At 46.3% G+C, this 67,349-nt stretch overlaps 3 protein-coding genes across 3 annotated transcripts; 1 reads left to right on the top strand and 2 right to left on the bottom strand.

Moving 5' to 3' along the window:
- Nucleotides 1-13,106: 13,106 nt before the first annotated feature.
- On the top strand, nt 13,107-16,300 carry LOC123119608 (GDP-Man:Man(3)GlcNAc(2)-PP-Dol alpha-1,2-mannosyltransferase). The gene is made up of 7 exons (XM_044539470.1): nt 13,107-13,462; nt 13,813-14,099; nt 14,536-14,722; nt 14,896-14,964; nt 15,059-15,252; nt 15,331-15,440; nt 15,786-16,300. Exons 1-7 carry the CDS (start codon nt 13,160-13,162, stop codon nt 16,025-16,027), a joined length of 1,392 nt encoding a protein of 463 aa, XP_044395405.1. The 5' UTR covers nt 13,107-13,159; the 3' UTR covers nt 16,028-16,300.
- A 357-nt stretch (nt 16,301-16,657) lies between these two features.
- LOC123119609 (ethylene-responsive transcription factor ERN1) lies at nt 16,658-18,067 on the bottom strand. Its single transcript, XM_044539472.1, has one exon. It carries the CDS (start codon nt 18,012-18,014, stop codon nt 16,764-16,766), a length of 1,251 nt encoding a protein of 416 aa, XP_044395407.1. The 5' UTR covers nt 18,015-18,067; the 3' UTR covers nt 16,658-16,763.
- Nucleotides 18,068-26,822: 8,755 nt separating this feature from the next.
- LOC123119610 (CSC1-like protein HYP1) lies at nt 26,823-37,312 on the bottom strand. Its single transcript, XM_044539473.1, has 10 exons — nt 36,970-37,312; nt 36,727-36,882; nt 36,012-36,075; nt 35,557-35,766; nt 30,044-30,235; nt 29,595-29,893; nt 29,107-29,383; nt 28,434-28,706; nt 27,477-27,710; nt 26,823-27,315 (listed from the first exon to the last, which is right to left on the bottom strand). Exons 1-10 carry the CDS (start codon nt 37,203-37,205, stop codon nt 27,160-27,162), a joined length of 2,097 nt encoding a protein of 698 aa, XP_044395408.1. The 5' UTR covers nt 37,206-37,312; the 3' UTR covers nt 26,823-27,159.
- Nucleotides 37,313-67,349: the final 30,037 nt, after the last annotated feature.

Consider the following 67,349-nt stretch of genomic DNA (forward strand, 5'->3'; position numbering starts at 1 on the left):
TGTCATACTATGTTCATCCTACTTTAAACCATGTCTATTTATCCTTAGATGTCAATAAATGTGAGGAAATAGACAATACAGTAGGCATGCTACATGGACATATGTTCCGAAAGTGATTGTATTATGTAGTTGGCACTACAATACATGCTAATGTATTACAGTAGTTCACCAAAATAAGTTACGTATAAACGTGAAACCTACTTTGTTTGTTTTTTGTCTTAGTAGTAACTTATCTGGTACACTAATCTACAAGTTCAAACTTTCAGCAAGCTAGGAATAAATGATTCAACAGCCACAACCACCTGAAGGTGACGAGGCTACCACAGGCACAATGTCACCTCTTGTTGCAGTGCGTCCGTATCTCTCCACTAACAGTGCAAAAAGCACCTTCCTGCGTAATTCTGGGTTGGTTGTCAAGGTAACCTCGTCCAAATCGCCTACTGAACAAAATCTTCCGGCTAGACAGAGTGATATATCTGTGCTCCAGACACAAGTCCAATCCCTAATGGACGTCGTTTCGGAAATAAGAATAGTGGTTGACAAATGCCGTCAAGATATGAATGGTTTTGAAACCAAACTATCAGACATTTGCTTCGTTGTTCAAGAGCAACCGCGGAAAAAAGGGGAAGATCATGCTGCTCCATTAGATTCTACATCCTGAAACATTAGCACTCAGGTCAAATGATCTGTGCTTCTATACATCTGATGGTGCTTTTATCTGCAAGGCCTGTAAACTTTGTGCCAACAGGCCTTTTGTTGTATGGTTGGAATTTATTTTGTTGTGATACAACATTTATGATGCTGCCAAAGGTTGCAGTAATTATGACACTATTTTTGTATAGTGTAGGTTTATCTTAGTAATGTATTCCGCCGAAAGCTTCGTAGGAGCCCAACATGCCAACATTCGTCGGGCCCATTCCAATTGGGCTAAAAACGATTATGGGCCGTAATTTGCATGTAGCCCACTAAAAATCTCTGGGCCTCAATCAACATAAGCTTTCATATTTTTCTGGTAGGCCTGTGCCCATAGTGGGCCTTTAACATGCCTAAACATAATTTGGGCCCTCAGTAACAATAGGCCGTTTACAGGTGTAAATATCTCGAGCCCATAAAAAACATGGGCCTTTAATAGGCCGAAAGTGAGATTGGGCCCTGATTGTGCCAAATAACCCACTGGTCATTAGCAGGCCAAAATGATGGCCCATTTACAATGCGGATCGTTCACAGGCCGAAATTCAGACGGGCCGTAAATGCGCCGACCTACTAAACGGGCCTTTAACAGGCTGGAAGTTCGGTCGGGCTTGATTAGTGTCAGTTTTATATGGGCTGTTAATAGGCCCGATGTGATGTTCGGCCACATATGGCCCATGAATTTCGTCCGACGTTAACAGGCCGAAAATCACAACAGGCTGAAAGTGGCCCAAATCTATAGTGGGCCTCTAACAGGCCGAATATCAGACATGGCCGAATATGACCCAAATCCTTCATGGTCGTTTATGGGCTGAAAGTTTCAATGGCCTATAAATGGGCCCAAATGAAGCAGGACCTTTAACAGGCCGGAAATACACCGGGCCATAATTCGGCCCAAACACTTAGCGGACTGTTAACGGGCCAGAAGTGACCATGGGCCGCGATGCCGACAAGTTTAGGACGGGCCGTTGACAGGCCGATCTGACACTAGCCGTACGGACCTTAGCTGGGAATGTTGGGCCTTTAGCTGGGCCGGCCCATTATGGTCTGCAAAATCTTGTGGGCCTTTAGCTGGGTCGGCCCATTATGGTCCATAAAATCTTGTGGGCCTTTTGTTGGGCCGGTCCATTTAATCTTTATGGGCCACTTTTAGGCCGATCCACGTGTAACCATATCATAGGCGCATCTCGCCCATTGGATGAGTGACACCTGCGCCAACGCAAAGCTGACATGTGGTTCCGTCAGCCAATGAGAATTTTACACGTGGAAAATCGGCATTGGTCGTGGCTGTTAGCGGGTTATCGGATCCAAAACCTGGCTCGATAGCTTAACGGCGACCCGTTATGATGGATGCCACGTGTCGTTTACCCTTGACGAAAGCACTTCCATGACGCGCCATTTATCGTCATGGAAGTGGACACTTCCGTGATGATAATTTTCGTAATGTCATGGAACACTTCTACGACAACACAGGTATGACTATCTTGATTCTGTCATAAAATCGTCATGGATGTACATGCATCACAGAAAACGTGACCTACTGTGACAAACACGTATCATCACAGAAGTGTATTTTTTTGTAGTGCGGGCGGCGATTGGAGTAGAGAGAGAGATGCATTTTTTGGAGAAAAAATCCCGTGTTGACTGAATATAACCAGAGCCCAGGTAGACCGGTTACTTTTTGTCAGAAATCACTTTTTTGTGAAGTAAGTGCTATAAAAAAGTAATAAAGTGGGGCCTTTCCATTTTTCATCCAAAGTAGACCATAGTGGATGCACACTGCCCAAGTTTAATGAATTTTCAAGCTTTATTTCTATATTTCATCCATTTACTGAATTTCTACAGATTTATCCGATTAGCTCTAATTTGAACTACAAGTGTCATGTATGTATGTCCTGAAAATTGGAAAATTCATTTTTACCTTTTGAATTGGTGGTGTAGGCACTGGGCACAACAAAAGTTGGAATTCCCAACAGTTTGGTAGGTCTAGTCAACCTTGCAAGTTTGACCTCATTTTGGAAAAAAAAATCAAAGAAAATGAAAAAGCTTCAAAAAATGAAATCCTTATGCATGGAGCCCTGTTGTCTGAACTAGTTACTGAAAAATAATCATGGACTTGCAATATCACAATTTTGGGAAAAACATCACAAAATGGCCTATCTATACTATGAACTTGTATGGATTTCAATGCACATGCCCATCGTCATGGCCACATCCATGTCATACTTCATAATTACATGTCCAAATTTGGCACACCCATGGGTGTTACCATTGTGGATAATGTTAGCATAGCAATTATGTATATATATTTGGAATAAAAACATATTTTTTCCATTTTTCAAGTCCCAGAAATCACCTTTTTGTGAAGTAAGTGCTACAAAAAAGTAATAAAATTGGGTCCTTCCATTTTTCATCCAAAGTAGACCACAATGGATGCACATTGCCCAAGTTTCATGAATTTTCAAGCTTTATTTCTATATTTCATCCATTTACCGAATTTCTACATATTTATCCGAACTAGCTCAAATTTGAACTACAAGTGTCATGTATGTATGTCCTGAAAATTGGCAAAAAAATCATTTTTACCTTTTGAATTGGTGGTGTAGGCACTGGGCACAACAAAAGTTGAAATTCCCAATAGTTTAGTAGGTCTGGTCAACCTTGCAAGTTTGACCTCATTTTGAAAAAAAATCAAAGGAAATGAAAAAAGTCTCAAAAATGAAATCCTTGTGCATGGAGCCCTTTGTGTGAACTAGTTACTAGGAAAAATCATGGCTTGCAATGCCACAATTTAAAAAAAAACGTCATATAATGGCCTATCTACTATGAGCTTGTATGGATTTCAACGCACATGCCCATTGTCATGGCCACATCGATGGCATAGTTCGTAATTACATGTCCAAATTTGGTATACCCATGGGTGTTACCATTGTATTTTGGGGTCAAAGGAAGGGTTTCGGGGTTTATCGGGCAATACCAGGTATTACCGATAAATAATATATATATGGAAAATGTTTCCAGAGATGTTAAATTAATAATAAAAGGCTCTAATAATAGTTGGGAGGCTTTTATATTTATATTAATATCAACGGGCTTTAAAAGGCCAAGAGGGTGGAGAGCTACTTGGGCCACTTGGGCCCAAATAGGTGGAGGCGCCCCCTTCCTCCTTGTAGAAGGAATGGGAGGCCAAATTGGAGGGGGGGGGTCCCCCTCCTTGGCCGACCAAAGGGAGAGGTTTTCCTCCCCTTGTGGCGCCCCCTCTCCCTTCCCTCCAACATATATATACTTGAGGACTTTGGCCCTTTTGGACACACAAGTTTTGGAGCCTCCTCTAGTTCATCTAGTTCTAGTTGGTCCAAGTTGACTAAACAGAGCTAGACCTAGTCCCTCTAATCCTCATAATTAGAAGCCCAGTGTGGTTCTAATCTCCCCCCTCCAATTATCTGGCAATGATTAGCTCTGGACAGTGAAGCAATGTCGGATCGTGAAGACTGTACGCTTGCAATCAAGTAGAGAGGCCATGCTTTCGGTCTTCTGTTCAATGGACCATTCGAGGGCGGTTCGCGGGATCGTCATCAACGGTTCGAGGGACTCCAAGTATGATCTACACCGACTCGTCTACTTTCGCTGTACTCCGGAGTCGGTAACAATTGTTGATCCAAACCCTATATGCATCTTCGTATTGCTCCCGATTGATCATAGGGCGATTTTTTTTGTTTTCTACTATGTTTCCCAACAAGGAGCCCCCGGGCTTAGTCTGTAAGTCCCTACTACTCACGCTTACATCATGCTGAAGGGTTGGTTGTCCTACTGGTGCAGGGCTCATTGGTGGCAAGGCTGGCCGCTTTTGTAGTGCGACGACCGATATGGGTTGTCAGAGGTTTGTGGCCCTGATCGCCGTTATGACCTCTGGTCGTTCTACTGATTCTTGTGGGCACTAGCGGGTAGGGTGGTTGGCAGCGGATAAGGCGCTGTCAGTGCCTGCGAGCCTATCCCTTGAGCAAGAGATGTTATCATGAAGTTTCATCATCCCGTGGAGTATGTGGGTAAGGCTGGCCGAGAGTTTGGGATCTCCTGGCGTAGCCTGGAGCTGGTCCGCCTGTGATGTCGTTGTTTGGAGGTCGCGAGCTGGAGTTGGTGGTGGTGCAGCCTTGTCAGCTGGTTCATTCCTATGCCTTGCACTCATCCGAGGTTAACGAGATTGTTGATGAGATTCCGCGGTTACCGAGGGGCGCGACATAGGCGTTCTTGTGTTACCGCCTTCCAACGCGCCTCGCACGCTAAGGCCTCCAGTGACCTTTGCTGGAGTGTGAGCTGCGCGTTTAGTTGGGACACGCGGATGGCCCCCAGTGTCCTAGACGTCAGTCAGTGCCAGTGATGGGCGTTGTGAGGTAATTCAAGGCGTATCCTTTTATGGGCGACAACGTGGATGCCGCATTCCTTAAGGCCGTCGTAGTTGTGGGGAATCCCGACGGTGAGCTTACTGGGAGGCCCGTGTCAACCTGCTGCTAGGGTATTGCGATGGGGTCGGTGGGTGGTTGCATCATGACGGCCATCGACCCCGACGCAGGCAGGTGTGAGGAGGTGGGCCATGTCTTTACTACTGCCTGTGGTACTCTCATGGTTGGTTTCGTTATCATAATTTGATGGAGGAAGATTGCCGGTGGAGCTTCTGACTAAGATGTCTCCTGGTCGGTGGTGTCAGCGGCCTCTAAGCTTGGGGGGATTCTGATTCTCCCTAGAGGTCGGAGTAGGTGACTTGGTTGATGGGTTGAGGGCCGATGTTTTTGTCCTCGTCCGTGAGGCAGAGTGGTCCCTCATCGCAGCTTTCATTGTCCGAGGTCGAGATGATGTCAAATAGATTGGTGTCATTGCTAGTGTTGAGGTCGGCAATGAGGCAATCTTCTGGTGTGTGGACGAGGCGCCAATTGCCGCAGACCATCGTGACGAGTTGGATGGTTGGTTCCGGCTCCTCCGGGTATGTGTGACTGAGGTGACCCTTGGTTCCCGCTGATCCTGTCGCTGATGCATGCCCTCCAGATCAGGTGCAACCGCTGTGGGTTCTTGCTGGAGATCCTGTAGTAATAGGGTGGGTCGGTGGGTTGATGTTGACCCGACCCATCTCGTTGACGATGAAGATGAGGGAGCTAAACAATGGGCTCATTCCCGGCGAGAGGTCATCGGGGGACGAAACAGATCTGGCCCAAGATCAGTTTCTAGCCAACTCCGCTTGTGCTTGGCGCGCCAACTGGCGGTGCAAAATACCGTTAGATCCCTTGGTAGGGATCCGGGCGCAGCTAGAAGTCTTAGATTGGAGGTCTCACAAAGGGTTTATCTAGGTTCGGGCATCCGGAGAGTAAACCCTACGTCCTGCTTGTTTTTGTTATTCATGATGGATGGATACCTTGTGTGAGGGGTTACAATGCTGTATGAGATTGCTACCGAGAGTTTGTCTATCTAAGAATAGATAATCCAGAGAGATCCCTGACCTTCCTTTATATAGGAAGGAAGGTCTAAGGTTTACATGGCGGTAGATGCGATCTTGGGCGTCGTCGCCCTTAGCCTTGGAGGGCACGAAGGTCCCCATCGCTCCCTAGGGCTTCTTCCTTGTATTGGGCCAAGTGGGCCCCTTGTAGACGTCAAGGTCGTGCTCCCTCGAGAGAGCCACCCCTGGTGCAGAGCACCGTCACTATGACTCAAATCAATGAAAAGAAACGCTGGAAAATCTCTCTTCGCTCGTTCTTTATCCGAGGGGAATAAAACCATCGTGTGCCATATATAAGAATATCTGAAATGCTCAACGCACGCGGTTAGTCCGCAAAGTGCAGTGTCATCAACATCAAAACCAACTAAAGAGAGATATGCCCTAATAGCCTTCCCTGTCGAATTACCCAGAACTCAAAACCCAAAGCCTACTATATTGTTCTAGAGTTCCATTTTTTCTTCCTAGATCGCTTGAAGTTTAGACTTCCTGCGGTTTCATTAGCTGCTGCCGCCCCCGTCGCAAGGGATTTTGTGGCCCCTTGCTTCCGGCTGCCATCTTGGCACTAAGAGGTGGGGTGACCTCACATCTTCAAGAGTTTTATGTTTTTCGTCATCGTATTTTGTGAGAATAAATTTACTCGTATTTTTTACGGTGCCATGACGTTAGAGAACTTTCTGTCATTGCAGATCCGATTTTTCGGATCTGATAAGTTTATGTTATGGTGTCAAACTTTTTTTGTTGGATTGATTATTTGTGAAGTTGAAATCTTTCATCGACACAATGGTGAATATATTGTGATCCGACGTCATGCACTTCTAGGGGATCATCCCTTGCCCAAGTACGTTCATGATCAAGGTTGGATGGGCGAGTCAAGGGGTTTTCAAAATCCATTATTGATAATGTTTGTGCGGGTAAAAAAGTGACAAAATTGTTGCTCCAGTCCAATTGCAGACTCTTTGCCCAAGTCTTTGGAGTATTTCTACAAGTAAAGATTGATACATCGAAGAAGGTGTTTCCAACAGATTTTATTGTAATTCTTAGTCATAAGAGTTACTTTGTATTTTTCTTGGATTTTACAGTGTTGTTTTGCACCCGAGCTCACATGAGCTCGGGTGAACAATAAAATCCAAAAAAATGTTAAACAAAATTTTAAAAATTTGTTTTTTTGGCATTAAATATTGATATTTTTTCAACATGCATGCAAAACTTCGCTAGGAAACCACAGATCAATTTTGTTTTTTGCCCACACCTACACGAATGTGATTTCATAGCGAACTGTGCACACGTGTTGGAAAAACATCAATGTTGCTTGCAATAATATTCAGATTTTTTTCAACATTTTTTTTCAGATTTTACTGTTGAGCTCAGACCTCTCAAAGAATAACAGTTGTGTCCAAGTGAAAAAAAAGAAAAACTATACTGTTCTCGAACCCCTCAAAGAAAAACTATGAGTAAAATGCAAGCACGGTCCTAATTCTTTCCCAAAAGTGTTGATTGGGTCCTAATTCTTTCAAAATGCACATCTGGGTCCTAATTCTTTCTAAGTTGTTCGTCCGAGGTCCTAATTTCGTCTGACCGCCGCTGACCAGCTCGCGTGGCGCTTTGACCGCCGCCACATCGACTCGAGGGCCCACGCGGGATAACGACCAGCCGTGCGTTTTTTCAAAAGAGTCCCCCAACCCTAATCTCTCCGCAGCCATAGTCCTTTTCCTCTCCTCTTCTCCACCTCTCTCTGCTCTGGCGAAACAGGGGAGATCGATGGCGGTGGTCCGTTGAGAAGAGGCAGGCGGCCATCGCAGGCGCTTGTCCGGCGGCGGCGCCGCTAGGATGGCGCCCGTGCATCGGCGACCCGGAGATCCTCCTCCGCGATACGGTCAGTGTGGTGCCCGTAACCCTAACCCTGAATCCTCTTTTTTTGCGGATTCTGATTTAGCTCGAATCGATGGTAGTATTTGACTGAATCCCTCGATACCTAGGACCACAAGAGGAGGTTTTTACCGTAGAAATCAACTATGCTGGATTTTTCTGCGGATTTGGCCGATCGAAGACGTATGTCGATGGGAAAGTTGCTCTGTTCGATGGTTGTGAAGTAGATACATGGTCTCCTCTCTGTCTCACTGATTTTATGCAGCAACTGGGATATAGTGACCAGGTTACTGCCTGGAAAGAATTTAGGCGATGGACTGCGGATTGTGGACTGTGACACTGACACTTTGCACATGACAACAGTTGTTCCAAAATTCCAGTACTTTCAGTTGTTTGTTGATCACAAAGACATGGCCTTTGACAATGTAATTGATGATATTCATGTTAGTGGTACACCTGAGCTACCTCCTGTACTAAGCCCTAAATCTCCTGGGTTTAGCAGTGGAATAAGAGGAAGTCCCAGGTTTAAGGTGAAAGCTCATAAAGGCAGACTGGACCAATTTAATGCAGGCAACAACAATGAAGGGAGTAGAAGTGTTCCACCAGTGGGACAAAATGTTGGACATGAGCTTAGAAGAAGCAGGAGGAAACTTGTGGTAGAAGAAGAAATCCCCAATGAAAATGACGGTGACAGTGACAGTGATGACAGTGAATGGGATTCAGACTGGGTCGACTCTGACAATGAAGTAGGCAAAGATGATGATGATCTATATGAAGAATGGGTTGATGAAAAATTTGAGAAGAAGAAAAAGAAGAAATCTGAATGGGAGCAGGACACTGACTATGATACAGATGAACTGCAGGAGCTACAAGATCCAGAGCTTGAAGATAGTGATTCAGCAGAGGAAGTGGAAGTAGTAGATGCACAAGGAAGGAAAAAAATGAAAAATAAAGTGAAGCTGAAAAGGTGGAGGCCTGAGAACATGAAAGAAGTCAGTTTTCACATAGGCATGGTGTTCTTGTCTGTCATTGAATTAAGAGCAGCAATTCAAGAGTACATTGTGAAGCAGAGAGTGCAAATTCATTACATAAAGAATGATAAGCAGAGGATAAGGGCAGGTTGTGTTGGAGATTGTCCCTGGTTCTTACTTGCTGCACCTGACAGCAGGACCAAAGCATGGGTTGTGAAGAAGTATGTGGGTGAGCATACATGTGAAAGAGAGTGGGAACTCAAGCAATTTACAGCAAGATATTTGGCTAGCAAGTATGTGGAAACATTTAGAGAAGATGAGAAGATGACACTGCAGAACTTTGGCAGACTTGTTCAGTTGGACTACAACATGCAACCTACTAGAAGTAAGCTAGCTAGAGCAAGGAGGATTGCACTAAAGAAAATTCATGGAGATGAACTTGAGCAGTATAATTTACTGTGGGACTTTGCAGCTGAAATCAGAAGATCAAACCCCGGAGTACCATGTTTGTGAATGCAAACAATGGAAAGTTTGAGAACTGCTACATGGCCTAAGATGCATGCAAAAGGGGTTTTCTGCTGGCTTGTAGGCCCATTATATGCATTGATGGGTGTCACATTAAGAACAAGTATGGTGGAGTGATGCTGACAACTATTGGAGTTGATCCTAACGATTGTATCTTTCCCATTGCAATTGCCATAGTAGAAGTGGAAGATACTGTCACATGGAAGTGGTTCTTGAACACATTGAAGGAGGATTTGAACATACAAAACACAGCACCATGGACATTGATGAGTGATAGGCAGAAGGTAGTAAGAACATTGCATATTATCATACTGTAGCATTTCATATTATCATACTGTAGCATTTCATATTATCATACTGTAGCTATTCATATTATCATACTGTAGCATTTCATTTGTTTATTCTACAATGTATGTAGGGATTGATCAATGCTTTCAATGCAATATTTCCTCATGCACAACATAGATTTTGTGTGAGGCATCTGCATCAAAACTTTGCAAAGAACTGGAAAGGTGATGTATTCAAGAATAAATTGTGGCAAATTGCAAGAGCTACACATGAGGCAGACTGGAAGAAGTACATGCAAGAGATGAAAGAGCTGGACCAGGGGGCCTATGAGTACTTGGATGCAATTGACCCAAGGCAGTGGTGCAAGGCCTATTTCCATGAACTCGCAAAGTGTGATTTGCTTCTGAACAACAGCTGTGAAGTGTTCAACAAGTAAGTGGTAGTACTATATCATTTAAATTGTCATACTGCATCCTTTCATACTGTTGGAACTGTACCATTTCATATTGTCAGTACTGTAGCATTTCATTTGTTCTAACTGTAGTGATTTCATAGGTATATACTTGATGCCAGAGAAATGCCTATAGTTACTTGTCTTAAGAAGATCAAGGACCAATTAATGACTAGGTTTTATAGCAAGAATCTGGAATCTGAGGAGATGTGTGGTCAAATTTGTCCCAAAATTAGAAATAAACTAGACAAAAATATTAACATGTCCAACAACTGCACTGCATTACCAGCTGGACAACACATATTTCATGTTATGGGCATGGTTGGGGAGTATGATGTGAACATACAGAAGGAGGAGTGCTCTTGTAGGGCATGGTAGCTCTTTGGAATTCCATGTAGACATGGAGTTGCATGTTTAAGACATGAAAGAATTAAACTAGAGGATGTTGTCAACAAGTGCTACAACATTGATGCTTTCAAAGCTGCTTATGGCAAGATCATAATGCCATGTAGTGATCCTAGAGTGTGGCCTAAAACTAATGGGCCTCAAATGCTGCCACCAAGCTATGAGAAGAAAGTTGGTAGGCCTGGAAAGAAGAGAAAGAAGAACCCACTAGAGGAGGACAATGGAACTAGGATGAGCAGACATGGCATTATTGGGCACTGCAGTGTGTGCAATCAACCAGGACACAACAAAAGAAAGTGCCCTGAACTAGGTAGAGGACAACCAACAACAACACAAGATCCTAGAGCAGCACATGAGGTAGGAGCAGAACAGGAGCCAGCATCAGAAGAGGCAGCAACAGAACATGATCCAGCAGCAGAACATGCAGCAACAGAACATGTGCCAACAACAGAAGATGAGCCAGCAGTACAAGAACATGTGCCAATTCAGGTTGTGCTTCCAGAAACACAACAAAGAACTAAACTACCAGTTAAGAGAAGGCCCAGTTGCAAGGTGCATTTCCCTTAAATGTTTCCCTTAACTGTTGACAGATTTCTGAAATTGCAATGCTCAACAACATTTCTGATTTTTTTTTGCAGAAAAAGGCATGTCCACAAGTGGGCAGAAGTACATCTAATATGATATCTTCTTCTATGACTTATGATCTTGCTTCATCTACTGTGATTGAGATTTTACAGGACCAAGTGAGAGCTTTTTATTCAAATGCAATGTTAATAAATGCAATGCCATCTGTTCTTCCAGAAATTCACCTACATTACTAACTACATGTCTGGTTGGTTTGTAGGCTATAGCTACTCAACAATCTCAAACAGCAGTGCCAGCTCCTCTACCAGAAAGCCAGTTCATTGCAAACTGCGGAGATGCCCTGCCACCTCCAAGAAGCCATATTACTGCTACACTAGGTTTGAAGAGAAGGAAGAAAGTGAATAAAACTAAGGAGAACAAAGCCCCAACAACTCAGAAGTGAAGATCTACAAAGATGTTATGGTAAAGAAGCAGTGTAGGATGTTTGTTTTTCTTAGGAAACAAGATGGTTTGTAATGGAACCTCATGCTGAGATGTGGCTTTGGGTTTCACACAAACCATGGAAATGTAATGCTATTTCCTACTTTTGTTGCACAACTTCAAGACCTTGTAATGTTAAACCCATCTATCTATCTATCAAACTGCTTTTAAGTTCAATTACTAATAAAAGAAAGGCCTTGTATATTACTGTTTATTTGTGCTGTCAATGCTAGTAAAAATTGCTGCCAAAGTACAGAAAAACAACCAAAATGCTGCCAAATTTTAGTTCAATTTCATTGCAACAGTACATGATCAACATCTGGATACACCAACAAGCATTGCTTCTGCATTGGATACATCATACTACCACAACACTGGATACATCATACTACCACATCACTTCTTAAATCCTACATACACCACTACTACAATCAGTACAACAAGTGCACTGAGAATACTCCTACATAGAAAAATGAGCTCATTCATCTTTTGAATTGCTTCTGCATACACCACAGTCTCAACAGTGCTCTGCTTTGCTCCTGCACATTCCTCTTGCACCTCTGTTTCTTCACTTGCAATGACACCAGTCGAATCAAAACTACTCAATGCAGGACTGACGTACCCACCTCTCACCAAAAAATCAAAATAGTTGTCTGGTCCATCTTCCCAATAATAATGTTGGCAAGGATTTGGTGGAATCTGACAGAAATTGAGTAAAAAAATTCAGCCAAAAAGAAACACAGAAACATCAAATCGATCACTTGTAGAAGATATTACATGGTGATTGGGGCACTTGTAGAAAATCCTGCCAGGATTTGCCTCCGATTTTGACACAAGACGAATTGTAGATCGAATGCGGCAGCTAGGGCATGGTACCAACGGCAGCATACCCGCTTGGGTCGGCGATGAGATGGGCGGCGAGAAAAGGGCTAATGCCGGAGGTGGAGGAGGCGCTTGGGCAGCCTTCTTCCCGCGGTGCTTCACGGCAAACGAGCTAGCGGCAGCGGACATGGCGGTGACGGCGCGGCGCCAAAGAGAGGGAGAGAGCGAGCAGAAGACCTAGGGACCGGGAACGAGGAAAGCATAAACTCCAGGGGCCAAACTGCTTAAATTCCCAACCTCCAACCGCGGGAAATCTCCCGTGTGGGCCCTCGAGTCGACGTGGCGGCGGTCAAAGCGCCACGCGAGCTGGTCAGCGGTGGTCAGACGAAATTAGGACCTCGGGTGAACAACTTAGAAAAAATTAGGACCCAGATGTGCATTTAAAAAAAATTAGGACCCAATCGACACTTTTGGAAAAGAACTCTTGCATTTTACTCAAAAACTATACCCCTGAAAAAAAAACTATACCCCCTGAAAAAAAAACTATACTGTTCTCGAAGTCCGACCGACCCAGACTTTGGCGTCGCATCCATGGCGATCTTCGCTGGCCTTCTCACCTTCGTCTCCACCCTCCTCGCTCTCGCCCTCCGGCACCTCTTGCGCCTCCTGCGCAGCCGCGCGCCCGACCCCGCGGCCGCGGCGGGGTTCTTCCACCCGTACACCAACGACGGCGGTGGCGGGGAGCGCGTGCTCTGGTGCGCCGTGCGCGCCGTCCAGGACCTCTGCCCCGACCTCCCCTGCGCCGTCTTCACCGGCGACGCGGACGCGTCCCCCGATGGACTCGCCGCCCGCGCGCTCGATCGCTTCGGTGTCCGCCTCCTCCGCCCGCCGCAGGTACGGCACGGCCCCATGGAGCGCAGTTTCTTGCGTAGTAGAAATTGGATCTCGGGAGACGGTCCTAGTCGTAGCTGCTTTGCTTCTTGCAAATTGAGCTTGCTTTAGTTCTGCAATGGACCCTCTTGCCGTTCTGATTGCTTTTTCTTGTAAATTTTTATCTGGACGACCTCCCGGTTAGTTTAACACTGCATTCTACTTCTGTTATGAAATGAGAAAAATGCAGTCTAGTGCTGTAGTACTACTTAACATAATGACATACTACTGCAAGTCTGCATTCAATTGGAACTTAATCAAAACAAATGTGGTGTACTGGCAAGAGCATTAAAATGTCTGAACTGCATTTTCAGGTCGTTTATTTGAACAAGAGAAAGTGGATCGAAGCAAGCACATATCCGCGCTTCACAATGATCGGGCAAAGTCTTGGCTCAGTATATCTCGCATGGGAGGCTCTTAACAAATTCACCCCGCAGTTTTACTTTGATACAAGTGGCTATGCTTTTACGTATCCACTGGCTTGGCTGTTTGGTTGCAAGGTCCTCTGCTACACTCATTATCCCACGATCAGTTCTGATATGGCCGAACGTGTTAAGCAGCGCAAATCAATGTACAATAACAACTCTCTTATCTCTGGAAGGTATGGGAACAATTTTAGATTCAATTCCTTTTATTGGAGTATCGTAATTTGGAAAACAGTGGTGCATTATTGTATCTGGGAGTTTAAAATCTTACTGTGCATGATCAAAAGAATGTCCAAAAACGTGTTACTTAAACATGCATGTTCTCTTGGCCCAGTCTATGATATGGTCAGTGTTCTTGACATATGTTTCTTTCCTCTATTGATATAGTCTGAATTAACAGGATTGTGCGTCGACAAAAGAATAATATTCTTTATATTTTCAATAGCATGTATCAATGATATCAACCATGCAAAACTAATTGGATGTTCTTTTGGTTGTAGCATTTGGTTATCTCGATGCAAAGTTCTGTACTAATTCGATGTTCTTTTGGCTGTAGCATTTGGTTATCTCGATGCAAAGTTCTGTACTAATTGGATGTTCTTTTGGCTGTAGCATTTGGTTGTCTCGATGCAAAGTTCTGTACTACACCATATTCAGTTGGTTGTATGGTTTAGTTGGTTCCTGTGCACATCTTGTGATGGTGAATTCCTCATGGACAAGATCCCATATTGTAAATATTTGGAAAGTCCCAGAGCGTACTAAGAGGGTATACCCTCCATGCGATACTTCCGCCCTGCAGGTATGTCTAGATTCCCATCAGTCACAATCAATTATGTGCTGTGATCATGTGAACACGTTATGAATGCAAGTCATCGACTAAAATTACTTCGGCATTCTTGTTGTTAGGCTAAAATCTAATTACACAAAAAGATTTGGTTTGTACTCACAATAAACATTTGATGAATAAAATAGATGCTTCCCCTGGAAAGATCAACTACACCTCCTGTTCTTATATCAGTTGCACAGTTCCGTCCTGAAAAGGTATGTCAACTTACTATTGCAACAAAATCTGTTACAAGATCTTACAGTTCACTCACTAAAGTAGCTCTACCCTTTTGCTCTCTGCTCTCCTCAGGCTCATGGTCTTCAGTTGGAGGCATTTGCACTTGCTCTTGAAAGGCTAGATTCAGACTTTCTTAAGCCAAAACTTCAATTTGCTGGCAGTTGCCGGAATAAAGAGGATCTGGAAAGATTACAAAAGCTTAAGGACAGATCTGTGGAGCTTCACATAGATGAGCTTGTAGAGTTCCACCAGGATATCTCTTACAGGTCTTGGTTTTGAAACTACAGCTAGAAACCACCTTTTCTTTGTCTAGTAATTAACAGGTATATTATTGCATGAAACAGAGACCTGGTACAGCTTCTTGGTGGTGCAATTTGTGGGCTCCATTCAATGACAGATGAGCATTTTGGAATAAGTGTCGTCGAGTACATGGCTGCTGGTGCTATTCCAATTGGTGAGTAACTGAGCAAGTATCCTATTGATCTCTGGTTGATGTCCTCAACTTCACTTTCCAAAGGATGCTATGCATGCTTTGCACTATAGCTGTTTCGTTCGAAGTTTTGGGTTACAGATTGCAATTATTGTAAAAACATTACATTTTTCTTTGCTGTGAACAACAAATCCCTCTTTGAATGTACTCCACATTGCAATTTTTGGGTGTCAAAGGTAAGGCAAAGATGAATTTCTAGAACCATGAACCGAATGATGCTGCACTTGGAGCTGATCATGCTGACTTTTTTTTTTGCGGGGGTGATCATGCTGACATTGAACATTTAATAACATTGCCTACTTTTTGCAGCCCATAAATCTGCAGGACCAATGATGGATATTGTGCTAGAGGAGGACAGCCGGGAGACAGGGTTTCTGGCCTCCAGGAAGGAAGAATTTGCGGAGGCAATCCTCAAGGTCTTGAGGATGCCGGAGCCAGAGAGGCGAGAAATGGCGGCAGCAGCACGGAAGCGTGCTCAAAGGTTTTCAGAGCAGAAGTTTCATGAAGATTTCACTAAAGCGGTTCGCCCAGTTTTATTAGGACGCTCATAGCCTTTTGCTCTAATAGCCAAAAACATTAACAAGTTCAGCATGATGGAGATTCTGAGGTTTGAGTGCATCTGCAAAGTTCTAGCTTGAGCTTTTCCAGATTATCAGTGTTAGTTTTGTGTATCACACACACTGTTGTATAGAGAAGAGCAAAAGAATGATATGATAAACTCTTGACTGTTTCTTTGGCACTATACTAGTACTGTATATTTTGACCACAATATCTGAACTTGAGGAATTCAACTCCATGCATGAACAGATTTCTAAAGTTATCCACATGAGAAAATTAAGTGTGGAAAGATTCTTGTAAGCCTCATCTGTGCATTCTTGCTGACGCCTGTTGGTGGCCTTGAGGTTGAAGAGTGGTGTCCATGGGAAAACTGGTACTTGTGCCATGTATGACAAAAGGGGTTAGGACCCCACCCTCTCAACTCCGGCTAAGCGCCGGCGGTGGCGGCTCTGGAGGGGATGCAACGGTGACGAAGGCTCTGTTCTCTGAATCTCAATGCAAGTTTCATATGCAGATGAGTTCTACTTTGAAGCACTACCAGCCGAGGTGCATGCAAGTTCGTTTCTATTGTTATTACCACTGTTTCTCAAAATAAATTGGTAATTAAGCAAGTGATGGCCAGGGCTTCTCATATGAGCCATCTGCCATGCATGGAGCAAAATGAATTCCACACCAACACAACCTAACTGCAAGTTGCAACCATGGAACACAACAACAAAACTGATCAGCCTATGCCATGTAGCAGATGGGCGCCAGGTCCAGGGAGCTCCACAGCAGCACGTCACCGTCGCTGCTGCCGTTCGCTGCCTCCGGTGACGACGAGCTCCCCGCCTCCGTGAGGCTGCTGCTGCCGCTGCTGCTGCCTGAACACTCCTCTTGCACGTAAGCTTTACCGTCCTCCTCCGTGCCATGATCAGCAGCAGCAGCAGCTGGTTCCGAGGATTGCTCCGATGCTGGCTGCTGCACCGCCAACCTCTGCTTCTTGCGGCACGCCTCGCGCAGGCCGGACAGCTGATCGCGCGCGGCGGAGGCGCCGCCGCCGAGGCGCATCCTGAGGCACTCGGACACACCGCTGAGCGCGTAGAGCGATGCGGACACCTTCCTCTCGTAGTCCATCCTCCTCATCGCCTCCTGCACCGCCGTCGCAGGCTCGCCGTCCACGTCGTTAGCCTCCACCGGCGCCGAGCCGCCGAGCTCTGCGGCGACCATCTCGAACGGGGAGCAGAGCCCGGCGTCCTCGTCTCCCGCCGCCGCCGGCTTGTCCATGAACTGGAAGTCCAGCTCCTCCTCCTCTTCCACCTCTTCTTCCTCCTCCACCTCTTCTTCTTCCTCCTCCTCCATTTCTGGCGAGTTGTTGCACTCCTCGCTCAAAAAGTCGTCTACCTGGAAGCAGTACTCGTCGTCACGGCCATGGATGTATGATTCTTGGCACGACGACGTCGACGAGGACATCTGCTTCTGCATCTGCTGCTGCAGCAGCGCAGCCTCTTGCGGCGCCGTGGCGTCGTTGAGGAGGAGCTGCTGGTTGCGGGCCTTGAGGCGGAGGAGGAGGAGGTTGGAGACCTTGGAAGGCAACGCCGGCGCCTGCATCGACAACATAGCCGGCGGCGGCGGCGGCTGCAAGGCGGCAGGCGGCGAGGGGCGGGGCCAGAAGTTGGTGCGGGTGTTGGCGCCGCGGAGGAGGCAGGCGGCCTCGTCGTAGGCGCGGGCGGCCTCCTCGGCGGTGTCGAAGGTGCCGAGCCACACGCGGATCTTCTGGATCGTGTCCTTGATCTCCGCCACCCACCGGCCGGACGGCCGCTGCCGCACGCCCACGAACCGCTTCCTACCCCGCTGCTGCTGCCTCGCCGCCGTCGCAGCCGCAACCGTGGACGTCGTCCACGCGTCCGTCGAAGCTAGTGATAGAGGTATGCCGACGTCGATGTCAGCGTCAGAGACGTCGTCGGATGCCTTGCGCTTCCTCGCCATGGATGGAACCATCGATCCGGCTCGGCGTGGAGTATGGACTGGAGGCTGAAAAGAGATGATCAGGTAGGGAGTATATATAGGGGAGGAGAGGAAGGAGTGGAGACAAGCGAGGATGAGGAAGATGCCTTTTGTTGCTTGTGTGTGCGCTACTAGCCTATAGCTCATTTGTGCATTCATATTAATTCATGTAAGTTTATTATAAGTATTTATATGCAATCTGCTGCATTTATATTGTTAATGGTGATGGGTTAGTAGCACTGATTGGGAATACAAAAAATACATTGCATCTGTAAATTGTGGTGTTCAACAAATGGGGGGACAAGGAGATCTAGTGAGAGAGATTGGATCTCTAGTTAATTCGTGTGTTCATGTTGTGAAAAGTTGTCTTTTGAATCTGCTTAGCTAAGGATGAGGGTGTGGTCGTGTTGGCCTAGTCATTGACAGGTTCATGTGACTATACATATATGATTTAGTTGGTGTAGAACTAGCTAGGTACACCTAGTCCTTTTGGACTTCAAAGTATGAGTGTATATCTTGCTGGCCTTTTTCGTAGGAGTGTATTGCTGCATGGATACTCAATATGGTATGCGAGCCAAGAAATTTTGAGTTCATGACCTCTTTGATTCCTCATCGGGCTAAACTTTTGTGTGAAATGATCTGTATATGCAAGAAAGATGATTAAACCACTATGATAAGGCTCAAAGTTTGTATAGGGTAGACCTAAGCATGGTCAGCTCGGCTCAGCGGGTTGGCCCAAAGCCCTGCCGTCAAGTCATAATGGCTATGAGCTCCAATTTTTAACCCCGCCCAAAAGCCTAAAATTCTTCAAAAAAGATATGGTGTTAAAAAAATAGAAGCAATGTTGTTTTTATTACTAAAAAAATTATTGTAGTACCGAATTAATATAATTATATTTCTCGTCCCTCTGGTTAGATGGGATCGGTTGGCATTTTCAGGTTGTTGCAACCCGGCCTAAGAAAATGATTTAGGTCTGGTACGACGAGGGAGGGGTGGCAGGGTCAAAATATGCCAGCGTACGCTATTTTCGTACTACCCCTCCCACCACATCCTCCTCGCGTCGCTCATTAACACCACCTTGCCATGCATGTTCCCTCATCATCCATGCTACTTAGCCGGGGTAGAGGCGAAGCCATCAGGTAGCGATGACCCCTTTCCCACCTTTCATTCCAACACGTGAATTCTGGTGTATGGTGCTTCCCCTTAACTATGCTTCATCTCTTATTTAGATCCCTCTTGTCTCACCACGATGTGGCTAGATCAATCATTCCTCATGCGATCAGAACTGAAAGTCGTCCATAAATCGAGCATTTTGACATGGCCGGATTGCTATTGATATTATTCTAGGATCGTGATCATAAAAACACTTGATATGAATGGTATGAAATCACCATTTCCCTCTTTAGAATACACCCTGTGAGATGTATCATAGTACATATAATTGATGCCAAGATGCATTTATAACATGATCGCTGGCTCGAGGCCCATTCAAGGGCTGGGTTTTCAGGATATAATACTTCAAATACAAACCTTACATAAAAACAATTATATTATGGCATGTTGTGCAAATCATTGATCTTTTGTTAATCTCTCAGAACATAAATTACACCAATGTATTTTATCATCCCGGGTTTGCAACGTAGATCATTGTCGCACAAGAATTTGATGTTTGTCACTTTCACCGTAGCAATGAAAGGGAAATAATGCAGGACAGGTACACCGCTCTTTGACCAGTTCGGCGACATCCAGATATTACCTTTTGGCGATTAGCTCATGTCTTAGTGTGCAAAATCCAGGGCATTTTGACGATGATGTGTGTATGGCATATATTATACATATGCGGTGCAATATGAGACCTCAGTTGAGCAACTAGGTAGTTTGGTAGTGTGTTCTTTGATTGAGCCAACTTGGCTCTTCTTATTGTTAACTAGCTTGCTTAGCAATGCACACTACTTGGATTGCAACGTCAAAGGAAAGGTTAAAAAGTGGGAGTTGATGATCTCACTTTGTACTACCAGAAAGTGTTTAGTGAAGTTGATGTTTTGCAGTCCCACTAGGACACTCACATAGCAAGGCCACAAGTGATGGTATCTGAAAAAGAGATGCTGTAAAATTTTGTAACTGTCTTAAGCACAGTCCAACTGACATGCCCCGGACGCCGCAAACTGCTTCTTGCTCGGTAGTCAGTACAGTAGTAGTACTATCTTGGTTCGAAATACATGATTTTGACAGTGATGGCCTCGAATATACATCTTTTGTTCTTACTTTTCATATGCACAGTATATTTTGCGTTAAATCTGAATGTTGTTTTCATCTTACTGTGAGTAGTTTTTAAATACCTTAACAGACAAAAAAAATTGCGAGGGCTCAACAGACAAAATTATGCAAATTTGACCGTCACATTTTCTAAGACTAGCATGTACTCCCAATTACTCCCTCCGTAAGAAAATATAAAAGCGTTTAAATCACTGCACCTATATATCTTTACGGAAGGAGTATAAGACGTTTTATTTTAGATCAAAAGGAGGTATATGTCCTTGGATAGGTCATCAATTGACGGTGTGTGAGTATGCGCGTGGGGTGGTGTCGCTATATATGTCTAATCTGTAGGCGGTGTTCGTAAAAGGAATCTAGTTAACTTGCATAATAACACACGACCAAGTCAGCAGTCACTACGGGCGTGTGCTTTTTATTTACACATGATTTCCAAATTTCCGTTTTCAGTTCCCAAGGCATGCTGAGCTGCAGCCATGGAGTTAACGCCTGTGTCCAAGAGCGACGACGTAAGCAGAACAAAACAACCACCCTAGGGGTTGAAATTCTTGACCCCTAACCGGCTTCTTAATCAACCAGAGCGGGGGTTAAAATTAAATCCGGCTGTCAATTTGTTTTTGTTCCCTACCAGCAAAAAAAAATGATTTTGTTCCCACCCGTCTGCGTTTTGTCATGCATGACGACGACGGTGTCTCCGATGCGCCTCCCCCACGCCAATTGAAAATTGAAGATCATCCTCCGATGTTCTAAGGAGTATTTTGGTGGCATATGCCAGTACTCTTGATGTCCTCGTCAGAATTAGGACATGCAACTTGTGAACGTCTAGCGGTTTGGCCCCAGCTGCGGACTGAGCTTCTCGACCTTTGTAGCTGGCCATCTTTTTTGTCCTGCACTCCTGGTGAGGTCTACCTAGCAGTGATATGTTTGACAAGGTCAAGCTTGCAACTGCACTGGGAATTCCTTTTCATCAGAATGCCTTTTCAAGCTCTGTGAACCAAAGGTCAGGTCTACTACCTGGTAGTGATATGGTTGACAAGGTCAAGCTTGCAACTGCACTGGGAATTCCATGAGTTTTGGCCAGGAAACAGAGATCAGGAAATAAATCATTGTGTCACATCAGAATGCCTTTTCGTGCTCTGTGACCCAGGATACGTGAGCTGATGTTTTAACGAGTAAATGACAGTGACTAGGTACAAAGGAAGGCATGTCATGGAGCACTGTTCAACCTACCCGTGAAGAGGACAAATGGCGCACCACTGTTAGCCAATGATTTACACGGACTGTTTGGCTTACCAAGTTAGCATTAGCAGTAGAGGCCCTGCCGTACCTGCACATTTTATATAACAGAGGACAGGAGAGCCAAATGGCACAAGATTTGCGGAAGACAGATTACCAGAGTGCCACCTTCGTCTTCTCTCCAAGTGGCAGCCAACCAATCACATAATTTGTTCTTTGGGGTCCAGCCAAGCAGTAGAATAATCGGAGCATCATTGATCCAAGGCAAGGCAAGCTCTATTGAATCTGATATCAGTTAAGACAAAGCAGTAAAGCATAATCCTGCTACTCGGTTGATCTCAATTGTTATTTTGGGTCATTTTGACGCCCTTATGTCTCGCAATTGTACCCAACAAAGATATGCTTGCATCAGTTGATTGTACTAGATATACGATGAAAAAAGGAGGAACACTTCACCAGTATGGTTTTGCTATGGCCGCAAGACATTTTTTTTTTCGCGAATACGCAAGGTGCGTATCTTTGTATTGATAGAAGGAGAGTACAAGCATGGGATTACAACGCTTACAATGCCATGTGCGCACTAGGCATGGTGAACAAGCGAAGGAGCACAACAGATAGGGGTGTGCTCAGCCCCACGGCTAGAAACTAGAGACTACGCGCCCGGGATAATGTTTTGCAGTCCGGTAGCGCCCGCCTTGGCCCATAGACGCGCCTCGTCCTTGATGGTGTCGGATGTGAAGGTAATCGATGGCGTCGCTCTGTCAAAGATACATGCATTTCGTTGCTTCCAAATCCACCAGGCTGAGAGGATGATGAGGGAGGCTAGGCCCTTGCGCATGGAAGTGGGCGCGAGGTCGAGAGAGGATTGCCACCACAATTGGAATGGCGTGTCGTGGTCCGGGAGGCTAATGGGCACGCGGGCCCAGCCGAGGATCTCGTGCCAAACTTGACGAGAGAAAGAGCATCCGGCAAGAAGGTGGTGCATGGTCTCATCCTCCTGGTCACACAAGACGCAGGCGTCGTTGTGGGGCAGTCCGCGGCGAGCCAGGCGCTCCGCGGTCCAGCAACGGTTTTGCATGGCCAGCCATAGGAAGAATTTGACGCGGAGAGGAGCCCAAGGTCGCCAAGTGAGCCGCCAGAAAGGGTCTTCACAGGCTCCAAAGAATAGGGCCTTGTAGCAGGAGCTTGTCGTGTACGTAGCAGAGGAGGTCCAACGCCAGCGTAGCGTGTCCGGCTCGCTAGAGAGCGCAATGTGCCGCACCGAACGCCATAGCTCGACGTACTGCAACATGGCCGCCGGCCCGAGCGCACCTCGGATATCCTGTACCCAAGAGCGCTGCTGCAGCCCATCACGCACGCATCTCTCCTTCCGAAGGCGTCTTGGGACAAGAGTTAGAACGAGAGGGGCAATCTCGGCCACGGACCTGCCAGTGATCCAATGGTCGGTCCAGAATCTGCAAGAATCTCCAGCTCCCAGTTGCCAAGTCGTGGAGGCTCTGAAAATTGCACTCGTGTCCGCATCATGGGGGATGTGAAGGTGGCTCCACGGGCGAGTAGCATCGGTACGTTGCAGCCATAGCCAGCGAACGCGGAGAGAGATGCCCGTACGCTGGATGTCTCGGATGCCGAGGCCACCGAGGGAGATCGGCCGGCATACACGCTGCCAGTTGACGAGGCACTGGCCCCCATTGGCCTTATCCGATCCAGCCCATAAGAATCCGCGGATGATCCGGTTCACCTTCTTAATGGTAGTGCTGCTGAAGGCGATGGCCATGAGGAAGTGCGCGGGGATGGCACTAAGGACATGGCGCACAAGGGATAGGCGGTCTCCCTTGGATAGCATAGATGCCCGCCATGTAGAGAGCTTGCGCCCAAGCTTGTCAATGATCGGCTCCAAGCTTGTTGAAGAGGCCTTGCGGACTGAGAGGGGCATCCCGAGGTAGGTGATGGGAAAGTGAGTGACGGGGCATTGCAACTCCACGGCTATAGCAGCAGTGTGATCCTCAGTGCATTGAATAGGAGTGGCCGAGCACTTGTCAAAGTTGGTGTGCAGCCCAGAAGCGAGGCCAAAGACGTGGAGGAGCCTGCGAATCGTGGCGAGGTCGTGAGGGTCCGGGTGGCAAAAGATGACCACATCGTCGGCATAAAGGGATATGCTCGAAGCTGCGTGACGGTTGGTCAAGCGATGGAGGAGGCCAAGGTCAACCGCACGCAGCAGCATGGAGTTCAGCACGTCGATGACCAAGGTGAAGAGCATGGGCGAGACCGGGTCGCCTTGACGAAGGCCGTGAGCGTGGTCGATCGGAGGCCCTGGGTGGCCGTTGATGAGAACTCTCGTGGAAGCCGTGGAGAGAAGCATGGAAATCCACTCACGCCAACGTGGGCCAAACCCCAGGTGCTGCAGAAGTTGCAGGAGGAAGGGCCAAGAAACACTGTCGAACGCACAAGCTATGTCCAACTTGAGAAGCATGCGTGGCGCCTTCAGGTTGTGCAAGAGACGAGCCGTCTGCTGCACGAGCAGAAAGTTGTCGTGGATGCATCGCCCCGCAATAAACGCGCTCTGGTTGGTGGAGACCATGGTATTCAGCCGAGGAGCGAGACGGAGAGAAAGAAGCTTCGCGACCAGCTTGGCGAAGATGTGTATGAGACTGATGGGTCTGTAGTCGTAGAGGGAGTGCGCATCAGCACGCTTGGGCAGCAGCAGAAGAAGGGCCTCATTGAGCTTCTGCAGACCGCGACCATTCATGGCGTGGAACTTGTCGAAAGCCACGAGAAAGTCGGGCTTGATCGTTTCCCAGCAGGCAACCAAGAACTCGGCGGTGAATCCATCGGGACCAGGCGCCTTTCCCGTCGGCATGCTTTTGACGGCGTTCCAAATCTCCTCCTCGGTGAAAGGCGCGTCAAGCGCAAGAAGATCGAACTGCGGCACCCGAAGGGCATGAAGATCAAGCGTGATGTCGCGATCGGAGGTGCTGCCAAGGGCGTTTGAGAAGTGGGTGAAGGCGGCCTCGGTCATCTCATCGTGGTCGGTGACGGTTTGGGTGTCGACGCGCAAACTCGTCATAAGGTTCCTCTGCTTGCGGTGGGCCGCGTGCACTTTGAGGTAGGAAACCGCTGCGTCGTCGCTCCGGAGCCAAGAGAGGCGCACGCGCTGCCTAGCGATGGATCGCTCGAGGGATGCAAGGCCAAGGTAGGACGCCTTGAGCTTCCGGCGAAACCAGGTCTCGAGGGGGGAAAGCGGACGTAGATCTTGAGCAGCGTCAAGTCTCGCAATGAGCTCGCGGGACACCGTAAGCTGAAAGGACACGTTGCCGATCGTGCGTGCGCTCCAGCTTTGCCGCCTCCTGGCCGTCGCCTTGAGACGTGTCACGATCCGTCTAAAGGGATTGGCGTCCGGCGGAGTAGAGGCCCAAGCCTCACTAACCACCTGGTGAAAACCCTCCAATTTTGGCCAAAATCTCTCAAAGTGGAAACGTCGTGCTCCCGGAGGGCGGGCCACGCAGTCGACAAGGAGCGGGCAGTGATTGGAGGCCGCGGAGGAGAGGCAGCGGAGTAGGCAGTGCGGGTGGGCGATCTCCCAACCGGAGGTGCAAAGAATGCGGTCATTACACACCAGAGTAGGGGCGTCGCGCTCGTTGGACCAAGTATATCGTCGGCCGTGCATATAGAGATCTCGAAGCTCCTCATCGGCGATGAAGCGCCTAAATCTGCTCATCGAGCGACGGTTGATGTTAGAGTTGTTCTTCTCCGAGGCCGAGGTGATCATGTTGAAATCTCCACCAATAAGCCATGGGCCGACGCGGGACTCGCGCACGTCGTGTAACTCGGCAAGGAACTCAAGCTTGGCGTCATCATCTTGAGGCCCATACACCCCGGTGAGCCACCAATGGCCCTCGCCGGCCAAGAAGGAGACCAAGGCCGTCATGTGATGCTCACCGATGAGGGGATTGGAGAGGGAGATGGTAGCTCGTTGCCAAGCAAGGAGGATACCATCGCGTGTGCCATCCGCGGGGAGGAACTAGGAAGTAAAAGTCCTCAAAGGACGGACCGAGCGTTTCCAAAACTATGGCGTCGGAGACATGCGCGAGCTTTGTCTCTTGGAGACACACTATGGTAGGTGCGGCAGCGGAGATCACGCTGCGGACGGCGGTGCGCTTAGCGCCGGAGTTAAGGCCTCGGACATTCCAAAAATGGTAGGCGCGGCAAGACATTTTCAGAGCCAGTGTAGTGTGAATGTAGAGTATGCGGCTGTCGACTGACCTCAGCGTATAACTGGGTAATAGCACAATGTAGGCATGGATAGAACACCACACCATGATCGGTTCCATACCGTAGCAGGCTTTAGTGTTTAGAGAAACTCGGCTTCGACGTCGAAGTAGCATAAATATACTCAGAGCGGCCGGGTTTAAATGCACTTAAAAAGGACTGAAGGAGAAAAACCTGGCCCTCCTGATCACATAGCTCCAGCCTCCAAATGGCAAACAATCTCATATGGGTTTACACCGACCACTTCACATGGGTTCCTGCTTTGACACGGGTTCTTGCTTGCCATATTAGCACTAGAGGTCCTCCTGCAGTACCTACACATTTTATATGAACAAGATAAAAGGAGAGCCAAATGGCACAAGATTGCCCAGGACAGAGTCCCACCACCGTATTCTCTCCAAGTGGGCAACCAATCACACAATATGTTCTCTGGGGTTCGGCCAAGCAGTAGAATAATCGGCCATGGTGGAAGCATAATTGATCCAAGACAAGGCAAACTCTACTGAATCTGATAACAGTTAAGACAAAGCAGCAACGCATAATCTTGCTACTTCGGGCCATTTTGACGACAGCATATCTTTGTTGGGTACATCTGAGAGCCGTTGAGAAAAAAAATAACACCTGGCCAGGTTGAAACAGTACGGTTTTGTGTTGCCAAGACATTTTCAAAGCCAATGTGAATGCAGAGTAGTATGAGCTTGTCAACTGACCTCAGCGTATAACTGGGTAATAACAGAATATGGGTGCAGAACGCCGCACCCTGATCGGTTCCACACCGTAGCAGGCTTTTGTGTTTAGAGAAACTCAACCTTGACGTTGAAGTATCATAAATATACCCAGAGCGGCCATATTTAAATGCACTTAAGAAGGACTGAAGGAGGAAAAACAGCAGCTCCTGATCACATTGCTCCAAGTGGCAGAAAATCTCATATACTGAATTATACGGAGTAAAACAATATCCACATAAACACATAGTTAGAAGAGACAGTAAGTAGGTTGCATGGAACTTAAGATCTACAACTTGCATGGTCGGTTCAAACAGTTTGCATTGCCAACCCAAAACTTAAGAGAAAATGTATTATTCATCTCTACAAAGCGAGCACCAAATCTGATACACAAAAATATGCACAGCAAACTCCTCCAAGAAAAATATACAACACAATAATACAAGGATTTATGTCCTAAAGAAAAATGTACAACATAATAATACAAGGATTCATGTCCTAAGTTTTGCTTCACCGTGTAAAAAAACACAACAAGAAGCACACCTGTACTGTTATATGTACCTGATCATCAAAAACCCAAAATCAAACAAAAATCTCACACCGTGGGAGCCAGGATGCCACCTATGACTTGTCTGGATCTAGACAGAAGACAAGAGTGGTGAAGTACGTTCATCAGAGTTCGAAGACCGCTGGATAGGCTTCAGTGCTGGGTCACAGTAGGCTGTTTCAAGACTGCTGAAGAACTCTGCCATCTCTGGTTTGCTTTGTTCTTGTATATCTTTGTTTACCAATGACTGCATGAACAAAAGTGAGACATGAAGGGTTTGTATGCCACAGAAATGATATCTAAAGATTCCAAATAAGAAAACAGCAGCTGCTGTTGCTAAGGTAAACAGGTGCACACATAGAGTGGCCTCCTATGCATTTACAAAAGGAGAAACTAATAAAAAAGTACCTCGGTAGAGTATGCTTCGAAGATGGGGTAAAATCGGTTTCCACAGTATGCATAGAACAGAAGTGTGAGAATCGGCAGAGGCACCAGCAGACTTGAACCAAGTGGAAATTCCTTTACTCCAAATACTCCGATTGAAATCAAATGCATCAGCACAAGAGAAAATATGGTTGCATTGTGCACAATGGGCCAAAATCTTCCACCGGTGTCATACTTGGGTGCATACACATTACAAAGCTGCATTTGTAGTAGCAAAGTTACAAACTGTAGATACTTAAACTGATGAATGATAAAGTTAAACATATGCAAATTGCGCTATCCAGTTTATAAAGCTGAAGCAAGTATTTCACTACTTCTGACAAATTTATCCAGCAGTAAAGAACAATTGCACATGGAAAATATGTCTTCTACTTGGCAATTTTGACCCAGCAAAATTATCTCGTGGTGCAGTCACTCCTCAGAACAGGTGTAACCAGGACACCTGATATACTACTGTCAGCCTCCCAATATATGGAAGTATAGTTCAATCAACAACTATATTTTCCATATTACATATTTAATTTTACATAGTTTCAAGGCATGTCCACGTTTATCAAGAAAGGTTCTAGTTAAATTCCACCACTAGATGATCTAGTTCATCTTCCAGAAAGGAACACTTTGGTTCTGCCCTAAACATATTAAGAGAAAGGTAGGCTCGCATCATACGCCTTAGACCACATCAATTTGATTTTATCCGCTCATAAATGGCGACAGCAATGAATCAATCATTGCAACACTGGCGGCCAAATCCAGGAAATATCTATCCAAAGTTCCTCAAAACAGTAGTTCACTACCCAAAATTTGGGAAGACCTAGATATTGAAGTCCACATTTCAACCTCCATGCACAAAGAGATCACGCTACGATGTGTAGCAGCAACAGGAAGCTAAAAGGGGCGATTAATAATCTGCAGCGTTTTCACCTGATTGCGAAATATGAAGTAGCCAAGGCAGAAGTAAGTCAACACAAATGGGAGGATAAGTGGAGCTACAATGGAGTACGTGAGCCCGAGAAGTCCAAACAAGAGAATCCGAGGAATTTCACTATGATAGTGCATCGATGGAGCTTCTGAGTCTTCCCTCTTGCAACACTTTGCGCAGCTCCCCCACAAGTGATACAGAAGGGCAGAAGTTTGAGTGAGTTCTGATGTTATACTTGTCCACGAAGTCACCACATATGCAATAAAGAAAGATGCCTGCAGAATCATCATGAAACCAATGATTGTTTAGCAACACACGTGCTCTGGCATGGACTAATACCATATGCCACAAGTGAAAATTGTGTAAGCAGGTATATATTGAAGTGGATAAGTAGCCACAGCAAGGAGCCAAGGACGTCGACAAAACAAAGAAGGTTGATGAAGGCTAAGGTTTGGAAGCCTGTTATTAAAGCTATTTACGAAAAAACAAAGTACAGAATTGTATCGATGTAACTGTATAAGTATATTATCCATGTCAACAGAAAGGTTATTGTCCATGTTCTATGAAGCTTGGAGGGGAGAGCACAATCTCAGAAGCAACTTGTGGTAACTTTCTCGTAGTATATACCAAACTGAACTTGTCATGCTGACGACAATCAAAAAACACATGCCCTACCTGTGCAGGTACAACAACCGCAAGCCGTTCAGGTATTTTCTTTGGATCAACGAATATGTTAAGTTGATTTAAGGCTGAGCCAGTAAGAACATTTGCAAAGAACACAGTCCATATGGTAAACCGAAGCATTTTGTTGCAAGCACTTCTCTCAATCCCACTGACAGACACAAATCCTTGCATGGTCGAAAATAGCTTCATTATTGAGGGCACATAAGAGGAAAGGAAGTGAAGAATGACACTGGGAAGATACCCAGTAACCAATTGACTGACAATGGCTCTGGAAAGATCAAAGAAGACAAAGGTCAGGTGTTTAGCCATTCTGATGTGCCATACATTGGATAAATAAAACCAACATAATAAGAACGGCTAGCACTAGTATCACTAATTCAGCATCTGAGCATAGATGCTGACTAGGCCCTTTCCAGATAACAAAATAAAGAACCAATGAGAGAAACATATATGATTATAATCTATGAACAGAAACTAACATTTCCAGTATGTTCCTCAGGAAAGGCAGCCATGCCTCAAGTTGCTCCATATAAGTGAGCCCTTGAATAAATCCCACAACTAGAAGAAACACGATTATCAGGAGAACTGAAGCTACAAATACTACAAATTTGGATATCCACCGTTCCATGAATGATGTAGAAAAGGAAGGCCAATAAACATCATGAGGATCAGGAGCATGCTCAGTTTGCCACTCAGTTGGATTGTCTGACTGCCTTATGTAAATTGCATTCGCTGAAGCATATCGAGATTTGAATGAAACAAAAGCAGCGGGAATCTCCTGAAGAGTTATGAAACATTAAGTATAGATAAGAGAATATCAATATGTTTGCATTTCATTTGTCAGAACCAAAGGACAACTAGGAAGATAAACTAATCAATACACCATAGTTAACTTAGCCAAGACCAAAGAAAAAACAGAAATACATACCCGTCTCCTAGTAGCATCTGATTGTTCCATTCTAACATTTTCCTCTAGGTCTTCCAGCCTTTTCTGATATTTCCCAATAGGATTATTTCTTCCAAATAGTCCAAGAAACTTTTTTGGAGGGTTGTCAGTAGAAGGTCGTTGTGGTACATATTTTAGGTTCTTTAGCTTTGTCCACATAATTTCGGTCTCATTCTGGATAGAAATCAAACAGGCAATCAGAAGAAGTGAAACGGGACACTGTTCAACAAGCTAGAATGCAGTGTTCCTTATGAAGTTCGGGAGAGCAAACAAACCAGTGTGCCATTACTATCATATACATCTAGGGGAGATGAGCAAAGTTTTTTTCACATGAAAATAAAATGTTCTAAGAAGGTTAGAAGTATGAGGATAAGCATCCAGTTGGCATGCTTATATAGAAAATCAGTAACTAGTTAATTACTACATGTATATGTGAAATATCGACCCAGAACACTTCACTGGACAGACATGACATCCAATATATTTCTTTGAGAATAAATGCATACAAAAATCTATTAACAGATTGGTTGTCAAAAAAGAATGCTACTCCCTCCGTCCCATAATATAAGAGCGTTTTTGGCACTATACTAGTGCAAAAAACGCTCTTATATTATGGGACGGAGGGAGTATATTGCTATGTGTAGAGTAAGAATGCTATGTGGTTAGCTTATAAAATTTTGACATCCATGAAAGTTGACCTATGCAAATATTGCATACTGAGTGCATTTAGATCACGTTGTAAAAAATATACAAATTAATACATACTGAGTTGATTTAGTTAAATAAATTCAACGAAACAAGGTTGTTCATCGACCAGATATCGCCTCCACCGGCCCTGCCCCTGGCCTCCTCGTGCACCGCCCCCGTGGGATCATCGGCGTGCGGCCTACTCCAGGCGGGGCCGATCGACCTCGACCCGGTTGACGTCCTCTCGCCGCAGTGCACGGAGCGAGGCGGCCAGGCCGGAGGGCAGCCCAGCTCTTCCTATCCCCGAGCGGGCGGAGCTCCGGGCCGCTGCCCGGAACCTTGAGCCAGGTACTCCGTCCATCCCAGCTACCCCCGCTACATGTTCGTTCTCTGCTCTTGAGTCGGCTCCGCCTCCTGGATGATCGCCTTGCTGAGGCCCGCGCGCGCCTTCAGACCGCCTCGGGTCCCTCTACTGAGGCCATCCCGCGCGCCCCGCAGCTTGCGCTGGCTGATCCTGCTGAGATCCGCGGCCGCACCCGCTCCCGCACCGCAGCCCTTCGCACCCAGAGCGCATCTCGAGTCTTGGGGTCAAGCAGCCCCCCGATGGTCTCGTGATGCGTACGCTGTTCTGGAACATCCACGGTTTCGGCCAAGATGGCCGACGCCGCCAACTGATAGAGTACATGCGCAATGAACGAATCGACACTGTGGCCATCCAGATTGACTTTCTTTAATGTTGCATCTGCTTTCAACTATTTCATAGCCTCCTGTCCCGAGGAAACGTCGAGAACAGGGTGTTGAGCCAAAAAGTAAAATCCATAGAGTTGGGGACTAAAGAGACTCTTTTTTTACGAAACGATGCGTACGGAATTTTCCCTATCGGAGCTCGAGCATTTGAGCTCCGATCTATATGCTTGGCACTAGCTCCCTTCTAGTGGGAGCGCGGGCCACTCGGGTGGCATCCTTCTAGGGGTTAAGGATGCCACCTTTGAGGTAGGAAGCATGGACCGAGGCGAGTTCTTCGTTAGCATGGAGATCTTCGAGCGGGCCCTCAACTTCAAATGGGAGATCATAGCGGTCTATGGCCCGGCCGATCACCAACGTTCCGAAGCTTTCCTCGCTGAGCTTCGCCGTAAGGTTGCAGCCGCCCAACTACTGGTGGTGGTGGGCGGCGACTTTAACCTCATCCGGTCGGAAGACGACAAGAGTAACAACTTGGTTAACTTCCCCCGGACGCAGATGTTCAATGACTGCATTGCAGACATGGGGCTTCTCGAGCTTGATAGGGTAGGAGCCAAATTCACTTGGACCAACCGCCAAGCGGAGCCGACCCGCTCAGTCCTCGACAGGGTCTTCGCATCTCCTGAGTGGGACATTCGTTGCCCCCTAGCTTCGCTCCGGGCGATTACTCGGATTGGATCCGATCACGTTCCCCTCCTACTCTCTTCGGAGAACGAACGTCCTCCCCTGCCGCCCCGCTTCTGATTCGAAACCTTCTGGTTGCACCAGCCTGGGTTTGCCGCTGCGGTGGTCGCTAGGTGGCAAGAGGCGCGCGAGGCTCCCCATCGTTCCCTCTCGGCCGTTGACTCCTGGCACTTCTGTGCAAAGCGGTCACGGCAATTCATGAAAGGATGGGGTGCTAACGTGGGCCGTGATATCCGAGAGCGCAAGAAAGTCCTCCTAGAGGCCACCCAGGCACTCGATCTCCGCGGCGCGGGTTTATCTGCCGAGGAATGGATGCTTAGATATGATTTAGAGGATCAGCTCACGATCATCTACACAGATGAGGAGGCTTACTGGCGCTTGCGGGGTATGCAGAATTGGGTCCTCAAGGGGGATGCCAATACCGCTTACTTCTAGGCCATCGCCAACGGCCGGCGACGCCGTAACTCCATCCCTCTCCTATGGAATGGAGAGACCCTCCTGCAGCAGCCGGAGGACATCCGGGCCCATGTAGACGGCTTCTACAGAGACCTATTCGCTGCCTCCCCTCGGGGAGGGCTGGCCCTCGCGCACGACATTTGGCCGGCCCACCGACGTGTCTCGCCGGCGGACAATGTGGCCCTGACGGCCCCGTTCTCCGAGGCAGAAGTCTGGGCAGCCATTAAGGGCATGAATCCTTCGTCGGCCCCTGACCCGGATGGCCTCCCAGTGAAGTTCTTCCAGACCTTCTGGGAGGTGATTAAACCGGAGGTGATGGCCCTCTTTGAGGAGTTCTATGTTGGTTCCATCGACCTTACCAGGCTGAACTTTGGGATTATTACCCTCATCCCCAAAATAACTGGAGCTTCGGATATCCGCCAGTTCCGCCCGATCACGGTGATCAATGTCATCTTCCGCATCCTTGCGAAGGGGTACGCCATTAGGGTGGCCCCAATAGCGGACCGGATCACCCACCCGAATCAGTCGGCATTCATCCAGGGACGGTATATCCTTGATGGGAGTCCTGGTGTTTCACGAAGCACTCCATGAGGTGCACACCAAACACCTCAAGGCAGTTTTCCTGAAACTGGACTTCCACAAGGCATACGACATGGTCAGCTGGCCCTTCCTTCGGGAATGCTTGCTCCGGAAGGGATTCGACGATAGATGGGTAACCCGCGTGATGCAAATGGTCTCCTCGGGCCGGACTGCGGTGAACATAAATGGCGAGATTGGTCCCTACTTCCCCACATTCTATGGGATCCGTCGGGGCGATCCCTTCTCTCCGTTCCTCTTCAACATGGTTGTTGATGCTCTGGCAGCCATCCTAGATAAGGCCAAGGCTGCGGGGCATATTAGGGGCATTGTACCGCATCTGGTTGGCGGAAATGGGATTTCCCTACTCCAATACGCAGATGACACCGTGGAGGGCTCTGCGAACGACATCACGAACCTGAAGTTCCTCCTGCTCTGCTTTCAACAGATGTCTGGCCTCAGGATCAACTTCGATAAGAGTGCGGTCATGGTCTTGGGATACCCCCAAGACGAACGACAGAGCATCGCGGATCGCCTCAACTGCCAGCTTGGGTGCTTCCCCATGACTTATTTGTGGATCCCCATTAGCGACTCGAGGTTCACGGTGGCCGAGCTGCGCCCCACGATGGGGAAGCTCCAGCACCGCAGTGAACCTTGGCAAGGCCGCTGGCTATCTAAGGCCGCCCGGACGGTGCTCATTAACTCGTCCCTCTCCAGCTTGCTCCTATTCACTATGAGCTTCTACAGCCTACCTGAGACTCTGCACCATGAGATTGCCACAGTCCAGGGGCGCTTCTTCTGGGCTGGCGAGGGCGACAAGCAGAAGTACCACATGGTTCGGTGGTCGGAGATCTGTAAACCTCGCGATCAGGGCGGACTCGGGATCATGTCCTCCAAACGGATGAACATAGCTCTCCTGATTAAGTGGTTGTGGCGGATTGTGAACGGAGAGGGTGGCTTGTGGCTTCGCATCATCCAGCAGAAATACCTCCGTGGTCAGCCACTCGCCTTCTGCCAGCGGTCCGGTGGGTCCCAGTTCTGGCAATCCATCATACAGCTCCTCCCAGTCCTCCGCATCGGGACCTCGATTGCGGTTGGATCTGGCACCGCCACGCTGTTCTGGTTCGATAGATGGGCTGGGGACTCCCCCTTCGCGGCTCGCTTCCCTGACCTGTTCTCCATCGCGGTAGATCCGCGGATTTCTGTTGCGGTGGCCCTTATTGACTTAGGGCACCTCGCGTTCCGGAGACCTTTTGGACCGGCGGAGAATGATGCTTGGTAGGACCTGCTCGACTGCATTGCTTTGCACGAGCCGGATCTGGAGATAGGAGAGGACCGCACCAGGTGGTGGCTAGAGCCATCTGGACAATTCTCCTCTAAATCTCTCTACCAGGCCATAGCCCCTTCGCCGGGTCCTAAGGCTCTCACCACCATCTGGGCGATCCGGCTCCCCTTGAAGATTAGGATATTCTTGTGGCAATGGATTCGCGGCCGCCTTCCGTCCGGCGTAGAGGTCCTGAAGCGCAACGGCCCTGGTGATGGGCGGTGCCCGCTCTGCGGGCCTGAAGAGGATACGAACCATATCTTCTTCACCTGTGTGTCCACGCAGTTCCTCTGGAGCTGTTTCCGTGAATTAGTGGGTGGAAGCTGGGACCACAACAACTTCCCCGCTCTCTTGGACAAACTTCAGGCGTTGCCACCCGCGTCTCGCCACATTAAGTGGTCGACCATCGGTGTGCTAGCCTGGACGTTGTGGACTATTAGGAATAAGCTTGTAATTCAACATGTCCCTCTTCGTCGCGCTACTGACGCTTTGTTCAAATGGTCTGGTTACTTGCAGCTTTGGCGGCCGCTTAGACGCCCCAGGGAGAGAGACGCCATCACCTCCATCATCACCCAGCTTCGCGCGATGGCTCTCCGGATGGCTCCTCCGCTTCCCCCACCACCACCAGAGCCGGATTAGATCTTCTCTACCTCGCCGCCACCGCCGTTTAGGTGTTGTGCGTGCCTCTTTTCTATGTTGGGCTTGTTGTGCTGTGCCCACAGCTGAACCAGTGTTTGTGTGCGTGTGTGTTGGACCTTGCCTGCGGTGGCGTTGTGTGTGTGTGTTCGGTTGGTACCTTCTTGACTTTGTGCTCGGTGGTTTGCTTTATTTATAAAGCGGGGCGAAAGCCTTTTTCGGTAAACCTCATGCTAGTATTTTTCATACAACTATATTCCCCAGCAACCCTTATGTCATGTAAGAAGTCGATAGACAGCCCATATAAACGTTTTATTAGGAACATTGATTATTCATGGACATCTGTTCATAATTATGCAATACAAATGTATCCAAAGGAACTGAATCTTACAAGAAGGCGGCGGAGTTTGCCAGTTTGATGAACAACAGTATGTGACAAGTAGGTGGATGAATGATACTCTTTGAAGAACTTATCAACAGCATCACTCACAGAACCACCATCAGTTATAGGGATAGCTCGAACCAGAACTGTGAAATACTGAGGTAGTGGCTTCGATGTCATAAAATACTCGAGCCTCTTGCCAGAAATATATCTGTACTCCTGCAAAGAAAAAACACAAAGTATTGCTTACAGAGAAAACTGAAACCAGTCAAGCACCAATTTTTTTTTACAAACAAAGTACGTAATAAACAGATGCCAGATCCAATGAGCATGTATTCATTATAAAAGGATAATGCGTTCTGTCCAACTGATACTCTGATACACAAGGAATCATGTTACAAATGAAGAAAGAAAATGCAAATTAAAAACTAAACAAAAAGTAGAAGAAACATTAAATTACTTACATAATAGAGCAGGTAGCATGCGACTCCAGTTATGATGTACACAGCAGAGAAGTGAAGCCATAATCTGTGAAGCACGTTACCACATGTAATAAGCATGACTTAGAGCTCAGACAGGAAGATAATTTCCAATAGAAACATCTAATTAGACTCCAACGAAATGTTTTGCATAAGCAAGAAGCCCTGGAGAATGCCACAACGTGAAGCCCCCGTGATTAGAGTGGTTAGAGCTGTTCCACACCATCCTAATCAAATTCTATGTACTGAATACTTAACAATGTTTCTTTTTTAAAACAGAGATGCAGCATCATCTATTAATCTACAGAATTCTGGAATAGCTGTAGATATCAGAATTCTGGAATAGCTACCTAATTTTGATTACACTGGCCATTTAATACGTAGAGAACACAAAACAATTATATCGCATGGAGATTGGTCATCAGGTTCATCAACACTAGACAAGCACTCAGAAAAGTGTAACTCCTTATATGCACTCCATGAAATAAAAAACTGCAGCATGAGGAGAATTAACCTGCTATAATACCAAACCTGAACAGCATAAACAGTATTATTAGTTACAAAAGTAAACTACTCTAGAATTATATATCATGGGGCTAACTGACCAGTTAAATTCACCTTCAGACACTAACCATGACATGTAGAACTCCCAAAATAAGCGCACCAAAATTATAAAAAATCAGGGGTTAAAATATCTCACTTGTTGGACCCGTCCAGGACATTGGAGATGCTCAAGACATCGACGGACTTGCTGGGCAGGTCGGTGAAGTCGATCAGCCGCAGCTGGTCCCCCATGAAGTTTATCGGCATGAGCACGCCGACGCCCACCACAGCGACTACGGCGAAAAGCCTGATGCTGCTCCCATAGCCCCGCAGCACCCTCGGATTCAGTAACAAAGCCAAGGGAACGAACAAGCACAGCTGGTGAGAGGGGATGGGGGACCTGAAGACGAAAATGCGGACGAAGACGACGCCGTCGAGCCCCGCGGCGGCGTGGATGTCGTCCTCGGAGCGGCGCCACGCGGCGGCGAGCCAGGACTCGAGCGGCGCGTAGGGGCGGCGGGGGGCGTACACGGAGACGAACGGCGGGCGGCGGCGGAGGAGCGAGTAGGCGGAGACGAGCAGCACGGTCAGGCCCAGGTTGACGCCCACCGCCGTCGCGAGCGCCGACACGATCATCTCGCCGGCGAGTCACTGAGCCTTCTCCCGAGGGGCTAGAATCTTCCGCGGCGAGGTGGGGCCCAGCGGTCAGTCAAGTTCAAAGTCATGTGCTACACTGTTACCATTATCACACGAAGACTTGTAACTAGAGGTTGGAGGTTGTTGACGATTAAGTCCGTGGGCCCGTGATGTCGGCGGGCCACGTGGCACCGGAGCGTGACGCGATGGTCGGCATGGGTCTATCCGGAAGGGGGACATGTGGCACCTCCATTGTTTAGAATACACATTCCTGCCAATACGTGTTCCTTCCCCGGTTAACGCGTAATTGAAAACACGCAAATAGAAAAGAACACCAAAGTAAGAAATGGTATGACTAAAAACAAATGCGCGCTTTGTCGCACCGTTATGACAAGTATATTTTTCATCCCCGTAGCGAAGTTTAGATTTAGTCCTTAATTTTAAAACCGGACAACTTACACCCTTAACTCCTAAAACCGGACAAGTTAGTTCCTTGTCTCGATTGTTTCGGTATCACTGCTGACTCAGCGTGGTTTTGACCGGTCTTCATCCACATGGCAGTGTTTCTCTCTCCCACCTTCTTCCTTCTCACATTGACTTAGTGGGGCATTTCATCGAACGCATTGCATGCACTGGGTGTGCCGTCCACGGCAAACCCACACGAGTCCCTTTAGCCAGCCACGATGCCTCTGATCTACCTCGCCAGCAACCTCGAGCTTCCTGCACCTCGCTGGACATTGCAATCCCGTTCTACCTCGCCGGACACCACGGCCCACGGCCACTCCCGCTTCATGATGGATGAAGGAAAGTGGGTGGCGTCACCATGGTGGCCGCGGAAGATGAAGGCAAGCCACGCGGGCTGTGGCGCTACCTCATGCTTGTCCTCGATCTCCTCTTCTCTATTGCCTGGGAGCATGTGATCTCTCAGGTGCGCGGGCGAGGGAGCCCAGTCTACGGTCGGCGCACGAGGAGAAGCTCAAGAGCGCGTCGGGCATCTCCATCTGGTGCTCAGCACCACGAGCATGCTGGGCGGGGTGGCAGCCCTCCCGTACAGCGACAACGGAGCACATGTACACCATGTACACAGCCAAAAAGGGACAAGGCAGCGTCGCCCATGTACACCATGTACACTCTCTTTTTTCTCGAATATGCACGAGTGTGCATATCATATATTAAAGAAGGAAAGGCATAGAAAGCCTCCACCAGTCAATTACAAGTGTGGTGATTTCTCACACATATGTACAACACCACTCCACCTAGTACACATTAGACTACTCCTCCCCACTAACCCACCTCGCTAAACCCGCAAGCACGAAGTCAACATTGCCTTTCATAAGTCCAGAACGCGCCCAAATCCTTCCTTTTGCCTCTATTCTCCGCATGAGCTGGTGGGTCGATGGCAACTCACCGTCAAACACCACAGCGTTCCGATGTTTCCACAACTCCCACATTGCCAGTAGTAAGACAGCATGCAGGTCTTTTTTGACCATCGTATTCAACCGTTGCTTCGTACACAGCCAAGATTGTAGTGTATCATGCGGGGTTGGTGTCCACTCAGGCTTCCCCAACGCAGTGCAAATCACCGCCCAATTGTCCTGGCAAAGATGCCGGTTAGCAGCACATGGTCTATTGTGTCCTCCTGTTGGTCACAAAGTGGGCACTTGTCTTGATGCGGCAACCCTCTTCTAGAAAGCCGGTCGGACGTCCAACATTTGTTACGCAAAGCTAGCCACGTGAAGAATTTGCATTGTGACGGAGCGCGTGATTTCCATGTTAACTCCGTAGTCGGTATCACCTCCCGGCCCCAAAACTTGGCAGCGTATGCTGATCTCACTGAGTATTGCCCATTTGCTTCCCAGGACCAAGTGAATTCATCCGGGCCAGTCTCCGTGGATTCCCATGCCTGCACCCTGTGCCAAAGCTCCAAGTACTCTTGTAGTGCATGTGTGCCAAGATCGGGATTAATGCAATCAGCCCACGAGCCATTCGTCACCACCTGACCAAGCTGGCTCGTCCTCCTAACACGGCTCGGGACCATGTTGTAGATGACCGGTGCAATTTCCTGAATCCTCCGTCCGTCAAGCCACCTATCCTCCCAGAAGAGCGTGTCCAAGCCATTGTGCGGCGTGCACCTTGTTGCCGCTTGAAAGATTCGCATCGAGTCGTCTAGCACTTTGATTTGAAACTCACTCCACGGTCTATCACTGTCCGTCCTTTGTAGCCACGACCATCTGGCTTGCATTGCCACATTCATCCATCTCAGGTTGGGCAGCCCTAGGCCTCCTGCCCATTTGGGGGCACACACCGCATCCCATGTAACCGCACAATTTCGACCGTTTGCTTCCGCTTTCCGACACCACAAGAAACCTCGATACACCTTATTCATGGCTGTGACCGTTTTGATAGGAAGATCCAATGCCATCATCGCATGTATGGGCATCGCACATAGAACAGAGTGCACCAATGTAAGCCTACCACTTTTAGGCATAAGGGAAGCCTTCCACTTTGGCAGCTGATTCGCCATCTAATCCACCAGATACTGCAACTGTGTCGTTGATTGCTTTCTTATGGACAAAGGCAGTCCAAGGTAACGCACCGGGAACGATCCCACTGGACAGCCAAGCTCCTCACTCGCCATAGCGATGCATTGTTCCGAACACCGTATCGGTAGTGCAACGGATTTCCTCATGTTTATGCGCAAGCCCGACGTCTCACCAAAAAGATCAAAGATGCTTTTGCAGATTGCAAGATCCATCGGTTTTGGCTTGGTAAACATGACTACATCATCCGCAAAAAATGAGAGCCTTTTCTTCATACCCGTTGTCGCCAAGGGCTGCAAAAGACCCCTGCTGGCTGCCCATTCAAATAGCCTTTGTAGTGGTTCCATGGTGAGGATAAAGAGCATCGGTGAGATAGGATCTCCCTGCCGCAGCCCCTTGCAATTATATATTCTGCGCCCCGGGTCTCCATTCAACATTATCCTGGTGGTGGAAGTAGCTAATATCCCACACACCTATGACCTCCACCTAGAACCATAACCAAACCGCTCCAAAACTTCCAAGAGAAAGGGCCATTGAACCGAGTCAAATGCTTTAGAAATGTTGAGCTTCAAGAGGACATCGGGGTTCTTCAACGCATGCAAACGACGAGCCATGCTCTGGACTAACATGAAGTTGTCATGCAACGATCTTCCTTTGAAAAATGCACTTTGATGATTTCCAACAAGGTTCGGCAGCTCCACCACAAGCCTCGAGGCTAGTACCTTCTCGAAGATCTTAACAGCTCCGTGAACAAGATTTATAGGCCGAAAGTCTCCCACATCCAATGCCCCATCCTTCTTAGGCAGGAGAGAAACAAGAGATTTATTGACACCGTCCGAAATCCTAAGATACTAGGGATAAAAACTAATGACACGTTTTTTAACAGACTAATGACACGTTTGGTTGCTCGCATTTGGGCCAACCAGACCCGTGCATGACGAAAATAAGCTGTTTGGTTGCCTAGGCTGCACCCACGTCTCAGCCCGCACGAAATTTAAAGCAGTCTCGAGCCAGGCCCATGAGCTACTGCCGAATCGGCAGTTTCTCCACAGCCAGGCTGAGCGCGGCCATGCGTGGCTCTTTGCTGCACGCCTCGGGGAGTGCGGGAGACGGACAAGATGGCTCATAACTCCCCCTCTCTTGTCTCACCGCCCACTCCCTTTCACACCACGCTTCCTCACTCTTCTCTCACCACCCGTTGCTCTCCTCTCCTCTCCTCCGATGAGTCGCCCGCTATCACGACGTCCGCTGACCCCCATCAGCGGCAGCAACAACCGCATCCACGAGCGGCGGGTTGTCGGGTTGGCAAACTTCGGGGTCGATCTCATGCGGGCTTTGCGCGTGTCGTCTCCTCTTGGCACCAGATCGCCTCGTCCAGCCAATGCGGTGACGGTCGCTCTGACTCCGCCTCCGTTTCCGGACCTCGTGGTCCTGGGTTCGGTGGCACCACCGGAGGGGGTGGCCACCGCGCCGCTGCTCGGAACTGAAAGTGTGTTATATCGATTAGAGGGGGGTGAATAGGCAATTTTTACAAATTCGTCACTGAGGAAATTCTAAGCGACGAACTACAAGCAGCAGAATAAGTACTCAGGTGCAAGTATAACATGGCAGTAACACAGTCATCATGATGATATGAAACAAGCTCAGAGTACAGGTAGCGTGAAAACAGGATAAGCAGGTTGAAGATAAGATGACTGAAGAAATAGGATTGAGGAAATTGAGAAAGTCTTCAGTCAAAGTCTTCAAACAGTAATGATCAAGTTCATCAACACATGAATGAGGAAATGAAAGGGTTGAGGAAGTAGAACCAGTAGCTTGGTGAAGACAATGATTTGGTAGATGATACGTCCATTTTGCATCATGTTTTCTTACTGTTATTTATAATGTTTTCACCCATAATAATGCTTTTTGGAGTAGTTCTAATGCCTTTTCTCTCATAATTTGCAAGGTACACACCAAGAGGGAGAATTCTCGCAGCTAGAAATCTGGACCTGAAAAACCTACGTCAGGCCACCTATTTTGCACAAGTCCAAACAAGCTGAAACTTCACGGGGATTTTTTATGGAATATTTAAGAATTATTGGAGCAAATAACTACCAGAGGGGGCCACCATGTGGGCACAACCCACCTGGGCGCGCTAGGGCCCCCCTGGCGCGCCCTGGTGGGTAGTGGCCTCCTCGGTCCACCTCCGGTGCCCATCTTCTGGTATATAGGTCATTTTGACATAGAAAAAACGAGGAGAGGACTTTCGGGATGGAGCGTCGCCATCTCGAGGTGGAACTTGGGTAGGAGCACTTTTGCCCTCCGGCGGAGCGATTCCGCCGGTGGAACTTCCCTCCCGGAGGGGGAAATCATCGTCATCATCATCACCAACAACTCTCCCATCTTGGGGAGGGCAATCTCCATCAACATCTTCAACATCACCATCTCATCTCAAACCCTAGTTCATCTCTTGTGTTCAATCTTGTTATCGGAACTATAGATTGGTGCTTGCGGGTGACTAGTAGTGTTGATTACATCTTGTAGTTGATTACTATATGGTTTATTTGGTGGAAGATTATATGTTCAGATCCATTATGCTATTTAATACTCCTTTGATCATGAGCATGTTTATCATTTGTGAGTAGTTACTTTTGTTCTTGAGGTCACAGGAGAAATCATGTTGCAAGTAATCATGTGAACTTGATATGTGTTTGATATTTTGATAGTATGTATGTTGTGATTCCCTTAGTGGTGTCATGTGAACGTCGACTACATGACACTTCACCATATTTGGGCCTAAGGGAATGCATTGTGGAGTAGCAATTAGATGGTGGGTTGCGAGAGTGACAGAAGCTTAAACCCTAGTTTATGCGCTATTTCGTAAGGGACCGATTGGATCCAAAAGTTTAATGCTATGGTTAGAATTTATTCTTAATACTATTCTCGTAATTGCGGATGCTTGCGGGAGGGTTAATCATAAGTAGGAGGTTTTTTCAAGTAATAACAACACCTAAGCACCGGTCCACCCACATATCAAATTATCAAAGTAGCCAACACAAATCAAACCAACATGATGAAAGTGACTAGATGAAATTCCCGTGTACCCTCAAGAACGCTTTGCTTATCATAAGAGACCGTTTTGGCCTATCCTTTGCCTCAAAAGGATTGGGCTACCTTGCTGCACTTTTGTTACTACTATCGTTACTTGCTCGTTACAAATTATCTTGCTATCAAACTACTCTGCTACTTACAATTTCAGCACTTGCAGACATTACCTTACTGAAAACTACTTGTCATTTCCTTCTGATCCTCGTTGGGTTCGACACTCTTACTCATCGAAAAGAGCTACAATTGATCCCCTATACTTGTGGGTCATCAAGGCTATTTTCTGGCGCCGTTGCCGGGGAGTGAAGCGCCTTTGGTAAGTGCAATTTGGTAAGGAAAGATTTATATAGTGTGCTGAAATTTATTGTCACTTGTTACTATGGAAAACAATCCTTTGACACTACTGGAATCAGCTAATTTGCCATCTGCCAGATCTTTGCCGTCTGCTAGCTGACGGCAAAGAAGCTCTTTGCCATCAGCTACACATAAACAGACGGCAAAGAAAAGGCTGACGGCAAAGAAGCTCTTTGCCATCTGCCAGGTCTTTGCCGTCCGCTGGCGGACGGCAAAGAGTGTGGTGGCCCCCACCCCCCGCTCGTTTGAAAAAATCCTAACGGCCCACCTCTTTGCCGTCCGCTAGCGGACGGCAAAGAGGCAGAAAGGCGGACGGCAAAGGCTGGCGGACGGCAAAGAGGGCACTTGCCTAACGGCAGTACCCCCCGCCCGTTACTCACTTCGTCCTCGCCTCGCCCTTCTCCTCCCACCCCCCCCGCCGCCGCCGCCGCCGCCGCCCGCCGCGCGCCGCCGCCCCGTCGCCCCCGCCGCCCCGTCGCCCCGCCGCCCCACCGCCCCGTCGCCCCCCCCGCCCCGGCCCCCCGCCGCCCCGCGCCCCACCGCCGCCACGGCCCCCCGCCGCCCGCCCCCCGCCGCCCTCCCTGCCCGCCCCGGCCCCCCGCCCCCATCCCCCCGCCGCCCCGGCCCCCGCCGGCCGGCCCCCGCCGCCGCCTCCTCCACCGCCCGCCCCCCCCGCCGGCCGGCCCCCGCCGCCGCCGCCCCTCCGTCGCCGCCCCCCCCGGCCCTCCGTCCCGCCCGCCCGGCCCTCCCCACAGTGAGCCCCTCCTCCCTTTTTTCTGTTTTTTTTTTTTTTTTTTTTTGTTTTTTTTCTGTTTAAGTTTAGGTTTAATTAGTTAGTTTAGTTTTTAGTTTAGGTTTTTAGTTTAGGTTTAGGTTAAGTAGAAGGGGGAAGAAGAAGAAGAAGAAGAAGAAGAAGAGGAGGAGGAGGAGAGGAGGAGAGGAGAAGAGAAGGAGAAGAGAAAAGAAGAAGAAGAAGGAAAGAAGAAAGAAGAAGAAGAAGAAGAAGAAGAAGAAGAAGAAGAAGAAGAAGAGAAGAGAGAGGAGGAGGAGGAGAGAAGAAGAAGAAGAAGAAGAAGAGAAGAAGAAGAAGAAGAAAAGAAAGAGAGGAGGAGGAGGAGGAGGAGAAGGAGAAGAAGAAGAAGAAGAAGAAGAAAAAGAAGAAGAAGAGAGAGGAGAGGAGAGAGAGGAGAAAGAAGAGAAGAAGAAGAAGAAGAAGAAGAAGAGGAGGAGGAAACCCGAAGCCCGACCCCGAAACGCACCCCGACCCCGACACGGCACCCCGACACGACACGGCACCCCGACACCTACACGACACCCCGACCCCGACACGACACCCCGACACCCGACCCCGAGAACCCGACCCCGACCCCGACCCCGACACCCCGACCCCGAGCCTGACCCGACACCCCGACCCCGACACCGACACGGCACCCCGACCCGACCGGCACCCCGACCCCGACACCGACACGACACCCCGACCCCCGACACGACACCCCGACACCCGACCCCGAGACCCCGACCCCGACACCCCGACCCCGAGCCTGACCCGACACCCCGACCCCGACACCGACACGGCACCCCGACCCCGACCCGGCACCCCGACCCGACACCCCGACCCCGAGACCCAGACCCCGACACGGCACCCCGAGACCGACACGACACCCCGACCCCGACACGGCACCCCGAGACCGACACGACACCCCGACCCCCGACACGACACCCCCCCGACACCCCGACCCCGAGACCCCGACCCCGACCTCGACCCCGACCCCCGACACCCCGACCCCGACACCGACACGGCACCCCGACCCCGACCCGGCACCCCGACCCGACACCCCGACCCCGAGACCCCGACCCTGAAAAGGTGTTCTTTGGCCTTCCAGAAGCCGACGGGGTCATATATTTGTGAATTATTAGTTAGGTCATATATCTCTCGATTTTGTTATGAAAAACATCATATATAATTGTGTTGATCGGGTAGTTTTAAATGTGCAGTTGTTTCATCGCTGCGAGGTTTGGTGTTCGACGACCTCGCCGTGCGTTTGACGAGCTCTGCCCCTTCGTTCGTGGGTGAGCACAAATGACATGTCCTCCTCCCCCATTAATTATTTGATCTATTCCGATGAAACTTGATAGCTAGATATATATGTGTCTTGAATCATCAGTATGCGTAACCAATATGTGTCTCCCGTTCGAAAGCGTCATAGTTATAAATATGCATGCATTTGCATATTTATAACCTTGATTCTTTCGAATTGTCCAACGCTATCCATGGACAGCCCGAGTATGTTTAGATTGGGTTCGTTTTCCCATATGCTTTGCTCCGGATCCGACGCATAAATTTCGTCAGTGCCTCCCCTGTTGTTCTCCGGGTACACATCCTCTCTGTTTATTGCAGAGACGTGTATCAGGAGAACAGCGGGGAGGTGCTGCCGAAATTTTGCGTAGGATCCGGGGCATAGCATGGGAAAATGAACCCAATCTAAACATACTCGGGTGGGATTAGGACCTATCATTACCTATTAGAGTGTAGGTTGCATGGACGTAATAAAATTGACAAAGTAGATCAACTGATGAATACATACATGGTGAATTATATATATATATTTGTTGTGTGTCTAGTAGCTCTGAAAGTCAAGATGAGTGATCGTGCGTGGATGTACACCGGTCACACTGGTCAGAACAAATGGAGCACTGAATGGTTCACAAAAACCAAGGGGTTTGTGCGAGCCGCATTTGCAAATGGCCAGAGGAAAACCTGGTGCCCCTGTTTACGGTGCGGCAATTGGGAAAAGAGGACAGAGGCTGAAATGGGCAAACACCTGCAGAAGAGTGGTTTTACGCCCGATTATACGGTGTGGACATTTCATGGTGAGTCTGCCCAACGTGACCGAGCTGAGGTGGATCGTCGTCGCACCGACGAGCATGGTACCGGTATGGAAAACATGGTGCAAGACTTTGATGATGCTCGGGATTCGGACGAGGAGATGGAGGAATCTGCAAAGGCCTTCAATGAAATGTTGGAGTCTTCAAAACGTCCGCTCCATGAGCACACTGAGCTTTGTCAGTTGGATGCCATCTCACAAGTAATGGCTCTGAAGGCTCAGTTCAACTTGGGCAGAGAATGCTACGATGCAATGATGACAGTATTTGGACGCTTTCTACCCAAAGGCCATGTAATGCCTGCAAACCTGTACCAGTCGGACAAAATCCTCCGTGCACTGAAGATGCCCTATGATAAGATACATGCCTGTGAGAAAGGATGTGTCTTGTTTAGGCTTGACTATGCGGACTTGAACTGTTGTCCCATTTGCAAGTCTTCCAGGTATGTTGTGGTAGACAACGGTATGGGTGAGAAGACACAGACCAAAATCCCCGTTAGTGTTCTTCGGTATATGCCAATCGTACCAAGACTTCAACGTCTTTTCATGGTCGAAGAGACGGCCAGACAGATGACATGGCACAAAACGGGCAAAAGAACCGAACTAGATGCAGATGGGAATCTGATGATTGTACACACATCGGATGGTGTTGCGTGGAAAAAGTTTGATGAATTACATGGTGACAAAGCGGCAGATCCGAGGCATCCTCGAGTCGGCATCAGCACGGATGGGTTCAGTGTGTTTGGTATGACGGCAGCCCAATACAGTTGTTGGCCCGTATTTGTCTTTCCACTCAATCTCCCCCCCGGACAGATTATGCAAAGAAAGAACATTTTCCTGACGTTGATAATTCCAGGGCCCAACTATCCGGGGAAAAATATGAATGTGTACATGCAACCGCTTAAGGACGAATTGCAAGAAGCCTGGGATAATGGGTTCAAGACATACGATGCCTATAGCAAACGGAACTTCATAATGCGTGTCTGGTACATGTACTCGACGCATGACTTGCCGGCGTATGCGCTATTCGTTGGCTGGTGTGTGCATGGAAGGTTCCCGTGCCCCACATGCAAGGGAGCTCTTGAGTTTCGTTGGCTTCAGGCCGGTCGCAAGTTTTCTTGCTTCGACATGCATAGAGAGTTCCTGAATCCTCGCCATAAGTTCAGGAAAGACAAGAAGAACTTCATCAGAGGTAGAGTTGTCAAAAACTCTGCACCACATGCATTGACAGGCCAACAGACCCTGGATCAGTTAAACGCTCTCGAGCCAGATCCCGAGCGTCCAGGGTACTTCAAGGGGTATAATTCTAAGCACGCCTGGACTCACAAAACATGCTTATGGGATCTGCCTTACTTCAAAGACCTCCTTTGCCCACACAACATCGACGTGATGCACACTGAGAAGAATATCGCCGAGGCACTTTTTGGTACATTGTTCGGCATAGATGGGAAGTCAAAGGATAATACTAAGGCTAGAGTCGATCTGGAGGCGCTATGTGACAGGCCGTTACAAAACATGAAAGAACCGAAAGGAAAGCAGAACTGGACGAAGCCAAAGGCATGGTTCAATCTTGGAAGGCCGGCTATGAGGGAAATTATCTTGTGGGTGAAAATGCAGTTGATGTTCCCCGATGGGTATGCAGCGAATCTACAGAGGGGAGCCAGTCTTGATAAATTGAAGATATTTGGTCTCAAGAGTCATGATTGGCACATATGGATTGAGCGGGTAATGCCGGTGATGTTGCGTGGCTTCATCCCTGAGGATGAATGGCTAGTACTGGCAGAACTCAGCTATTTCTTCCGTGTTCTTTGTGCGAAAGAACTATCGCCTAGCGTGCTAGAAGAAATGGAAGAGTTGGCGCCGGAGTTGATCTGCAAGTTAGAGAAGATCTTTCCACCGGGCTTCTTTAATCCAATGCAACATTTGATTTTGCATCTCCCGACCGAGGCAAGATTGGGGGGGCCCGTGCAAAATCGTTGGTGCTACCCAACTGAGAGGATGCAGAAGACGCTTCGACAAAAATGTAAAAATAAACGTAGAATTGAAGCATCGATGGCTGAGGCATTCATCACTGAGGAGGCGGCAAACTTCGTGACAGCACACTACGAAGCCAAAAATCGTCATTTGCATAATCCGAAGCCTCGGTACAATGCTGACGACCCTAAAAAGGGTGGATCCAACCTCAGCCTATTCAAAGGGAATCTCGCACCAGCCAGTGTTTCAAATCCAGTATCTTTGGATAACGAACAATGGCGGACCATTTCGTTGTATATCTTCAACAACCTGATAGAAGTGCGGCCGTACATCGAGTAAGTTCTCGGTACATAGTTTCGCAACTTCTATTTCCTTTGAACTGCTCTTATTCCTGGATATTTCATACAGTCGATACGTCGCCTTATTCTCGTATGGAGCGGTGATCCAAAAGGATTCTGTCGAAGAGTATGAGCTTCTCGCAAAGCAAGGTGGCGGCTATCCCGGTTTCATCTCTTGGTTCAAACAAACGGTAATTTCTATTAGACTTGTAGGCTAATTTGTAGGCGGCTATCCCGGTTTCATTCGCTAATTTGTGCGTAATGCAACAATCCTTTCATATTAAACTTGTAGGCTAATTCAGAGTCTATGGACGCCGAATTGAGACAAGTCGCTAATGGTTTTGACTATAAGGTCCGTTCATTTGACAAATACGACATCAACGGGTATCGCTTTCGTACCTATGGCAAAGAGCTATCTATGGCCGACCGAAAGTCTACAAATTGTTGTGTATCTGCTATCGGCGAAGGAGGTACCGAGTATTATGGGAGAGTTGAAGCAATTTATGAACTTCTATTCTATGGTGAAAACCCACCGAATGTCGTAGTCTTCAAATGTTATTGGTTTCAGCCGAAGGAGACTAGAAGAACTCATGAACATATAGGGCTAGTTGAAATCAACCAAAGCACCCATTTAGATGTTCCTGATGTCTATATTACGGCTCAACAGGCGACCCAAGTATTCTATCTACCGTGGGCCTGCCAAACTAATCCAAATCTGAAAGGTTGGGATGTCGTTTATGAAGTGCCGCCACGTGCTAGACTATCTCCCCCAAAGGAAGAGGATTATGAACCTCACATTAACCCAGACACATATGAAGGAGAATTCTTCCAAGAGACACGTCTTTCCAAAAAGCGTTTCAAGAACCGCTATACTTCACCCCAAAACATTGAAGTAGACAGCGACAGTGAATCCGACATCACCCCAGAGGAGGAACAAGAAGAGCCGGAACAAGAAGAGGTTACTGCTGCGGATGACCTGTCATTGCTTGACCGATTACGTCAAGGTGGCCTTGCACATGTTGATGCCACTGAACCCTATGAGCCCGTCATTGATTATAGTGATGATGATGATTATGCATTTATTGATGATACTGATCGAGATTATTAGTAGTGTCAGGTATTAAATTTTTTAATGTTGTACTTGATGATGATACACTTAAGTGATACACATATTATTATTCATGTCGGTCTTTTTTTTATGTTGTACTAATTTCGTTTACTGTTTGTCATGGCAGGTGTTGAAAGATGGTGGGCGCTGGTCGGGAGCGCGCCAAGGCCCCTTCTTCCTCGGCGCGTGGTCTGAGGTCTTCGATTCCAGACGTACCTCTTCGCCGAGCGTTGCTGGACAGTATGTCCACACCGCCGGGCCCTTCTTCGTCCACCGCGGTGCCCAGCAGGGGACGAGGTAGGAAGAGAGGAGGTGGGGCACGTGGTCGCGGGAGAGGAGGTAGGGTGACTGCTAGGGAGCCTTCCTCGCCGCCACCCCCAGCTGTTTCACCCGAGCACGTGACTGCTAGGGTGGACTCGTCCGAGGAGGAGGCTACACGGACTCCGGTCCACGAGCCTCCGGTCCACGGGTCTTGGGCCCACGAGCCTCGGGTCGACTGGCCTTCGGCCCACGAGACCCCGGAGGAGCACACGTCCGGATGGGGTACCTGGCCGGATCAGCCCGAGGAGCCGAGTGGCCATGCTGATGATGGCGGGGAGCCGACTGATCTTGAGGAGGAGGGTGGCACCGTCTACCAGCGTGGTGCTACACGGCTCCCGTCCGTGCCGGCGACCCGCGAGCAGAGGTGGTTGATCTTCCCTGATGGGGAGAGGTACGTAAGTGCATTTAATATTTTTGTACCTTCTGCATTCACGTTTCTTCAAATAACTAATGCGTTGGCCTTGTCATGCTGCAGGGGTTGGGACCACCATCATAGTGTCCGCCGGCCCAACTCCGTCCTTGGAGTTCTTTGCCGGCAAAACTTCCCGGGGTTTGTCACGTTGCCTGGTGAGGGTCGGCTTCCAGAGCTTGGGTTGAGCTGGGAGCACTACGTGGCTGCCCCGGCCCCGCCGGATGTCATTATCGACGGTGTCGTGTGCGACACGAGGGCAGACATGGTGATCAGGACGTTCTGGGTAATTTCTCCTTTACACATTTCAAAATCTTCAACTAGCTAGTTATTAATTGTACTAATCAATATTGTCTCATTTGATTGCAGACATTCTACAGGTGTGAGGAGGGATACGAGGAGGAGTGCGCAAATGTTATCGAGAACGTCTGCAAGCGCCTACTCCAGAACTTACGGCACGAGGCTCGGGTGCAGGCTGTTCGAGACTACTACGCCTTGCGTGGTATCAAGAAGACCAAGCCGGCGTGCCGCGATAAGTTCCTGAGTAAGGAGCAGTACATGAAGGTAATTCTTAAGGCCTTCTACTTAAGTTCCTTCATTTAGTAATTCTTAGCCGTAGCGCTCAAGTTTCTATTTGCTAACTTAGGCGCCTCCGAGATGGTGTGCGGATCGGATGGATTGTTGGGAGGTGTTGGTCGATGAGTGGTGCTCACAAGAATGGCTAGCCCTCCACAACCAGGCCAAGGACAAACGTGCCCAAATGGAAGGTGTGCCACACCATCAAGGCAGCTCCAACTTATATCAGTTCGGGCGCAACTGGGTATGTGGTTTGCTTCATGATTCATGCAATTCATTCATCATGCTAGCTTGAGCCCTTTAGTTACTAATTTTCATTGTTTCTCTCTTTCAGGCACGCCACAATAAGGCGGATAAGGTGCCAGAGGTGTACGACCTGTATGCCATGGCCCACACTGGCTCTTACAAGAAAGTCAAGGCTTTCTCTCAGTCTGACCTCGATGATGCAAACAACTTCACCAACATCTCCTCCCACAACAAGCTCGTGAGATATAGAGATGAGGGGAAGGCGAGGAAAGGGGAGGACTTTAACCCGAGCCAGGGTCCCATTGATCCAGAGCTGGTGATGATATCTGGTGGCGGGAGGTCCCATGGCTCCATAGCCATTGGAGATGGACTTATCCGTTGTCCTAGCACTCTCCCGGAGATCAAGGCGCGCCAGTCGAGCTCCGCTCCTGAGATAAGGCCTCGTGAACGGCCAGTGCAACTCGCCATCAAGGTTAGTGATACGTACTCAGCTATCTTTCTCCATTACATTGTGTGCGCTTCCATCAATGATTACAAATGGTCATGTGAGTGGTGTTGCAGGCTGCTATACAGACTGAGAGAGATAGAACGGAGAAACTTCTGGCGGAGGCGGCGGAGAGGCAGCGGGAGATGGAGGAGAGGACGAGAAAGATGATGGAGGAGGAGAGGGCACGGAATGACATGCAGGCAAGGGCCATGTACGAGCTCCTTGTGGTAAGTTTCTTCTGCAGATTACTTGCTAGTCTTAACATTTGAGTCTCATTACTAACTAGTATGACTCTGTTCTGAAAACCAAATGTGCAGTCTGTGTGCGAGAAGTCCGGTCAGCCCGCTCCGCCGATGCCAGTGATTGCTCCTGGGAGCACGGTGAGTTTAGTTTGAATGGACATTAGTTGGTAGTCTTAACATTTGAGTGTCGTAATGCTAACGAGACATTGGAAATGATCTTTGTTGCAGCTTAACTCCAGAAACGCATCGCACGATCCTTCTCCAGGTAGCGGCACTAGCCACCCCGCTCCTACATCTCCCTGATCACGGTAAGTTTCTCTAGTGTTTTGCTTAACAAATGCATAAAGACCTAGACTTAGCTTTATTTCCTCCAATATGCTTACCATAATGACCTAGAGTTAGCTTATTTTCCTCCAAAATGACCCATTTTACCTAGGTTAGCTTATAAATGATGCAGTTCATCCAAGTTAGCTCAAAAATGACCCATTTTACCTAGATTAGCTCCTAAATGATCCATTTTACCTACGTTAGCTTTAAAATGGCCCATTTCACCTACGTTAACTCCAAAATGACCCATCTTACCTAGGTTATCTCATAAACGATCCATTTCAACTAATTTAGCTCATAAACGATCCATTTGACCTAAGTGAGCTAAAAAACGATCCATTTCACCTAAATTAGCTCTTAAATGATCCATTTCACCTAAGTTAGCTGAAAATGATCCATTTCAACTAAATTAGCTCAAAAATGATCCATTTCAACAAAGTTAGCTCAAAACCGATCCATTTCAACTAAGTTAGCTCAAAAACGATCCATTTGACCTAAGTGAGCTAAAAAAGATCCATTTCACCTTAGTTACCTCAAAAACGATCCATTTCACCTTAGTTACCTCAAAAACGATCCATTTCTAACTTTCTTATTTTGCCATTTTGCAGATTTCATTATGTGCTGGATGGAGTGCTTGTTCTACTCTTCTTCTTCTTGTCTTCTCATTCTTGTCTTCTCATTCTAGTCACCTTAGCTATGGAGTGCTACTTTATGTATGGATGGAACTTCTTTATGTATGAAATGATGGATGGAACTTGTTTATGTATGAAATGATGTATGAACTTGTTTATGTGATGAATGCCTGTGAAATATATCTATATGTCATATATATTTTCTGTGCAAATTGTGGGATTTAACAAAAAACAGAAAAAACAGACAATATGCAGGCTCTTTGCCGTCTGCCACCGACGGCAAAGAGCTCTTTGCCGTCTGCCGCGGACGGCAAAGAAGCCACGTGGCAGCCAACTGTGCTTCCTGGGAGCTGACCCATTTGGTCAGTTTGCCTACAGTGGCAGACGGCAAAGACTTTGCCGTCCGAGGCAGACGGCAAAGAACCTGGTCAGTTTGCCTACAGTGGCAGACGACAAAGAACCTGCCATCTAGTGACGTGTAGATGACATCATAAGGCGGACGGCAAAGGTCTGCCGTTAGCCACTTAACGGACTGACAGCGCAAAAATTGCCGTCCGCCCTCTTTGCCGTCCGCCGCAGACGGCAAAGAGCCTTTGCTGTCCGCCGCCAGGAAGCAGACGGCAAAGCAGCTGTTTACCGTAGCCTTCTTTGCCGGAGCCTTTTGCCGTCCGCGGCTGACGGCAAAGGTCTTTGCCGTCCGCCTTTCGAGCCTTTGCCGTCCGCCATGGCAGACGGCAAAGTAGCTGTTTCCTGTAGTGTGAGGGGTTTTTTGGGGGTATCTTCACGTCGTCCAGAACCACAATTAGCTACCCCTCAACCTACTGCACCTACTGAAAATATTGAATATGAAATCCCTTCGGGTATGATAGAACAACTGCTAGCTAATCCTTATGCAGGAGACGAAACTGAACATCCTGATATGCACTTGATATATGTGGAACAAATTTGTGGACTGTTTAAGCTTTCAGGTTTACCCAGGGATGAAATGATGAAAAATATTTTCCCTTTATATTTGAAGGGAAAAGCATTGGCATGGTATAGGCTATGCGATGATATTGGATCATGGAATTGGAATGGTTTGAAATTGGAGTTCCACCAAAAAAATTATCCTGTGCATCTAGTTCATCGTGATCGGAATTATATATATAATTTTTGGCCTCATGAAGGAGAATGTATCACTCTAGCTTGGGGGAGGCTTAAGTCAATGTTATATTCATGCCCCAATCATGAGCTCTCGAGATAAATTATTATCCAGAACTTTTATGCTCGGCTTTCTCGTAATGATCAAACCATGCTTGATACTTCTTGTGTTGGTTCTTTTATGAAGAAGACTATTGAATTTCGGTGGGATCTTTTGGAAAGAATTAAATGCAACTCTGAAGATTGGGAACTCGACGAAGGTAAAGAGTCAGGTATTAAATTTAAGTATGATTGTGTTAAATCTTTTATGGATACTGATGCTTTTCAAAAGTTTAGCAATAAATATGGACTTGACTCTGAGATAGTAGCCTTCTTTTGTGAATCATTTGCTACTCATGTTGAACTCCCTAAGGAGAAGTGGTTTAAATATCAACCACCTGTTAAAGAAGAAATTAAGGAACCGGTACCAATTAAAGAAGAAACTATACTTTATAATGTTGATCCAGTTGTTCCTTCTGCTTATATTGAGAAACCACCTTTCCCTGTTAGGATAAAGGAACATGCTAAAGTTTCAACTGTGGTTAACAAAAGCTATATTAGAACACCTAAACCTAATGAACAAATTAAAGTAGAACCTAGCATTGCTATGGTCAAAGATCTCTTAGAAGAAGATATAGATGGGCATGTTATTCACTTCTGTGAAGAAGCTGCTAGAATTGCCAAACATGATAAAAAGGATAAACATAGACCTGTTGTTGGCATGCCTGTTATTTTAGTTAAAATAGGAGATCACTGTTATCATGGTTTATGTGACATGGGTGCTAGTGTGAGTGCTATTCCTTACACCTTATATCAAGAAATTATGAAAGACATAGCACCTGCTGAGATAGAAGACATAGATGTTACTATTAAACTTGCTAATAGAGACACTATATCACCAATTGGGATTATTAGAGATGTTGAAGTCTTGTGTGGGAAAATAAAATACCCTACTGATTTTCTTGTTCTTGGTTCCCCATAAGATGACTTCTGTCCCATTATATTTGGTAGACCTTTCTTGAACACAGTTAATGCTAAGATAGATTGTAAGAAACAAACTGTTGGTGTTAGCTTTGGTGATGAGTCTCATGAGTTTAATTTTTCCAAGTTTAGTAGAAATCTTCATGAAAAAGAATTTCCTAGTAAGGATGAATTAATTGGTCTTGCTTCTATTGCTATTCCACCTACTGATCCTTTAGAACAATATCTGCTAGACCATGAAAATGATTTACATATGCATGAAAGAAATGAAATAGATAAAATTTTCTTTGAACAACATCCTCTACTTAAACACAATTTGCCTATTGAAACTCTAGGAGGTCCTCCTCCACCTAAAGGTGATCCTGTGTTTGAATTAAAACAATTGCCAGACACTTTGAAATATGCTTATCTTGATGAAAAGAAAATATATCCTGTTATTATCAGGGCTGACCTTTTAGAACATGAAGAAGAAAGATTATTGAAAGTTGAAGCACCGAACTGCTATTGGATATACTCTTGATGATTTAAAGGGCATTAGTCCCACTCTATGTCAGCACAAAACTAATATGGAACCTGATGCTAAACCCATTGTTGATCACCAACGTCGGTTAAATCCGAAGATGAAAGAAGTGGTAAGAACGGAAATATTAAAACTTCTGGAAGCAGGTATAATCTATCCCATAGCTGATAGTAGATGGGCAAGTCCTGTTCATTGTGTCCCTAAGAAAGGAGGTATTACTGTTGTTCCTAATGATAAGAATGAGCTTATTCCACAAAGAATTGTTACAGGCTATAGAATGGTAATTGATTTTAGAAAATTGAACAAAGCAACTAGAAAAGATCATTACCCTTTGCCTTTTATTGATCGAATGCTTGGAAGATTATCTAAGCACACACACTTTTGCTTCCTTGATGGATATTCTGGTGTTTCACAAATACCTGTTTCTCAACCTGATCAAGAAAAGACCACTTTTACTTGTCCCTTTGGAACTTATTCTTATAGACGTATGCCTTTGGGTTTATGTAATGCACCTGCTACCTTTCAAAGATGTATGCCTGCCATATTCTCTGACTTTTGTGAAAAGATTGTTGAGGTTTTCACGGATGACTTTTCTGTTTATGGGAAGTCTTTTGATGATTGTTTAAGCAATCTTGAGCGAGTTTTGCAGAGATGTGAACAAACAAATCTTGTCTTGAATTGGGAGAAGTGCCACTTTATGGTTAATGAAGGCATTGTCTTGGGTCATAAAATTTATGAAAGAGATATTGAAGTGGACCAAGCTAAGGTTGATGCAATTGAGAAAATTCCATGTCCTAAGGACATCAAAGGTATTCGTAGTTTCCTAGGTCATGCTGGTTTCTATAGGAGATTTATCAAATACTTCTCTAAAATTTCTAGGCCTCTCACTAGTCTCTTGCAAAAGGATATTCCCTTTGTTTTTGATGATGATTGTTTAGAAGCCTTTGAAACACTTAAGAAAGCCTTAATATCTGCACCTATTGTTCAACCACCTGATTGGGACTTGCCTTTTGAAATCATGTGTGATGCTAGTGATTATGCTGTTGGTGCTGTTCTAGGACAAAGAGTTGATAAGAAATTGAATGTTATTCATTATGCTAGTATAACTCTAGACAGTGCTCAAAGAAATTATGCTACTACTGAAAAAGAATTCTTAGTAGTGGTGTTTGCTTGTGATAAATTTAGACCTTATATGATTCCAAAGTAACTGTTCACACAGACCATGCTGCTATTAAATATCTTATGGAAAAGAAAGATGCTAAACCTAGACTTATTTGTTGGGTTCTTTTGTTACAAGAATTTGATTTAAATATCATTGATAGAAAAGGAGCTGAGAACCCCGTAGCTGATAACTTGTCTAGGGTTGAAAATGTGCTTGATGACCCACTTCCTATTGATGATAGTTTTCCTGATGAGCAGTTAGCTACAATAAATGTTTCTCATAGTACTCCTTGGTATGCTGATTATGATAATTACATTTTTGCTAAATATTTACCACCTAGCTTTACATACCAACAAAAGAAAAAATTCTTCTATGATTTAAGACATTACTTTTGGGATGACCCACATCTTTATAAAGAAGGAGTAGATGGTATTATTAGATGTTGTGTACCTGAGCATGAACAGGGACAAATCCTATAGAAATGTCACTCCGGGGCTTATGGAGGGCATCATGCTGGAGATAGAACTTCTCACAAGGTATTGCAGTCTGGATTTTATTGGCCTACTCTCTTCAAGGATGCACGTAAGTTTGTCTCATCTTGTGATGAATGTCAAAGAATAGGTGATATCGGTAAGCGTCAAGAAATGCCTATGAATTATTCACTTGCTGTTGAACCATTTGATGTTTGGGGATTTGATTACATGGGACCTTTTCCTTCCTCTAATGGGTATACCCATATTTTGGTTGCTGTTGATTATGTTACTAAATTGGTAGAAGATATTCCAACCAGTAGTGCTGATCACAACACCTCTATTAAAATGCTTAAGGAAGTTATTTTCCCAAGGTTTGGAGTCCCTAGATATTTAATGATTGATGGTGGTTCACACTTTATTCATGGTGCTTTCTGTAAAATGCTTGCTAAGTATGATGTTAACCATAGAATTGCATCACCCTATCATCCTCAGTCTAGTGGTCAAGTTGAACTTAGCAATAGAGAAATAAAATTAATTTTGCAAAAGACTATCAATAGGTCCAGGAAGAATTGGTCTAAGAAACTAGATGATGCACTTTGGGCTTATAGAACAGCATATAAAAATCCTATGGGTATGTCTCCTTATAAAATGGTTTATGGAAAAGCTTATCATTTGCCTCTTGAGTTAGAACATAAAGCATATTGGGCAGTCAAAGAGCTTAACTATGATTTCAAACTTGCTGGTGAAAAGAGGTTATTTGATATTAGCTCAGTAGATGAGTGGAGAACCCAAGCTTATGAAAATGCAAAGTTATTCAAAGAAAAGGTTAAAAGATGGCATGACAAAAGAATCCAAAAGCATGAGTTTAAAGTTGGGGAATATGTTCTTTTGTACAATTCTCATTTCAGATTTTTTGCAGGAAAGCTCCTCTCAAAATGCGAAGGCCCATATGTCATCGAGGAGGTTTACCGGTCTGGAGCCATCAAAATAAATAATTTCGAAGGTACTAACCCGAAGGTTGTCAATGGGCAACGAATAAAGCATTATATCTCAGGTACGCCTATTAGTGTTGAAAGTAATATTATCCAAACTTTGACACTGGAAGAACACATAAAAGAGTCTTTCCGGAACACCCCAGAATCGTGAAAATAAAGAGGTACGTGATACGGTAAATGAACGGACTCCGAAAAATCCGCAAAAATATTTTTTTATCAGTTTTGGAAATTTTAGAATTTTGGAAATAAAGAAACTTCCAGGAAGCGTCCCCTGGTGGGCACAAGACACCAGGGCGTGGCGCGCCCAGGTGGGTTGTGCCCACCTGGGACACCTCCCGTACCCCTTTTTTCTTCCATATGCTTGTCCTCTAAGATAAAAAAATCTATATATACTTCCCGAACCTGTTAACCACCGTATCGCGAAGAAAATCCTCTGTTCTCTTTTTCCTTGCTATTTTCTGTCAGATCCCATCTACCATGGCCTCTTCAAGCTCCTCCAAGGACAAGTTCTTCAAGAACGTCATCAACCCATATCTGCGGGAGGTGGTGCAGCACCCTCAGGTCATCTAGATGCATGAGGGGTTGCTTCATCTCCGCGACGTGTCATGTCCCAAGGGGACGGAAACTGTGGAGGACAGGCTTGAAGCTGGGGAGCAAGACGTCTTCCAGTGCAAGGGGATGGTGGAGCGTGGACTCAACGCCAATCACCTTATGATTACGGACCTCTCCCGTGATCTCAAGGTGGATGGCAAGCCCATGAAGGACATCATCTTCACCCTCAACGAGCAAATCAACTTCCTCCAAAGCCAGATCTATGATCTTCAAAACCAAGTCTTTGAATATGAGGCGAGGTTTAAAGGTATGAGTTTGGCTGCTAGTTGCAGGACCCATGAGACTCACTCCTCTTCTTATGATGGTGGACCACTGCCATGGAAATCCGAGGACAAGACCTCTACTTCATCACCACCATCTTCTTCACCACCAAAAGAGAACTGAGTATCGGGTATGGGCACTCCCCTTGGCTTCCGCCAAGCTTCGGGGAGGTGCCCTAGTATCATATCATCCCACTATCTTTTTGCTTTTACTTATCTTAGTTCGATTTTTTGCTTTAGATGAAATAAAGCTCAGTACGATCCTTTCTTCTTTGAGAGTTGCTTAGTGATCTATCCTTGTAATCGTGTGCAAGTTATATAATAAAGTTAGGTTGAGTTTTTTTTGCTTTCTTTACTTTCATGTTGCAAATAAAGAAAAGAAATAAGAAATAAAAAGAGAAAGGAAATAAATAAAAAGAAGGAAATAAATTAATAAGATTATATACTAATCCTATGGTAGGTGATAGCACCACATAAGCAAAAGTATAAGTGGAAAATTTTATTAGAGATTGACAAACATAGCATTAGTCAATGATGCAACTCATGAAAGAATTAATAAGGGAAGAGAAGATTCACATATAAATATACTATCTTAGAAATCTTTTGTGATTGTGAGCCCTCATCAAAATATTATATGCCAAAATTGTTGACGTTGGACAAGGAAGACAACTTAATGGTTTATGTTTGTTTATATTCACATAGAAGTCATATTGTCATAGGTCCTTTAACATGTGATGCTTGCCCCTATCTTTGCTAGCCAAAAATTCTGCACTAAGTAGAGATACTACTTGTGCATCGAAAAACCCTTAAACCCAAATCTTATTTTCAAGTGTCCACCATACCTACCTAGGGATTGAGCAAGGTCCCTCAAGTAAGTTGTCATCGGTGCAAAAAGGCAATAAAATTGCTTCTAAATGTGTGAGATCATTTTGTGTAAGAGAAAATTGAGCGTTGTACGAACTTGGATGACAAAGAATAAAAGCGACAGATTGCATAATAAATGTTGTCATCTTAAGGGGCAATACAACGCGACGTTCTATTACACTAAGGGATTGAGCATACAAACAAATAAGCGCATGGCAACCTCTGATTCCCTCTGCGAAGGGCCTAACTTTTACTTTTATGTATTTACTTTTATGGAAAGAGTCAAAGTTTTCCTTCTATTCCTTTTTTATTTTTTCTCCTTTGGCAAGCATCATGTGGTGAGGAAAGATCTAGGCATATATGTCCAGTTGAATATAGATAGCATGAGTTATTATTGTTGACACCACCCTTGAGGTGAGTATGTTGGGAGGCGAAACTATAAGCCCCTATCTTTCTATGTGTCCGGTTGAAATGTTTTGCTCATGGGTACAAGGTGAGTGTTAGCAATCATAGAAGACTATATGATGGTTGAGTATGTGAACTTGCCTAAAGGCTCCGACACGTGACCCTTCCTGAAAAGATGATGAATTGTAGTTGCAAAGTTGACTGAGAACATAGTTTGTTGGTTTCTAATAGAGTTTTTGCTTTATACTTCGATTGTGTGATGAACTATTACTTATTCATGAGAAGTATATGATAAAAGTCCTATGTTTAATTTTTTTGATGTTATAATAATCAACATGATGCTTCTATGTCCGTATTTTGTTTTTATCGAAACCTCTCTCTGAAAGCATGTGGACATGTTTTTCAATTTCGGTTTCCGCTTGAGGACAAGCGAGGTCTAAGCTTGGGGGAGTTGATACGTCCATTTTGCATCATGTTTTCTTACTATTATTTATAATGTTTTCACCCATAATAATGCTTTTTGAGTAATACTAATGCCTTTTCTCTCATAATTTGCAAGGTACACACCAAGAGGGAGAATTCTGGCAGTTGGAAATCTGGACCTGAAAAAGCTACGTCAGGCCACCTATTCTGCACAACTCCAAACAAGCTGAAACTTCACAGGGATTTTTTATGGAATATTTAAGAATTATTGGAGCCAATAACTACCAGAGGGGGGCCACCAAGTGGGCACAACCCACCAGGGCGCGCCAGGGCCCCCTGGCGCGCCCTGGTGGGTTGTGGCCTCCTCGACCCACCTCCGGTGCCCATCTTCTGGTATATAGGTAATTTTGACCTAGAAAAAATGAGGAGAGGACTTTCGGGACGTAGCGCCGCCATCTCGCGGAACTTGGGCAGGAGCACTTTTGCCCTCCGGCGGAGCGATTCCGCCGGGGGAACTTCCCTCCCGGAGGGGGAAATCATCATCATCATCACCAACAACTCTCCCATCTAGGGGAGGGCAATCTCCATCAACATCTTCAAAAGCACCATCTCATCTCAAACCCTAGTTCATCTCTTGTGTTCAATCTTGTTACCAGAACTATAGATTGGTGCTTGCGGGTCTAGTAGTGTTGATTACATCTTGTAGTTGATTACTATATGGTTTATTTGGTGGAAGATTATATGTTCAGACCCATTATGCTATTTAATACTCCTTTGATCATGAGCATGTTTATCATTTGTGAGTAGTTACTTTTGTTCTTGAGGTCACGGGAGAAATCATGTTGCAAGTAATCATGTGAACTTGATATGTGTTCGATATTTTGATAGTATGTATGTTGTGATTCCCTTAGTGGTGTCATGTGAACGTCGACTACATGACACTTCACCATATTTGGGCCTAAGGGAATGCATTGTGGAGTAGCAATTAGATGGTGGGTTGCGAGAGTGACAGAAGCTTAAACCCCAGTTTATGCGCTATTTCGTAAGGGACCGATTGGATCCAAAAGTTTAATGCTATGGTTAGAATTTATTCTTAATACTTCTCTCGTAGTTGCGGATGCTTGCGGGAGGGTTAATCATAAGTAGGAGGCTTGTTCAAGTAAGAACTACACCTAAGTACCGGTCCACCCACATATCAAATTATCAAAGTAGCGAACACAAATCAAACCAGCATGATGAAAGTGACTAGATGAAATTCCCGTGTACCCTCAAGAACGCTTTGCTTATCATAAGAGACCATTTTGGCCTGTCCTTTGCCTCAAAAGGATTGGGCTACCTTGCTGCACTTTTGTTACTACTATCGTTACTTGCTTGTTACAAATTATCTTGCTATCAAACTACTCCGCTACTTACAATTTCAGCACTTGCAGACATTACCTTACCGAAAACTACTTGTCATTTCCTTCCGCTCCTCGTTGGGTTCGACACTCTTACTTATCGAGAAGAGCGACAATTGATCCCCTATACTTGTGGGTCATCAGTAGACTAGTTCCAACTACTGTGACAGTTGTACGTCTGGTTGGAGCGGCTAGGTATTTAAACCTGAGCACACACAACCCTCACCGTATTCTCCTTGAGCTAAGCTCACACAGACCTCGCCCAATCACTTGTGGTAAGTCTTCAGGTGACTTCCAAACCTTCACAGACTCGGTCACTCGACGATCCACAATTCCTCTTGGATGCTCTAGACCATGATGCCTAACCATTTGGAGGATGCACAATCCTTAAAGGTAACAAGCGTCGGTTCCACATAGATTTAATCTCTTCAGTGACGCTCAACCACTTTGGGTTGTAGGTGTTTCGGTTTGGGTTTTCATCACTAATGATTTTCGCTCAAAGTCCTCATAGTATGGGATGCTCTCAATGACAAGTGTCAGTTTCTCTCGGAGTAGCCAACCAGCTAGTGGTTGTAGGGGGCGACTATTTATAGCCAGGGAGCAGCCCGACATGATAAGACATAAATGCCCTTCAATGATATGACCGTTAGGTCACTGGTACGCGTCGGTGCTATACAAACGGTTTTTAACCCCTTTCCGCAATGGCATTTGGAATCGTCGCCAAGTGAGTGTGGGCGATAGGGGGGTCCTTCCCACACGACCCAAAAATCGTCGGGGATAGGCCCTCGTGGGACATAGGCTGGGGCAAAATGAGCTCGTGTGCGATCGGGCGAGGCATCGAAACCCAATCAGTTCCGTTCGTATGTACATCCCACGCGGTGAATCCCAGCAAAACATTTCCGTTCGTATGTATATCACACACAGTCAATCCAAGGAATACGTTTCCGTTCTTATCTACATCCCACACAGTCAATCCAGGGAAAACGTTTCCGTTCGTATGTATATCACACACGGTCAATCCAAGGAATATGTCTATGTTCTTATGTACATCCCACACAGTCAATCCAGTGAAAACGTTTCCGTTCGTATGTACATCCCACATAGTTTTATGTGTAGGCTCGTGTGTGAAAGGTGTAACTATCACACAAGCTCTACCTTGGTTAACCGTTTTCTTTTATCAACTACATCACACACGATTTGATGAAGAAAACTGTGTGGCATCGGGCTATCCATCACAAGCGCTTTTACTGCTAGAACCGTTTGCAAAGTTCCATGACACATTTAGCAGGTTTATTAGTTTACAATTAATAATTCCAGTATTACGCAAATTCACATTTCATATCGAACAACTATTTGCCAATTTCATATTAGGCACATAAATATATTATAACATCACAGTACGATAGCTAGATGAAAACAACATAGTACAACATATAGCTAGTTCAACTTCATAAGAACAATACTAGAACAATATATTCATTCCCTAATTGAGATCATCCAGGCTCGTCTTATCCACTTCTGCTTTCAGTTCAGTAATAACCTGTTTTGCACAGGCCAACTGGGAAAGTGCCTCCTCCTTCGCCAACACCATCTTAGCAAAGTCTGATTTAAAAAATCTGAGCTCATTCTCCACCTTCCTCTTTTTATCCCGCATATTCAAATATTCTTCAACGTTGACAACACTTTCTCTAAGCCTACCTCTGTTCTCTTCCTCATACATGCTCCAGAGCTTTGCTAGGCACATCTTCAAAGACTGTGGCCTCTCTTGATCAACCCACTCCAAGAACACTTCTGTCCATCCTATAATATTTAAAACTATCAGTAACAATTGTAGGGGAAATGGGTTTATAGCAACATAGAAAATCACCAATGCTTATTTTGAAAAACTGAAGAAACATGTTATTTATCTTCTCAAAAAGATCAATGCACTCGTACGCGTCGGTGCTATGCAAATGGTTTTTAACCCCTTTCCGCGACGACATTTGGAACCGTCGCCAAGTGAGTGTGGGCGATAGGGAGGTCCTTCCCACACGACCCAGAAATCGTCGGGAATAGGCCCTCCTGGGACACAGGCTCGGGCCGTGTGCGATCGAGCGAGGCATCGAAACCCAATCATTTCCATAGGTATGTACATCCCACACGGTAATCCGAGAAAACATTTCCGTAGGTATGTACATCCCACACGGTGAATCCCAGAAAAACATTTCCGTTCGTATGTATATCACACACAGTCAATCCAAGGAATACGTTTCCGTTCTTATGTACATCCCACACAGTCAATCCAGGGAAAACGTTTCCGTTCGTATGTACATCCCACACAGTTTTATGTATACGCTCGTGTGTGAAAGGTGTAACTATCACACACGCTCTGCCTTGGTTAACTGTTTGCTTTCATTAACTACATCACTCACGATTTGATGTAGAAAACTGTGTGGCATTGGGCTATCCATCACAAGCGCTTTTACTGCCAGAACCGTTTGCAAAGTTCCATGACCGTCTGTTCTCTTTTTATTTTTTCCTGTAATTTATTATTCGAATTGGAAATTTTGAAATATGAAACGTGCAATTCAAATTCTTAGCACAATGGTTCAACAACGAATCCATAAATAAAATTGTCAGTACAATATGTTCAGTAATTACATGATTAGTCAGCAATTAACTATGATGAACCACAATATTTAAAGGCGGTAAAGGTGAAGAGACAAGTGTAAATCATTTTGACTGCTGACGGTGTTGAAGAAGCGGAATGCCCATAATGTGCCTTCCTGCATGCCATAGGCACGAACACTTTTGTCCAACCCTTGTGACGATCGCCCTCCCATCCTTCACCGCCTTCAGGAAGACTTCTAGAGCATTATCATGGTAGCATGAATTATATACTTTAACCTTAGTTGCCTCCACTCCGGTCATGTAGTTTGCAAGGTAATCATCAGTAAATAGCTTCGGAAACCACTGAAAAGGGAAAAATATCAGATACTGAGGTCTAATAGAGTAACTTGTTGTGGGAAGGGGGAAAAGGCAACACATTACTTACCATCCTAAAGTTCAGTGTTGTCTTCGACAAAGTGTAAATAAAGAGCTTAATTCCAATCACCCGTTTCTTTCGCCTAACAATCTTTCTTAGTTTCCTCACTTGACGCTTGTTCGTGAATATCTCATTGCCCCATACGCAAAAGGGTCGAAGCGTGGATCAGTACCGCTCATATATGTACCTACAAGTAACCAGTAAATGTTAGAAGCTAAACTGAGATTGCACAAATGATGTAAAATACAACTACCTATGTTCCTAAGTACAAGTATTTTTTTTGAGATTTCAATATGAACTACATACGGATGTATATAGAATTATAGATATAGTTTAGATTAGAATCTAGATTCACTCATTTTGCTCCTTCTGTAGTCTATATTGGAATCTCTAAAAATACTTATATTTAGGAATAGATGGTGTATAAGACATGGGATGCAGCTAACCTCAACGGCAAACAACAGCATCACCCATTGTAGCCCTGTGTAAGTACATGAAAAGCCAATGTTAACTACAACATGGTTAACATCCACCAAAAATAGCAAATGGCAATAAAACGGCAGCATTTGTAGTGATATCTTCATTTCGAAAGAGTAGCACGATAGCAAAGGGATGGATTAAAAAAGGGATACAACTGTTAATTGCAACAGTCTTAACAACATCCTAATTCATGTTTTGTAAGTTTGTAGCCATTGAAATACAACTCTTTAAAAATGGATACAACTGTTAATTGCAACAGGCTTAATGGCCATTGAAACCGGTATTGATAAAAATCCAATTGGCAGAGTTAAACATCACAGGGCAGGTGCTACCAGAGCAGATAATGGCCCAGTTGTCTATAAAAAGGTAGGGAAATAGCTAAAACGTGTTAAGTATGTTTACCACAACATGCTTAGTACATCGACCGTACAAAACATAGCCGTTAATTGCAACTGGTATTGGTAAGATTGAACCGGTGAGTACATACTTGGTAAGTCCTGAAAGGTAGCTGCTGGGGCACTTCATCTTGGCCAGAGCCAGCCCAAAGTCAGCGGCGGTGGAGGCGAGCTGTTCCTCCGGGTCGAAGCGTGGGTCAGTGCCACTGACATGTGTACCTACAAGCAACCAGTAAATGGTAAAAGTTAAGCTGCAATTGCACAAATGATGTGAAATACTGTAAGACATGGGATGCTGCTAACCTCGATAGCAAACAACAGCATCGGCCGTTATGACCCTGCGTAAGTACATGACAAGCATGTTAAGTACAACAGGGTTAGCATCCACCAAAAATAGCAAATGGGAAGCATCTCTAGTATATATTCATTGCGAAGAGTAGCATGGTAGCAAATGGACAGATTAAAAAATGGATACAACTGTTAATTGCAACAGGCTTAACAACATCCTAAGTCATGTTTTGTAAGTTTGTAGCCATTGAAATACAATTGTTTAAAAATGGATTCAACTGTTAATTGCAACAGACTTAATAGACATTGAAACCGGTACTGATAAAAATGCAATTGGCATAGTTAAACATCACAAAGCAGGTGCTGCCAGAGCAGAGAATGGCCCAGATATCTTAAAAAGGTAGGGAAAGTAGCAAAAATGTGTTAGGCATGTTTACTAGAACATGCTTAATACATCGACCATACAGAACATAGCCATTAATTGCAAATGGTATTGGTAAGATTGAACTGGTGAGTACATACTTGGTAAGTCCTGAGAGGTAGTTGCTGGGGTACTTCATCTTGGCCAGCCTGCCCAAAGTCAGCGATGGCAGAGGCGAGCTGTTCCTCCAGATCGAAGCGTGGATTAGTGCCACTGACATGTGTACCTACAGGCAACCAGTAAATGGTAGAAGTTAAACTACAAATGCACAAATTATGTGAAATACTGTAAGACATGGGATGCAGCTCACCTCGACGGCAAACAAAAGCATCAGCCGTTATGACCCTGCGTAAGTACATGGACACACATGTTAAGTACAATAGGGTTAACATCCACTAAAAATAGAAAATGGGCAACATCTCTAGTGATATTCTGAGTCATGTACTGTAAGTTTGTTGCTAGTATTGGTGAAATTGAGCTGGACACGGTAATATTTGAACATCACACAGTGTGCAGTACTAAAATAAACAAGGCACGAACATGCTTAATACATCAACCGTACAAATCATAGCCGTTGCAAGTGGTATTGGTAAGATTTAGCTGGTCAGATCTTACCTGTTAAGTCCTGGAGGGTAGTCGCTGGGGGACTTCATCTGGGCCAGAGCCTGCACCATGTCGGCAGCGGCGGCGGAGGCGAGGTGTTCCTCCGGGTCAACACGCACAACGGCCATCACGCCATGG

The sequence above is a fragment of the Triticum aestivum genome, chromosome 5D (genome assembly GCF_018294505.1).
Source record: "Triticum aestivum cultivar Chinese Spring chromosome 5D, IWGSC CS RefSeq v2.1, whole genome shotgun sequence".
Lineage (NCBI taxonomy): Eukaryota > Viridiplantae > Streptophyta > Magnoliopsida > Poales > Poaceae > Triticum > Triticum aestivum.

Bases quoted from the DNA above. Each gene is read 5' to 3' on its own strand.
- LOC123119608 (XM_044539470.1), top strand. From the start codon at position 13,160: ATGGCGATCTTCGCTGGCCTTCTCACCTTCGTCTCCACCCTCCTCGCT. The intron at 13,463-13,812 runs GTACGGCACGGC...CTGCATTTTCAG, and splicing joins GCCTCCTCCGCCCGCCGCAG to GTCGTTTATTTGAACAAGAG. The intron at 14,100-14,535 runs GTATGGGAACAA...TTTTGGCTGTAG, and splicing joins AACTCTCTTATCTCTGGAAG to CATTTGGTTGTCTCGATGCA.
- LOC123119609 (XM_044539472.1), bottom strand. From the start codon at position 18,014: ATGGTTCCATCCATGGCGAGGAAGCGCAAGGCATCCGACGACGTCTCT.
- LOC123119610 (XM_044539473.1), bottom strand. From the start codon at position 37,205: ATGATCGTGTCGGCGCTCGCGACGGCGGTGGGCGTCAACCTGGGCCTG. The intron at 36,883-36,969 runs GTCCCCCATCCC...CTATGGGAGCAG, and splicing joins GTCCGCATTTTCGTCTTCAG to CATCAGGCTTTTCGCCGTAG. The intron at 27,316-27,476 runs GTACTTTTTTAT...TTGTTCATGCAG, and splicing joins TCGAAGCATACTCTACCGAG to TCATTGGTAAACAAAGATAT.